This window comes from Lactuca virosa, chromosome 2, assembly GCF_052849685.1.
Source record: "Lactuca virosa cultivar CGN04683 chromosome 2, Lactuca_virosa_CGN04683_v6, whole genome shotgun sequence".
NCBI classification, from domain to species: domain Eukaryota; kingdom Viridiplantae; phylum Streptophyta; class Magnoliopsida; order Asterales; family Asteraceae; genus Lactuca; species Lactuca virosa.
In genome coordinates this window covers 281,755,872-281,827,960 of record NC_136427.1, presented here as the reverse complement: position 1 = coordinate 281,827,960, position 72,089 = coordinate 281,755,872, and the positions used below count along the sequence as shown (strand labels likewise).

At 36.7% G+C, this 72,089-nt stretch overlaps 5 protein-coding genes and 1 pseudogene across 5 annotated transcripts; 4 read left to right on the top strand and 2 right to left on the bottom strand.

The window, feature by feature from the left end:
* Nucleotides 1-13,391: 13,391 nt before the first annotated feature.
* LOC145161236 (UDP-glycosyltransferase 76G1-like) lies at nt 13,392-16,228 on the top strand. The gene is made up of 2 exons (XM_079080731.1): nt 13,392-13,944; nt 14,014-16,228. Exons 1-2 carry the CDS (start codon nt 13,431-13,433, stop codon nt 14,430-14,432), a joined length of 933 nt encoding a protein of 310 aa, XP_078936857.1. The 5' UTR covers nt 13,392-13,430; the 3' UTR covers nt 14,433-16,228.
* A 10,497-nt stretch (nt 16,229-26,725) lies between these two features.
* On the top strand, nt 26,726-28,540 carry LOC145161235 (UDP-glycosyltransferase 76B1-like). The gene is made up of 2 exons (XM_079080730.1): nt 26,726-27,342; nt 27,558-28,540. The coding sequence occupies exons 1-2, from the start codon at nt 26,823-26,825 to the stop codon at nt 28,430-28,432; spliced, it is 1,395 nt and encodes a 464-aa protein (XP_078936856.1). The 5' UTR covers nt 26,726-26,822; the 3' UTR covers nt 28,433-28,540.
* Nucleotides 28,541-51,823: 23,283 nt separating this feature from the next.
* LOC145161234 (UDP-glycosyltransferase 76B1-like) lies at nt 51,824-60,998 on the top strand. Its single transcript, XM_079080729.1, has 2 exons — nt 51,824-52,489; nt 59,992-60,998. The coding sequence occupies exons 1-2, from the start codon at nt 51,952-51,954 to the stop codon at nt 60,864-60,866; spliced, it is 1,413 nt and encodes a 470-aa protein (XP_078936855.1). The 5' UTR covers nt 51,824-51,951; the 3' UTR covers nt 60,867-60,998.
* On the bottom strand, nt 57,368-59,212 carry LOC145156186 (putative glucuronoxylan glucuronosyltransferase F8H pseudogene; annotated as a pseudogene).
* A 2,370-nt stretch (nt 60,999-63,368) lies between the features above and the next one.
* Nucleotides 63,369-63,869, bottom strand: LOC145158572 (RING-H2 finger protein ATL68-like). The gene has a single exon (XM_079077453.1). The coding sequence runs from the start codon at nt 63,867-63,869 to the stop codon at nt 63,369-63,371; it is 501 nt and encodes a 166-aa protein (XP_078933579.1).
* Nucleotides 63,870-67,956: 4,087 nt separating this feature from the next.
* On the top strand, nt 67,957-69,030 carry LOC145158571 (uncharacterized). The gene has a single exon (XM_079077451.1). It carries the CDS (start codon nt 67,957-67,959, stop codon nt 69,028-69,030), a length of 1,074 nt encoding a protein of 357 aa, XP_078933577.1.
* The last annotated feature ends 3,059 nt before the right edge of the window (nt 69,031-72,089 follow it).

Sequence of the window (72,089 nt, the reverse complement as noted above, 5' to 3'; positions counted from 1 at the left end):
CGCATTGGTAACTCGATGTTATAAAACGTGCCTTTGTGTATGATTCAACAAGTAGTAGAACAAGCATATGAGTCGAAGTTTATCCATTACTTTTACCCTTAAAGGGATAAAAGCGATATCTGTGGGCCCCTCGATGATTTAGTGATGACACCCCGAAGTGCTTGGCTAAGCCTGGACTGATTTGATTTGTTCAATTAGTCAGTCGTCATAAATCGGAAATCAGGAAACAACAAATGGACAGAGAGAATGATTATAATCCATGTATCAGTCCATATGATATCTAGAATGGAGGAATATATGATCCCTTATCTAATGGACGCGCCATTGATTTGTTCAGAGTTCGACAGCAGCTTTTAAGAGCTATGATTGCTAGTCGGGTTTTGAAGTCATACGCAATAATAGTTTTAGACTTATCCAAGTGGGAGACTGTTGGATTAGTGTCTAAGTCCATAACTATAATTGGTATGTACTTGACCCGATTTGGCATGGTCCATTTGGGTTGCATGGCATCGGAACAATTTGGATAGACTTTTGTGAGAAAAGGATATTTATGATTTGTTAATATATTATAAGTTCTAATATATTAATATGAAATCATATTATTTAATTAGTATTGATCAAGAATTAATTTGGAATTAATTTTGTGGTCAAAAGGAGACTAATTAAATATATGGGGATTGATTGTGTAAATCATTCATTCTTATATATGTGGGCTTATGATCCATAGTTCTTCATGTTGGGCTAAACCCATGGAGTAACCCATGGATACTCCATAGAGGTTTTAACCCATGGAGCATGAAGAATATGGAAAGTCATGAGTTACATGGTGTAACCCTAATAGCCACCATATATAAGGACCCCATGGCTCAAGAAATTGGACTAGTGTGTGTACACATGAGGGCTAGCCGATTTGAGCATAGGAACCTTTTCTCTCAAGTTATTCCAAGATGTTGGTGATGTTGTGTGAACAATTTGAGGTGTCACACTTGAGGCACTAGGCTCTTAAGCTCCATGGAATCACGCTACATAAAAAGGTATGTCTTCTAACTTGTTTATATTACCCAAGTATAAAGATTGTATGCTAGTTAGGGTAATACCTTGGAAAGTTCACGTTTGCATGTATAATAGAGAAAACATAGATCCAAGGTATTTAGGGTTGCATGTACACCATAGGAGTGTTAGAATGCTCAAAACCCATCAATTATCTCCCGACATGTCACATTTGATGAGACATCCTTCCCCTTCCTATCCTTCACCCCTAATCAACCTCCTTCCTATTCCTTTCTTGATGATCCCTTTCCCATTATCATTTCTCGGATCATTGACTCATGTCCATCTCCCACCATTACCTCCTTTTCTGATGATCCCTCTCTTGACTCCTATTCTTCACCCCTGGGAGCTCAACTCCTACCGATGCCCCTCCCATTATATCGGAACCTCTCTCTTCTACTCCGCCTCATCAACCTCCTCCAAGTCATCCTATGGTGATACATGCAAAACGTGGCATCTCCAAACCCATGTCTCATCTCAACCTCCAAACCACCATCGAGTCTCCTATGCCTAAGTCTCACATCCATGATCTTCGTGACCCTAATTGGACTATTTCCATGCAAGACGAGTTTAATGCTCTTATTTCTAACGAAACATGGAAACTTGTCCCGAGGCCCAAAGGGGCTAATATTGTACGTTCCATGTCGTTGTTTAAAAAGAAATACAAGGCGGATGCTTCTCTCGACAGGTACAAAGCTCGATTGGTTGCTAATGGAAAAAGTCAGAGACCCGGTATCGACTGTAATGAGACATTCAGCTCGGTTGTCAAATCGGCCACCATTCGCTCTATTTTGAGCATTGCCACTTCTCGACAGTGGCCCATTCACCAACTGGACGTCAAAAATGCTTTCCTACACGGTCAGCTGAATGAGACAGTTTATACGTATCAGCCTCCGAGATTTCATCACCCGGAACACCCAAATTAGGTATGTCTCCTTCAGAAGTCTCTCCACGGCCTGAAACAAGCGCCTAGAGCATGGTTCCACCGGTTCACTGAGTTTATCACACGGGTCAACTTCATTCACAGCAAATCAGATTCATCTTTATTCACGTATACGGATGACACCTCTACTAGTTTCTTATTACTTTATGTTGATGACATCATTCTGACAGCATCCTCGGTTGGATTGATTAAACGCATCATCTCTCTCCTCTCCACCAAGTTTGCCATGACAGATCTGGGTAACCTCTCATATTTTCTTGGCATTTCAGTTACATGGGATGAGTCGGGCTTATTTCTCTCTCAACGCAAATATGCTTTAGATCTTCTTGAGCGGGCACATATGTCATCGTGCAACCCATGTCGCACTCCAGCCAATAATCAGACGAAGTTAGATCATACGGGCAATCCTGTTCAGGATCCAACCCTATACCGGAGCCTAGCTGGTGGTCTCCAGTACTTGACATTCACTCGACCCGCTATTGCACATGTTGTTCAGTAGATTTGTCTTTACATGCATGATCCCCGTGAGCCTCACCTTCATGCGCTTAAGCGCACCTTACGCTATATTCGAGGTACTCTAGATCACGGTCTTCAGATTCATCCCTCCTCCACTACGAGCCTCACTGCCTACTCTGACATAGATTGGGGGGGATGTCCTGCTTCTCGGTGCTCCACCAGTGGCTATTTCATTTATCTAGGTGACAATCTCATTCCTGGTCCTCCAAGCGACAAGCCACTGTCTCTTGATCTAGCGTTGAAGCTGAATATCGGGGTGTCTCCAATGCCGTGGCTGAAATGTCACACCCCCAAACCGGAACGACAGAAACGTTCGGGGGCTGAAATGTCGCCAATGATCTAGTGTGAACTGAACCCCTAAACTATACCTCTTATAGTTTACTATTATCTTTACTTTGAACTGTTATTGACTTGAAGAAAAGACTCATTTATCTACTAAGTTATGATTGTACTTTAAAAATGGAGTTTTATAAACTATAAAGTATCATAACTTAAAAAGAGTTTTTGATATGTTTTGATCACTTATAAATACATAAGCAATATGTTGAAATGATGTTTATAACAAAACATTTACACAATTATCATTGTGTTCAACTTGTATCCCCCCCTTAAAAGCATTTAAAACAGTTTAAAAGATTGATTATCGGGGTATGAACTCACCTTATGTGGGTGATTCAAACGAATATGCGCGTAAGGATGAGAAGTTCCACGAATGAAGTCCCGAGACACAAACGAGTGCTAAATGACATATAAGGCATATATTTGCATGAATTTAGTGTTTAAAAGCAACTAACATGCAAGGAAACACCCTTAGGGACTAGGAAACACTTGGACTAAGTGTTAGAATCACATGTGATTCATCAAAGGAGTGTGTACGGCCACAATGAGGAGTGTATGGCCATGGGTGTACGGCCAGGGAGTGTACGGTCGTATATTCATGGTCAAACATGCATAAAAGGGTGTTTGAACCATGGGGAAGCATGAGGGACTAATGCTCAACAAGAATATGAACTAGATTCTCACTTTGGAGGCCCTTTTGGGGTGTTTTGAGGGGTGTACGGCCATGCAAGGTTGTACGGCCGTACACTCCTTTTGTTCTTGTGTTCTTGTAGATTCTAAGGTGTTTAGCAAGAGTTCCTAACGTATTCTAAGCATAAGGAAAGCATACTTACAATTTGGAGGCTCAAAAGGATTCACAGCCACCAAGAACAAGTGTGTGTTCTTGGTGAAATATGAAGATCTTGAAGATCTACCCAAAAAGATGATTTCCATGGATGAAATCAAAGGGTGATTCATGATTAAGAAGGATAACAACTCAAAGATGGAAGAAACACTTACGTTTTTGAAGATCTAGGATGAAGAACTCGATGATACTTGAGAGAGAATCCGATTTCTAGACTTGGGAATGAGAGAAATGACTAGAAAATGAAGGATACTCTACATATGGGGGAGAGTGTACGGCCAAGATGGGTGTACGGCCGTACACCCATGTGTACGGCCGTATACTCCCTTTAATGGAGTGTTCGGCTCGATTTCAACGCGAAGAACTTTAGCAACTCGATCCTATACCCAATGCTTGAATGCACTGAGCTTTGAACCCTTAAACAGACTCTAAATAATGCTAAAAGATAGCAGAAACGAGTCTGACACACGGTTGAATTGAATGGCTGGACTTACAAGGAAAAAAATTTCGGGTTGTCACATCATCCCCCCGTTAGATGGAATTTCGTCCCGAAATTAGCTTTCTTGGCAGTACTAATGGGGTTATAATCCTCTGATTGGCAGAATACTCACTCGTAGACCTGGGCAACTTTGCTCTATTGTTCATGACAAGATTCATACTTGGTCCATCTATCATTACCTTGTGTATACAAGTCGTATATAATTAAGATTAGTAAGACGGTCGGATGTGCGACTCTGCCCCAGGTCCACAACCAAACAAGGAACAGGAGATAGGGCGGAAGCACACATACTAAATCTGCATAATCATAATCATATACCACTCTCGCGTATACACTAAATAGTGATAGGTTGGCTGTATTCGTCCTTAGCCTCTGTGCTTGAATTTGGTCTGTTGAACGAGTGGTATTTCGGGAAGGTCTGCTGAACATATGACGGCAAGGCTTCGGAGGGCAAAGTACTCTTCGCATGAGTACTTCGGGGTTTAGATTACGAGGCAGACGATTTCAAGGTCTGGGTTGGACTGTCGTTACGAATGACGAAGGTTTCGTGAATTTGACGGTTAAGGCGATAGAAACATATGAACTTAGTATGGTGAGGACCACGCCAACTCATGACGAAAAATAGCAACGAACTCTTTACTGGACAAAAGTTTGGCCGATTTGAAAGAAACGTTTGTTATACGATGATGTATCTCTAGTGTGCTCGACAATGTACTATGTGTATACTTTCTAGTGCTTTCTGTTTTCTCTTTGATGTTAACACTTCTACGTATCGTACCGCGATGAGCGAGTACATACAATGCAAGTGTTTTGATAACTAGTGTCGATACTTTATACTACGATCCTCCTCGGTACCACTATGATTGCCAAACATATACAAGTTATGAATAATTAAGATGAATAAGATGGTCGACTGAGTAACTCTGCCCCAAATCCACAACCAAACAAGGAACATGAATTAAGGCGGAATCACTCACTCTAAGTCTGCAAAATCTTAGCTATGCACAACCTTGATTGTACATACTAAGCCTTCATAGCTTCTCTGAACGGATCTTTTTAGTTCTCTTGAATACTGTGACTTGTTACGATAAGTGAGTTATTATAATTACTTTTAAATGTTTTCCACAAGTTTTAATCTTAAATAAATATAAATTAATTTTTAAAGTAATTCATAGATTGAAGACATACCACTGGTCGCTGGGGACTCCGTGGTTGCTTCTCCTGAGGTGATCATCAGAATCAGTCCATCTGCGCCTGAGTTTCTCATTATCGGCCAGTCCCTCTTGTAGTGTCCTGTCTCACCACAGCCATAGCAGGCTTGGTTTTCTTCAACTCCAGGGACTTGGGAGATCGGTTGAGCCAGTGCCCTGCAGAAACGGACTGTGTGTCCCTTTCTGTGGCAGTTCAGGCATTGCATTTCCCGACATACTCCGGTGTGGTGATAGTTGCACTTTCCACACTTCGGGAGAGTTCCAGCATATCGACTGGCAGGTGCCAGAGTAGCAGGTGTTGTGGCGGCGTATATAGAACCCTTTTGTTGCTCCTGAGGGGTTTCCTGAGTTGTTCTCTCTTTCCTCTTTTTCCCCGAATTTCGTTTATAGTCCCCTCCCTTTGATGGCTCAGGAACGGGGACTACCACGCCATGGCAGACTCCGTGGTCAATGAGTCGCTGGGCCAGGCGTTTGGCACTATCGAACGTATTTGGGTTAGAAGACAGTACATCTCCTTGAATCGAGGTAGATAAACCCCAGATCTACCTTTCTATCTTCTTACTCTCCGTGTTGACCATCCCTGGACATAGTGCTGCCAGGTCGCTAAACCTGTCAATGTAGGTCACTATGTCCGAGCCGACCATGGTATGCTCCCATAACTCTTGTTCCAGCTTTTGAACTTCTCCCCTAGGGCAATATTCTTCTAACATCAACTCCTTTAGGTTTTCCCAATCTATGGAGTTAGCCACTGATAGGGTCAGTGACTTAACATGGCTATTCCACCATGTCAGGGCTCTGTCGGAGAAGGTGCAGGCAGCAAACTTCACTTTGCTCCCTTCTGGGCACGAACAGATTGCACAGACCGAATCTGTTTTCTCGAACCATCGCATCAGAGCGATGACTCCACCATTTCCATTAAAGGATTTGGGTTTTCAATTCATGAAGTCTTTATACGAACACTCCCTTGGGTGTTCGTGAGTAACTCCGGGGTTGGTTAAGTGGGTACCGCTACCAGTTTCGTAGGTACCACTTTCGCTGAAGTGAGATAGAGCAGCTGCCACTGCGGCTGATATCGCTGCTTGGAGAGCAGCAGGATTGAACTGTGGAGGAGGTAGTGGAGTTTGAACTGGAGTTATCGGAGTAGTGCGCCTGTTTGATCTGCGAGGAGGCATCTTTGCTAAAAGAATACAAAGATGAGACGGAATAAGTCTATAGCAGTGGATATGAGCTGGAAGCTGAAAGACTAAGTTATCCTAGTTCTGAGTGTATCGGGTCCTGACTTTCACAGGGTTCTGGAAACAATTCATAAAAGAGTCTATACCAAATAAACTTTATGAATTAGAAATGGCTATCCTCGAATGAATATCTGTGACTTGAATAACTGTTACCACTTGCATGAAGAGAAAATAATCCTAACACATAATATGAGCAGTGTCTCCACTCGCTCATTAAGTTAAACTAGATTATTATTTATTAGTGTGACGCATAAGACGTTTTGGTTACTTTGGCTGATCCTTCTTTGAAAACCTCTCATGAACCTGCTCTTGTTCCTCCTTGACTCTCCTGTTGACTGCTATGAGGAAGTGGTTACATCTATATGGGTTTGTCGTGCGAGAATGGAAGTTTCTAAAGAATCTATGAGTTTAAGTGAAACATTATGGAGTGATCCTTACAGAGTCCTTCTATAATTGCACAATGTATACAAGTTGTATATAATTTAAGATTAAATAGACCTTCGAATAAGTGATCCTACTCCAAAACCACAACCAAACAAGGAACAGGTAGTGAAGCATAGATCACAAATTCTAAGTCTATAAAATCTCAATTATATAAAACCTTAGAAGTATACACTCCAAAATTATAGACCTATCCGTAGGGGTCTTTTAAGTTATCACATAAGTTATTTATAGTGCCTAAAATACTCCTATAGTATTTTAATGTAATGAACTTGGTATGTTTTAAACTTGTTGTCGTGTTATAGAATCATAAAATACTCCCATAGTATCTTAACTTTATGTTCTGATCTAGTAATCCCTTGAATAGAGTTAGGTAAGTTTTAAGACTGTTGCAACACCACATCACTCCTAAACACATGTCGGTCACATCTCGAATGAATATAGTTGATCAGGCTATATTGATCCTAGCTATGATTACATAACTGTCCAGGTTTGACCGCAGTTTCAACCTTTAAATACTTCTGTTCTGTTCTTCTTGTGATACTTGTTCTAGTATGTATATATGTATAATCACGTATGTATACTTTTATAAGGTATTGTTATATCCTTAAAATATATTATTATCCAGAGCACTTAGGCCCCATTGTATTTATAGTTGTATATCTTTTATCGGTTGATATACTTAGTTCACTATAAACAATGCTCTGATACCAATCTGTCACACCCCCAAACCGGAACAGCGGAAACGTTCGGGGGTGAAGGACGTCATGTTTAGTATCACAAGACGTTCATCATAGTAATCAAAGTAATGAACAACCATTTCATTAGAAAGATAGTGTTTACAAAGTATGTGGTTCACAAAAGATAGACTACAAGAGTAAATAACAAAACAAGACATGAAGCTATTATGCTCCATCTTTAGAATCTCAGTGCGCGTACCTGTCTACTAGTTACCTGAGAATACAAGTTATTTTGAAAAAGTAGATCAACATTTAAGCTGGTGAATTCATAAGATTTTAGTGATGTAAGTAAGTTGTAAGAAGTTGTAAGTAAGTTGTAAGTTCTTTTTAGAAAAGTTCGCATGTTCCTCCAGAAAATCCTATATTTCCTGCTTTGATCAAAAATACGTAAAAATGGCTCTACAATCCTTTCTATGGGTACTAAATGGATACAAGTTATATAAAACCCAGAGGAATCAAACAATCGATTGTGTGTATCTGCCCTAAGCCCACAACCAAACAAGGAACATGGAATGATGCGGAAGGCACACATCCCATTGTTTGTTAGATCATCGTTGTATATAACCCTGGCGTATTCACTTGGTACTCACGGAGTTAACTATAATAGTTCCTTTATAATTGATGAAAAGATTCTTTAAAAAAACCCTTATTTCTTTTAGTAAAAATGGTAACCACAATAGTTCCTTTTATAATCACTTAGTTTATACTAGCTATATATAATCTAATATCGAATAGATAGTTAATTGTGTGAATCTGCCCTAAGCCCACAACCAAACAAGGAACAGGAAATGAGGCGGAAAGCACACATCCAACTACCTATCGGGTATTAATTATATATAACCCTGATGTATAAACTAAGGTATTATAGAATTAACCACCTGAGGTCCTTTAAGTTATACTGGTTTAATAAAATGGATTAAACCCTTTACTGGTAAGTTTCTAGTTTTGTCTATCAAATGTTCTATTTGAAAAGTATGTTTTGTACTAGAAAACGGTGTATTGAATTAGTATACTATGACCTGACCCATACCTGGTATTCCTTATGATTACTTGGTGTATACGGAATATATATAGCTAAGATCGAATATATAGTAGGCTGGGTGAATCTGCTCTAAGCCCACAACCAAACAAGGAACAGGAAATGAAGCGGAAAGCACACATCCTACTACCTGTCGGATCCGATTAATATATATCCCTGATGTATAAACTAAGGAATCATAAAGTTAGCATTATAGGCCCCTTTCTACTGAATGTACTAGACTCGACTGTTCTGCTTGTCGCTTGAAAAGATGTAAGTTTTCCCTAGTTTATAACTATCTTAACTCGAAAATAGTTTGCATTAACTTTCAAGTGGAACTGTCACAATATGAAAGTAATGGGAAAAATGTAAGTACACAGTTGTCTTTTAAATTGACATATTGCAGTACTTAATACCTTAAAACATGTTTGTTTTATTAAGGTCGTAATGTGATGAGTAGTACCCATACTATACGCTCTCCCTGCAAGAGATTTTGGTTACCAAACGCAACTTCAACAAACGAATTGCTAAGTCGTGAAATAGTCTCACATTTAAAGTTATCTGATCATGTATACCCAATTTACTATCACCTTTTGTTTAGAACAATGAGTTAGTGATCATTGGTACAATTAGATCCTGGTTTGTTCTTCTCTTATAGTATCTTAGTATGTTCTTTCTGTTATAGTATCTTAGTATGTTCTTTCTGTTATCGTGTATTGTATCTTCCTCCCTGTTTCTCTTTATAGTATGTTCTCTATGTTATCGTGTATTGTATCTTCCTCCCTGATTCTCTTTATAGTATGATCTAGTGTGAACTGAACCCCTAAACTATACCTATTATAGTTTACTATTATCTTTACTTTGAACTGTTATTGACTTGAAGAAAAGACTCATTTATCTACTAAGTTATGATTGTACTTTAAAAATGGAGTTTTATAAACTATAAAGTATCATAACTTAAAAAGAGTTTTTGATATGTTTTGATCACTTATAAATACATAAGCAATCTGTTGAAATGATGTTTATAACAAAACATTTACACAATTATCATTGTGTTCAACTTGTATCCCCCCCCCCCTTAAAAGCATCTAAAACAGTTTAAAAGATTGATTATCGGGGTATGAACTCACCTTATGTGGGTGATTCAAACGAATATGCGCGTAAGGATGAGAAGTTCCACGAATGAAGAATGAGTGCTAAATGACATATAAGGCATATATTGGCATGAATTTAGTGTTTAAAAGCAACTAACATGCAAGGAAACACCCTTAGGGACTAGGAAACACTTGGACTAAGTGTTAGAATCACATGTGATTCATCAAAGGAGTGTGTACGGCCACAATGAGGAGTGTACGACCATGGGTGTACGGCCAGGGAGTGTACGGCCGTACACTCATGGTCAAACATGCATAAGAGGGTGTTTGAACTATGGGGAAGCTTGAGGGACTAATGCTCAACAAGAATATGAACTAGATTCTCACTTTGGAGGCCCTTTTGGGGTGTTTTGAGGGGTGTACGGCCATGCAAGGGTGTACAGCCGTACACTCCTTTTGTTCTTGTGTTCTTGTCGATTCTAAGGTGTTTAGCAAGAGTTCCTAACGTATTCTAAGCATAAGGAAAGGATACTTAAAATTTTGGAGGCTAAAAATGGTTCACAGCCACCAAGAACAAGTGTGTGTTCTTGGTGAAAGATAAATATATTGAAGATCTACCCAAAAAGATGATTTCCATGGATGAAATCAAAGGGTGATACATGATTAAGAAGGATAACAACTCAAAGATGGAAGAAACACTTACGTTTTTGAAGATCTAGGATGAAGAACTCGATGATACTTCGGAGAGAATCCGATTTCTAGACTTGGGAATGAGAGAAATGACTAGAAAATGAAGGATACTCTACATATGGGGAAGAGTGTACGGCCGTACACCCATGTGTACGGTCGTACACTCCCTTTAATGGAGTGTTCAGCTCGATTTCAACGCGAAGAACTTTAGCAACTCGATCATATACCCAATGCTTGAATGTACTGAGCTTTGAACCCTTAAACAGACTCTAAACAATGCTAAAAGATAGCAGAAACAAGTCTGACACACGGTTGAATTGAATGGCTGGACTTACAAGGCAAAAAATTTCGGGTTGTCACATGAAACATGTTGGCTTCACAATCTTGTCCGGGAACTCCACTGCTCGTTGACCAAGGCTACTATTGTTTATTGTGACAATGTCAACGCATTGTATTTATCGACTAATCCCGTGCAACACCAACGAACCAAGCACATCGAGATAGATATACACTTTCTTCGGGATAAAGTCGCTACTGGGCAAGTCCGCGTCCTTCATGTCTCTTCCAGCCTTCAGTACGCGGACATATTCACTAAGGGACTTCCACCATCGCTTTTCACGGAGTTCAGATCCAGTTTGAGAGTCCGATCTCGATCTCCCGCTCATACTGTGTGGGCGTATTAGTGTATATTATCTATGTATTTTTTATGTTGTATAAGTAGTCCCCTTAGCCTAGCCCATTTATATATATATATATATATATATATATATATATATATATATATATATATGAGTAAATTACTGAATTCGTCCCTGTGGTTTGGGTAAAATTATGTGTTTGGTCCCTAACGTTTGTTTTGCACTCGGACCGTCCCTGTATTTTCTTTTTGTTTCAGTTATAGTCCTCGACCGATTTAAAATGACTATATTGTCCTTGTATTTTTCTTTTTTAATTAATCTTTTTTTATTTATTTACAATTAATCAATAAAAACAAATGGTTTATTAAGAATATGGCTCACCATCGTACCTTCAAGCAACAACCCACAAACCCTTAACCTCCCAATCGGCCTCTCTTCCCAGTTCCCAATTCCCACCACCATCTCTCTTTGTCTCTACTCCTCTCTCTCGCCGGAAATTCTCGCCAGAAATCGCAGCGGTCGCCATCAAAAACCATCCACCGCCTTATGTCTCCCTCTCTTACCGTTGAACTCGCTGGAAGATCTCACTTCCCAAACCTGAAGTAACCCTAAGAATCTGATGCGCACCAGAAAGCCCATCACCGAAAATCGATTTCTTCATGTATTCATCACTTTCATCTTCTTTTCTCATGTATTGTTATACAATGGGGTTTTGATTTCACACGAAATCGATTTTTTAAATCAATTTATCACTTGGATGTGTTTTAGCTTAAGTTTGCATCAGGCTTGCTCGAGTATTTTCTGAAGTCAATTTCTCACTTCATCGATCAATTTCTCGCTTGATTTTCTAAAATCGATTTTTTGAAATCGATTTTTTCCATCAGGCATGTTTGATGTGCATCATAGGGTTTTTTTTTGGAAAATTGCATCAAGTTTGATTTTGTTTACATCAGGATTGCCTCAGGTTTGTTTTAGGTTTGTATTACGTTTGCTTCATTCAAGATTTTTCTGTATTAATTTTGTTGAAATTGGAAGCTCGCATCATGTTTGTTTTTCCTGGTTCATCAAATTTTCAAGTTCATGTTTGCTTTTGGTTTCACGATTTGGTGCCGGTGGTGGTTATTAAGGTTACCGGTGGTGGCGACCGGCAGAAAAGAAAGATGGGGCAACGCAGTAAGTTGCCAACGGTGGTTATGGATTTCACAGGTGCATTTTGAACATGTTAATATATGTGTAGTTGTACATCAGCTTAAAGAGGTTGTACCCTTGTTAATCTTATTACATTAAAAGATATATATTAATATTAAAAATTATAAAAATACATAAAAACATTGATCAAGGGTAGTATAGTCATTTTAAGTTGATCAAGGACCAAAAACGAAACAAAAACAAACCACAAGGACTGTCCGAGTGCAAAACAAATGTTAGGGATCAAACGTATAATTTTATCCAAACCATAGGGACGATTTCAGTAATTTACTATATATATATATATATATATATATATATATATATATATATATATATATATATATATATATATATATATATATATATATTGTGTGTGGAATGAAGGGAATACATTGGATGGGAAAAACATTCTAACCCTAATAGTATCATATGAGTTATAACTTACTAACTATAATATTTGTTGTTTACTATTTACTAAAATGAACCTAATTTTTTTTTATCAAGGTTAACCGTTTTTGTTAAAATTTTGACAAATTATTTCTAATGAAACAAAATTTGAACTTAAATGTTTAAATTATTTTAAAATTTTGAGCTAGTTAGAAAGAAATATTATGAAAACTTAATTATATTATTTAGTAAGATAAGATTGTTCTTATTATATACTTCAAATTCGATAAAAATGAAATTCTAGAATCGTACGTTTAGATCAATTTCGACTAGTCTAAGAAAAAAATATCTTTCCAATCTGGAATATTGACTTTACTTCTTTAGTCATCAAGTTCATTTTGGGTACGAAGACTTGCACATCTTATGTACAATAACTTAAGAAAGGGACTTGATAAGAAAAATAAAAAATGAAATCACTAAATTAAACATGCATTCATATAACCAAGGACTACAACTACAATTTTTTCTATCAATACCAATAAATAGAGACTTAAATCGTGTTGTTGTAGCACGAAAATCTTCCAAGTCTTGCACATGGAGACCCATGGAAGAGATACCATCCTCAGTTCGAGACAATTAACGGCAACTCGCCGGAGAATAATTTTGTTTCCCCTACCATTCCAAGGTCACATCAATCCCATGCTTCAGTTAGCAAACATTCTTCACAACCAAGGTTTTGAAATAACCATCATACACGCCGAATACAACTCCCCCATTCATTCCAACTATCCTCACTTCACCTTTAAGTCCATCTCGGACCGATTTTTTGAGTTGGCAACGAAAGTAGACGCCGGCGTCATCATCCAGTATCTTAACAGAAGCTGTGAAGATCCATTTCGGGATTGTTTGACTGGGTTATTGGCAGAATATGGTGAGGGATCGGTTTCTTGTCTAATAACAGATGCCGGATTCCACTTCACGCAAGCGGTGGCGGATTCCGTTAAGCTCCCTCGGATGGTGCTCCGGACAAGCAGTCTGGGTTGCGTCCTTGCTTATGTCGCTTTACCCTTTTCCTCTGAAAGTGGTTATTTTAACCTTACGAAAGAAGGTTTGGTTCCTGGTTAATTTATCCTTCAAGCAGTTTATAGTTTCCTAACTTTTGAAGGAATGTTTCCAGATTCAAATTATGAGACATCGGTGCCGGAATTTCCACTTATGAAAGTCAAAGACATCGTAAAGATGACCAACAACCCAGAATCTATGGGAGAATTTGTCTCCGACATGCTTCACCAGATGAAGGCATCATCAGGGATCATTTGGAACGCCTTCAAAGAACTCGAAGAATCTGCACTAGAAACCATCTCCCATGATTTTTCAATTCCGAGCTTTACCTTAGGCCCTTTCCACAAGTACTTCCCGGCGTCCTCAAGCAGCTTGATCGAACAAGACCGAAGCGTTCTCTCATGGCTAGACAACCAAGCCCCTAAGTCTGATATACATAAGTTTTGGGAGTGTTGCACTTATAACCGAGTCAGAGTTTCAAGAAGTGGCCCATGGGCTGGTGAATATCGGCATACCATTTTTGTGGGTGGTTAGACCAGGGATAGTTCCTGGTTCACAATGGCTTGAAGCATTGCCAGAAAAGTTCCTAGAAAGTGTGGGTGATGGAGGACGTATAGTGAAATGGGCTCCTCAACAAGACGTGCTAGCTCATCCTGAAAGACTATACAGGGGAGAGAAGACAATATAGAAATCGTATGGAGAAGAAGAACTATAACAGTGAAGAGAAAAGCCCCCAACTTGGGTGTCTCAATCAATATACTGCAGAATATATACAGAGTAATTACAAGGGTAAGAAAGGAAATACACTCATTTATAAGGCAAAGATTCTGCCTTAATTACAGGGCATAAATGCTTGATTACCAAGCCTAACAACCATACTAAAAATATATAAAACAATTTATTTTGTTACAATATTTACGCTTACACCCCCCTCAAGTAAGACGTCCGTAAGGGAGGCGCAACTTGACAGATAAAGCATTAAACCTGACTTTAGAGAGGCCCTTTGTGAATAAATCTGCTAACCGGTCATCAGTGGATATATAGTGTAGCTTTAAAAATCCATGAGTGACCAGTTCTCTTATGAAATGATAGTCTATCTCAATGTGACGGGTACGAGCATGAAATACTGGATTGCAAGCCATATGTAGAGCTGATAAATTGTCACAAAAGATAGAGGGGGGATGAAGAAAGATATTCAACTCACGAAACAAGTAAGAGAACCATCTAAGTTCCGCTGTAGTAGTAGCAAGGGCACGATATTCAGCATCACTGCTTGATCGTGAGACGGTCAGTTGTTTCTTGGCGGTCCAAGATACAAGATTTGGGCCAACATAGATACAAGTGCCTGTTGTAGATCGACGATCATTCGGGTCTCCTGCCCAATCCGAGTCAGAGTAGGCTCGAATGTGAAAAGATGTTGACACGTAGAATGACAAACCCTCCTTTAGTGTGCCTTTAATGAACCTTAGAATACGTTTAGCGGCCTGTAGATGAGAGGTACAAGGTTGGTGCATGAATTGACATACTTGATTTACTGAAAATGCAATGTCTGGTCTGGTAAATGTGAGATGTTGTAGGCCACCAACCATGATGCGATACTCAGTAGCATCTGGAAGTAGGTCACCCTCATGTAACGACAATCGAGAATTAGGAGCACTAGGAGTAGTAGCCGGCTTGCATCCAGTCATGTTGAATCTTTCCAAAAGATCCAGAGCATATCTAGTCTGTCTTAGCTGCAAAGTGTGACAATTTCGAGTAGCCTCAATGCCAAGGAAATAATGTAAGTTGCCAAGACGACGACTGTCAAAAGTGTTGCATATCACATCAATGATAGAGGAAACATCGGAAGGAGAGGATCCGGTGATAATTATATCATCGACATAGATTAGAAGGATGGTAGTAGACTCATTCGTGTGTTTGATGAATAAAGAGGAATCAGATTGGCTGTTAAAGAATCCTTGGTGTAATAGAAAATCATGAAGTCGTTGAAACCATGCCCGTGGACTTTGTTTGAGACCATAAAGGGCACGGTCTAGTTTGCACACATGATTTGGGAAGGATTTAGAGATGAATCCCGGTGGTTGCTTCATATAAACATCTTCATGAAGAATGCCATTGAGAAAGGCATTTTTGACATCCAATTGTTTGATATCCCAACGTTGAGCATGGGCTAAGGAGAGAACGATACGAATTGCTGATGGTTTAACTACCGGGCTGAATGTTTCTGCATAATCAAGTCCTTCCTGTTGGGTGAACCCTTGTGCCACCAATCGAGCCTTGTGGCGTTCAAGGGAGCCATCAACTTTTCTTTTGACCTTAAAAATCCATCTGCATCCCACAACATTCATACCTTGCTGAGAAGGAACAAGGTGCCAAGTCTTGTTTTTGTGTAGGGCAGTAATTTCCTCTTGCATTGCATTTTGCCAATGAGGAAATTTTGATGCTTGTTTAAAAGTTCGAGGTTCAGAAAACACATCATCGAATTTGGTGGCTATCAGACCATGGGGCAATGGATGGGGTGATGTTTTCTGGTAAATATCAGCAAGGGACCTGATTTTGAGGGTTCGGTTTGAACTTTCTGGACTTTCAGTGGCTGGATGTGTAATATTTGAAGATGCAGGTATGGCAGGTGAGGGAGTGCATAACTCAGGAGTGAATTTTTGAACTTTGGGTGAAGATGATGCAGGGGTGGCTGGTGAAGAAGATGTATATGGAGTAAAGTTTACTTGTGATGTCTGCCCAACACTTGTATGTTGATGGTTACCTGGTATTGTTGTAGGCGTGGTTGGTGTTGAAGGAACTGGTGTTGGAATTGAGCTTGGGGTGGGAGTTGTTTGCTCAATATTTGGATTGTGGATTTTTGTAGAGTTTTGAGCTACTGCAATGTTGGGTTGTGAGGTGGCAGGTGAGGTTGAAAACGAGTGCTGCATATCTTCAGCCATATGGTTGGTCCTCAGTTGTTGCTGTGTTTGACCAGGTAAAGACCCTGCACTTTTATTTCGCAAAGGAAAATCCAATTCATCAAAAACAACATGTCGTGAAATATAAACATGACCATTTTTTAAGTCCAAACATCTATAGCCCTTGCGAGTATTATCATAGCCAAGAAAAATACAGTGAGTTGATTTTGGCATAAGCTTGTGAGAATTATACGACTGAATGTAAGGAAAGCACGAACATCCAAAGACTTTGAGAAAGCGATAAACAGGGTCACGCAAGAGAAGTTTTTGGTAGGGAGAGAAAAAATCTAATTGACGCATTGGGAGTCTGTTGATGAGGTACACAGCAGTGGTAAATGCTTCAAGCCAAAACTTAAATGGAACGTGTGATTTTGTCATAAGACACATACCCATTTGGACTATGTGTCTATGTTTACGTTCCACTACACCGTTTTGTTGAGGTGTATAGGGACAAGTGATTTGATGTTTAATTCCCTATTTTGACAAAGAAGCTTTAAATTGCCTACTAGTGAATTCACCACCACCATCGGTTTGTATAGTCTTAACAGAATGAACAGCTGTGATTTTTCTAGATAACTGATTCTCAATTTGTGTTTTAAAAGTGGCAAAAACATTGGTAACATCAGATTTATGGAACAATGGAAAAAGCCACACATAACGAGAGAAATCATCTATTATTGATAAGTAAAAACGATGACCATACATAGAAAGAACCGGGGAAGGGCCCCAAACATCAAGGTGAAGCAAGTCAAGAGGATGAGAAGCATTAAAATTCCTAGGAACAAAAGCTAGTTTAGTTGATTTTCCCATGGGGCATACATGACAACACTGTGTTTCTGAAAGTTTGCCATTTATTGGTAATTGAAACTTGCTACAAAGAACTTTAAGAATATTAGAAGAGGGATGTCCTAAGCGATCATGCCAGGTGTTGGGAGTTGACCGTTCGCCTAAGAGAGTAACTGGACTGTGAGGTGTATTTGGATTGAATGACAGCTGATATAGACCTCCAAAACTATGACCAGAAAGAAGAATCTCCCGCGTTTGAATGTGCTTAACACGAAAACCACACCAGTCAAGTTCAAAGAAACAATTGTTATCTTTAGAAAATTGGCGAATGGACAATAGAGGTTTGTGCAAATTTGGAATAAACAAAACATTATTCAACTTAAAGAAACGATTATTATGAAGGAACGCAGATTTACCAATACGAGAGATAGGTAAGCTTGTGCCATTACCAAAAATCACTGAATTTTTACCTGTATAATGAGAATAATCGGACAGGCTAGAGGGATCTGGTGTCATGTGGTTTGTAGCACCCGAGTCCAAGACATAAGGTTCAGATTGTGAGAAGTATGCAGCATTGTTACGTTGTGCACAAACTCTCGCATCATGACCATACTGATATCAAAGTTGGCATGGAGAATCGTAGTCAGGAAAGTGCCGCTGCTGAGATGGAGTGGGTAAAATTCCCTTGCCATGAGAACTTCCTCCTCTGAATGATCCTCTTGTGCGACCACCACCACGTCCACCTCTATAATTTCGTCCATAACTATTGCTCCATTGTTGTCCAACCCAATTATTTCTTCCCTGATTTCCGCCTCTACCAGAATTAGGGTTACCACGACCACGGTTCCCCCTATTACCATTCCCGCTGTTATTGGGACGAGATGATGACTGAGGTTGAGAAGGGGAGGTTTTAGTTGCAACTAGGGCTGTAGTCTGCTCAACTGGAATTGCAAATTTTTGTTGTAACATTTCTTCTTTAAGAAGCAATTCCGTCAGTTCATCAAGATTAAGTGACTGTCGGATATGTGATGAGGACATAGAGGTGAGAAATTCTTTGAACTCAGCACCGAGACCACCAAGAATGCGCTGAATAAGTTCATAGTCTTCAAGAGGTTTTCCTGCAGCAGTGAGGGAATCAGATATAGTTGTGGCTTGGAGAAGATAATCTGAAACCGAGAGGTCAGTTGGTTTCTTCATGTTGTGGAGATGGTCCTGTAAGTTTTCAATTTGGATAGCCGATGTGGAGCCAAAACGTTTTGCTAGAACACTCCACGTTGCAGGTGCAGTGTCACACGAGTTTAGGTAAGGTTGGATGGCAGGGGTAACAGTGCCTTTTATCCAGCAGCAGATCAGGTCGATTGTATTCTTCCATTTGTGGTGATCTGGGTTCTCTGTACCATCAGCAAGGGTTTTTGGGGGTGGGTTTGGGTCAATAACAAATAATAGTTGGTGGGCTCGTAGAAGTGTTTTGAACAGGGTACTCCAGTTTACATAATTCTCTTTGGTAAGATGAGTGTGAGCCATGATGGCATTAGGGTTGTAGAAAACGGGAAGAGATTGAGAATTAGTCATTCCTGATGAACCAGAATTGTTAGTCATGGTTGATTCAGAATCCATGACCGGCTCTGATACCATGAAAGACTATACAGGGGAGAGAAGACAATATAGAAATCGTATGGAGAAGAAGAACTATAACAATGAAGAGAAAAGCCCCCAACTTGGGTGTCTCAATCAATATACTGCAGAATATATACAGAGTAATTACAAGGGTAAGAAAGGAAATACACTCAATTATAAGGCAAAGATTTTGCCTTAATTACAGGGCATAAATGCTTGATTACCAAGCCTAACAACCATACTAAAAATATATAAAACAATTTATTTTGTTACAATATTTACGCTTACACATCCAGCAACCGGATGTTTTGGACTCATTGTGGATGGAATTCAATGTTGGAGAGCATATGTGAAGGAGTTCCTATGGTTTGTTCACCTTGTTTTGTCGACCAACCAGTAAATGCAAGATACGTTAGCGATGTATGGATAGCGATGTATGGAAGATTGGTGTTTTGTTGGAGGATGGCTTTGAGAGGGTGGGGATTGAGAAGGCTATTAAAAGAGTAATGATGGATAAAGAAGGAGAAGAAATTCGGCAGAGAATAACTAGTCTTAAGGAAAAGGTCAATCTCTCTCTTGATGAAGGTGGGTCGTCTCACCAGTCATTGAAGGGATTAGTAGATTATATTTCATCTCTTTGATCCATAAAAAACCACATGCAATATAATTCCATGTATTCTAAACCAAATAAACTTTGTTACAACATTGAAGTATTTTATGCTTCAAACTTATAATTGAATTGGCAAGAGATTTATTGTCGAAATTTATATTTAATCTATTTTTTTAATTAGTATTATAACTTAGAGGTGGGATAAAACTTCGCCCGAATAAGGTCTTAATCAGTTATAACTTAGGGCATCCACAATGCATTGAATTCTATTGTCATGTCATTTTTCTATAATCTTTAAAACTCTATCATTTTTTTTTCTCACAGTGCATTGAACAATACAAAGTTCAATATAATATTACAAAATGTAATTTGTAGTATATTTAAAAATTAAAAACTATTTTTTTCATTAAAGAGTTCAATGACCATTAAACGTCAAATCCATTGAATGCTAATGTAGTATCTCATATTGATAGAGTTTTATCCACTCAATGACATCTAGATTTTGTCGTGTCATTCAACCTTCTCTAGATATAGTTATTTGTGCCGAAAACTATTATACAAATAAAAGCTACAACTTTTGTTTCCACCTACTTTTGTCGAACATGTTCAATCTACAACTTTTATTTTATTTTTTCTACCATTATCAAACAACTCAACAAAACATATGGTATTGTCTTTTTCAATTTAAATTAATTACTTGAAATTTGTTAAAATTTAACCTGAAAATAATAAAATAATATATATATATATATATATATATATATATATATATATATATATATATATATATATATATATATATATATATATATAATTTTTAAAGTAACTTTTTAATTTAAGTTTTTAATTTTTAATTTTTTTATTTTTACGTTATAAGTTAAATAAAAAACATCAAAAGGAAACAAGCTAAATTACAAATTGACCCATAAATTGAAAAATTAAAAATACAAAGGATACAACTACACAACTAATTATTATAATGTTAACCAATTATTACATCTTTTTAACATATATGCTGAATCAAATTTAACCTTTATAGATTAGTTTTTTTTTATTAGTCATATAATCTAAAAAACGAACCCGTTTAGTAAAGTACTCAACTTCATCGTCCATAATAGATAAACAAGATATACTAAAGTGAAGATAGTAGAGATGATGGATTTAATGATGCTAGACTTTATTTAGGTTAAAGGGAATGAATCTGCACGAAGGTATGCCACATCATAAAAAATCATTCCACCTTTGAGTCACTAACAACGGGAAATGGTGTTAGGGAGTAAGGAAGTAAGAAGATACAGAAAGAAAGGATAATGATTTGTAAGGATAACAAACTATATGTTTTGTTCGCATTTAGTCACTAAACTTATTTTTATGCTCGATATACCATTAAACCTGTTGAAATTGTTCAGATACCATTATGATCGGGTATATTGGGTTTTGCTAGTTTCATATGTATTTTCCGGTGTAACGTCTGGTTCCTGGTATGTATTTAATTTATAATTATTCACTTTTGTATAGAAACTCGACGAGTTGGAGGCCCCAAACTCGTCGAGTAGAGATGAATTGGACCACGGATTTTGGAAACCTACTCGACGAGTTGGGGAGCCTCAACTCGACGAGTAGGCTGGCAAAAATGAAACCCTAATTCCGGGGTTTTGCACCCTATTTAAACACCTTAACCCAATGTGTTGGCCTCATCTCCAGCCTTCACTGTCCAAAACCCTAATCTCGAAACCCTAAGCCATTTTTGGTGATTATGAGCTAATCTTGTGTATTCTTGGTGGGTTTGAAGAAGAAGAAGTTTGAAGGGGGAGCAAGAATGTGTGGGAGGAGAGTAGATCCAGAATTTGGGCTTCATTTCTGATTCAATGGAGGTATAAAGCTTCAACCTTGTCCATGGCATGCTTAGATCTAGTCTTAGGATGTTTTGTTCCATGTTTTGGTCCAAGTATGTTGATAGTTGGGATTTGGACGTCCCATTTGGGCAAACCCTTCAGACCTAGGGTCTTGAGGGGACTTCATGGCATAAAGGTGCCAAAAAAAAGATGTAATAATTGGTTAACATTATTACATGCAACTTTTAGACCATCTTTTTGGTCTTTTAAGCCCTATTAGGTCATGTATGCGAGTAAAGATGGGAGCTTTACGTGACCAAATTATCCCTTGAGTCCAGATCTATGACCTCATGGTCTATCTTGAAATATTGATGGCTTTTGGTGTTGGATCTAAGCCATTTTGGGTTAGGGTTTGAGTCTTATGCGTTGGGGAGAGGTCCTTAGCGGGTAAAGTTGGAAACTTTACCCTTCTAGACATATTTCCAGCTTGGATCCAGAAGATAGGGCCTTGATTTGAAGAATAGGGACATAATGCATTAAGAAGGTTGACAGACTGAAGAACTCGACGAGTTCATAAGAGAACTCGACAACTTGTTCTGGAAGTGTCCCGACTCTATTTGAAAAAGAGGGACTCGACGAGTTTTAGGAAAAACTCGACGAGTTGGATCATGATATCACGATTATGTGATTTATGGAAACTCGACGAGTTGAAGGGTAACTCGGCGAGTTGAGTCAACTCGGAATGTTGACTTTAACTTCGACCAAGGTGTTGACTTTGACTTTGACTTTGACCAAAGTTGACCCTAAAGGGGTTATGAGTATGAAACGGTAATTAAGGAAATCTTTTATGTGTAGGGGTTTGAGTTGGGTTGATATCCGCACATGAGATCTTTGGGAGTTAAACTCTGATGTTGTTTTCTTATGATATGTTTTGATTTTTGACATATGGGTTTTGATATAGAATGATACTATGGATGTTTTCATACTATTGGTTTTATAATTACTTAATTAAAAATAAAATTTTTGGTCATGAATTTTGGGATGTTACATCCGGCCAAATATGAGTTTTCCGACTAACTTTTGAATTTTCTGGTCATCTTCCCCACTGTGTGTTCTTGGTGTTTGTGTGTGCAAATATGGGTTTCCAGAATCATCAAGAAGAGATGAACATGAACCTATAACTTCGTTTCAGATTTAGCAAGAAACCGCCCCTTATGCGTAAATTAATTTTCATATTTCTAGAATCGTCAAGAAGATATGCACACACACACCAACTTGTTCAATCGAATTCAGATTTCAATAATACCATAAATTTGTTTTTCATCTTTCAGCAAGAAAAGACTTCTGATGCATAAATTCATTTTTAGATTTCCAGAATCATCAATAAGAGATGAACTCACAACATCTTCTTCAATCAAATTGGAATTTCAACAAGATTCAAGTGGGTGTGTCGATTTCTCAGTCTTAAACCGATTTCCACAATATTTAAGAGGATGCATAACTTCATAAGGGTTGGTGTTCGAATAATTATGAGATTCAAACAACTTAGGGTTCGTTTTCAACAATCTCAGATTCAAACGATTTTTTGAAAGCAGCTTAGGGTTCGTATTCAAATGCTTTTAGATTCTAACGATTTTCAGATTCAAACGATTTAGGGATTTTAGACTTTTTACATAATGAAATGATTTTCTGAGTTGTGGGTTTGTTTTCTGTGCTTCAAACACGATTTGTAAGCCCAAATTTTAACAAAAATATGAGTATGTGTTATTGAATGTGTTTTTGTCATGAATATGTTCTTAAGTTATTGAGTGAATCATTGGAAGAAATCAGGATGAACAACCGAATGTTTGTTTTCGATTTTTACAGAACATCGGGAAATTCAAGATGGTCGGAGAAGATGACCGGAAAATTCAAAGATGGCCGAAAAACTCATGTACGACTGAAAAAGACACCGAAAATCGTCAAAACCCACTATACCCGGTCATAATTGTTTTTTTTTCTGAACAATTTCAACAAGCTCAATGATATATTGAGCACAAAAATAAGTTTAGTGACTAAATGTGAACAAAATGTATAGTTGGTTATCCTTACAATTATTATCCTAAGAAAGAAAGAGAGAATGTTAACCTTAGACCCAAGGGTGTGTGTGGGAACGATCCCACACTTTTTTCTTGCCACATCAGCTTTTTCTTTACTTTTTTTCCCTCACAAAAACTCAGGATGTGTATGGGAAGAATCTTTCATTTTTTTTTACTTTTTAAAAAAAATATATTTTAAACAAATATTATATTCATTTTGTAGGGAATTAAAAACCATAAATTTTGATATATTCTTTTATAATTTTTTAGTATGTATATCATATAACAAATATTAAAAAGCCTAAAAAAAATACTGACATATCACACGATAAGAGAGAGTGGAAGATAGACACCCTCACTTTTTTCCATGTTTCAAGGTTGGGGAGCTTTCCCTCACTCTTTCCTTAGACACACAATATCACCTTATTGAGAATTGAGAATTACAAATTTTGGAATAATTATTTGGGAAAACCACTCTAAAACCCTATGTATTTTGCCTCAATGTCTAAATAAACCATTATATTTATTTTATGATCAATTTAACCCTTATTAATATCCTTTTTTTCCATTTAATGCTTTTTAACCGGTTGCAATTTGGCAACCGGTAACAATACTCACGTCGTATCAATTACACAATAAAGGTTAAGTTTAAAAGATGTTGCCGGCTTCAAAATCACTAAATCGTTTCTCATCGATTTCTTCTTTCCTCGCAACTGTTGCAGAATGGGTGATCGATCAAGTGGTTTGTTCTTCTTCTTCCTTAACTTCAACCAAATATATGGACTTCGGCTACCCGGAAGAACCCTGGCCGACATTTCATTACGTGCCCAAATTCTCTGGTATATGAAATTCTAGCCTTGATTGATTTGATTTTGTAATGCTTACTCAGATACTACATTTTTTTTGTAGGATCCTTCAAAAGATTATAAATTTTTTGTATGGGTAGATGAGGATTTGGGTATGCACTCGTATAAGAGTAAACTTAATGAGTTGCATAGGGAGAATATGGAATTGTTCAAGGAAAATATAAACCTTTCAAAGAATAATATGGATCTGGAGAAGGAGAACTTGGTTCTGCAGAAGGAGTTAATGAAGCTTAAGGTCAATGACAAACAGGAGCCTGATATATTCCTATGGAGGTTGATGATGTGATTGTTTGGTATTGTTGTGGTTAGCATCTTCATTTTGTTTCTGTTTATGTAATAGTGCTAGTTAGGTTAATCTAAAATGGTTAATTATGTAATAGGGTGATGTTGGTTTTACCCTTTTTTTAACTTTTGTAATGGAATTGTGATGTTGGTTTATTAAGCACATTTTTAATGGATTTGTGATTTTGGTTATTATACACATTTGTTTTTTTTTGAAGATAATGTGGTTTTGTGAGTACTTGGATTGTATCAGGTTCCTTTGTTATAGTTGGACAGTTTTACCCTTGTGTTATAGTTGTGGTTTTGTGAGTACTTGGACATTTTTAAGATTTTTGTTATGACTCATTTGATTAGTAAGATTGGAATAAAAAATTGAACACGAATGGAATGAAGATTGGAATTAGGGACAGAAAAGAGAAACAGGAATGGAATCAATAATACAACAGAGCTGGAATGAATATTGGAATCAGGAACAGGAATGGAATGAAGATTGGAATCAGAAACAAAAAAAAAACTGTAAATGGAGCCTGGACACGAACAGCAGCTACACAGGAAAGTAATATGATGCAAAATTCATTTTCGAATCAGGGACAGAAAAGAATCGAACCAAATGCATAATGTTTAAATAATGTTTGTCTCAACACCAAATGCATATTGTTTGAATAAAAACCAACAATCACTTTCTGATAAGCAACCCAGTGGATGTACTAATGTGGGACATAATGAAGATTGGAATGGAATTGAACATAGAACACGAACAGCATCAGCCATTTAAGCTTACATTTTTGTTATGGTTTTACCCTTTTCCTAAGTTTTCTGCTTACATTTTTTTTTGCATTCTTGAATTGCGATTCTTTACCCGAAATCAGTAAAAACGTAGCTGCTATTACAGGTGTGCTGCAAAAAAAATAATTTTTTAATGTTGACGATTTTGCCCTTGCTGATGTTTTCGGTTATTAGCACACCAAACAACCACCGTTACCATAAAATTGAGTATAATTACATGTTTTTGTCCAAAACAAACAAATCTAAACAGAAACAAACAGAAATTGGTCTCATGATTTATGTGCTCTCCTTTGTCAAATTCTTCATCTGAATAGCTCAATTCACCATCATCAGACAACAGTTCAGGCAATTTCATTTATCGTTGTACCAAATCATTAAAAAAACGATCCCATGTTGTCTTGTCCATTGAAGAATGAACATATTCTTCCTCTTCATACTCATCATCTGTGCCATTCAAACCGTCCATATACACTTCAACTAATTGATGGGAACTTGAAAACATAGTCCCTGTTTACGGCTTCCTTAAACAATAAATAAAAACAGCAAATTAAGAAAAACGGCACCTCATGCCTTCGACGAACAGAATAAACAACAAAGATGGATCGATTACCTTTTTTTCGTGAAGCTTCCCCCGATCAACGAAGCTTTTTGCTCGACCCTGCTTCCTTTCTTCTTTTCAGTAATTCTGATCGCAGACTACAAATGACGATGGTTTTCCCGCATAGGGATAATAACGTGTTTAGGTTATACCGGATAATTGAGATAGGTTAGACGATTAGGATATTAATAAAGGTTAAATTGATCATAAAATAAATATAATGGTTTATTTAGGCATTCACGCAAAATACATAAGGTTTTAGAGTGGTTTTCCCTAATTATTTTTATGAAATCTAAACAACCAATAAAAAAGGATAATAATTCAGCAAGCCACTCATGGTGTGCATCGTGGCAACGTCAACGTTGTGATAATGCTTAGGATCTGAATTTCGATTTTTATATTTGTTTTATCATTCCACACAATCGGATGTCAAGTGACCAGAGTAATCATCCATATAGTCAGCAGTCAGTAACCACTACAAGTCTACAAGCCTTGCCTCCCTGAACATGGAGACCAACGGAAGCGATACCAATCTTCGGTGGACAAAATCGACCTCAATTCGCCGGAGAATAATATTGTTTCCCCTACCATTCCAAGGCCATATCAATCCCATGCTTCAGTTAGCAAACATTCTTCACACCCAAGGTTTTGAAATAACCATCATACACACCGAATTCAACTCCCCCTATCATTCCAACTATCCTCACTTCATCTTCAAGTCCATCCGGGACCGATTTTTCGAGATTGAAAGCCGATTAACGAAGGAAGACGCCAGCTTTTTCGTTATATACCTTAACAGAAGCTGTGAAGAGCCGTTTCGGGATTGTCTGACTAGGTTATTGGCGGAAGACGATGAGGGGTCGATTTCCTGTCTAATCTCAGATGCCCTATTCTACTTCACGCAAGCCGTGGCAGATTCCCTTAACCTCCCTCGATTGGTGCTCCGGACAACCAGTCTTGCTTCCGCCATTGCTTATGGAGCTTTACCCTTTTCCTCTGAAACTGGTTGTTTTAACCTTACAAAAGGTCAGTAAGTTCTTCTTCTTCTTCTTCTTCCAGATTCATTTATCCCATCATCCTTATAAACTAGCCGTATAACTTGCTCAGCTTCTTCTGGGTTTTCGTTCAACATTAATCTTCTTGCACGCGAATATTTAGGTTGTAATTAACTGTGCTGGTTGTTTCGTTTAGATTTTTGTTTGGGAGGATTCTTAATATAACTTCTGAATCGACGTTTCCAGATTCAAATTATGAAGCATCGGTGCCGGAATTTCCACTTATGAAGGTCAAAGACGTCGTAAAGATGACAACCAATCCAGAAGGTATGGGGATATTTGTCACCAACACGCTTAAACAGATGAAGGCATCATCAGGGATTATCTGGAACACCTTCGAAGAACTTGAACAACCTTCACTAGAGACCATTCGCCAAGAATTTTCAGTTCCGAGCTTCACTTTAGGCCCATTCCACAAGTACTTCCCGGCATCCTCAAGCAGCTTGATCGAACAAGACCGAACTGTTCTCTCATGGCTAGACACCCAAGCCCCTAAATCTGTGATATACATAAGCTTTGGCAGCGTTGCACGTATAACCGAATCAGCATTTCAAGAATTGGCCCATGGATTGACGAATACGGGTTTACCATTCTTGTGGGTGGTTAGAGCAGGGTTAGTTCCTGGTTCAAAATGGCTGGAGTCATTGCCGGAAAAGTTCCTAGAAAGATTGGGTGATGGCGGACGTATAGTGAAATGGGCTCCTCAAGAAGACGTGTTAGCTCATCCAGCAACCGGTTGTTTTTGGACTCATTGTGGATGGAATTCAACGTTGGAAAGCATATGTGAAGGAGTTCCTATGGTTTGTTCACCTTGTTTTGTCGACCAACCAGTAAATGCAAGATATGTTAGCGATGTATGGAAGATTGGTGTTTTGTTGGAGGATGGGTTTGACAGGGTGGGGATTGAAAAGGCGATTAAAAGAGTAATGATGGATAAAGAAGGAGAAGAAATTCGGGAGAGAATAACTAGTCTTAAGGAAAAGGTCAATCTCTCTCTTGATGAAGGTGGGTCGTCTCATCAGTCATTTAAGGGATTAGTGGATTATATTTTATCCTTTTGATCCATAAAAAACCACATGCAATATAATTCCATGTATTATATACTCCAAATAAACTTTGTTAACAACATGAAATTTGAAGTATTTTATGTTTCAAATTTTATCATTAAATTGGCAAGTGATTTGGTGTCGAGCTTTAAGAGAAGTTTTGTGGATATATTTAATTAGTGTCATGTGTCATCATATTATCATTCCTAAGCTTTTGTTTAAAAAAAAAAAAAGATCGAGGCATCTTTGCAGACAGAAGAATCGACCAAAACCTAGAAGGTGAGTCTTACCAAGAGTTTGGTAGGAAGCCCATGTGACCAATGATGTTTCTCTTTCTTAAGTTAAATTAAGATTGCTCTAATAACACAATAAGATGTTATTTTCTATCCTAACAAGTAACAATTTTGAGTTTTGATTATGAATGAACTGAATTAATACATCAAGAGAGAAGATCGATATCTAACTATTCATCGTGCGGTATCCAAACATGGGGATTATCTTTAATTCCAATTCTGAAAGAATCCTACTAAATCCCGTGAACATACACCCAAATTTAGTGTTTTTGTATTTATGTCTAATAATGTGAATTCATTTTGATAGAGTTTTTAAGTTAGACTTAGTACATGTTATGGTCAAATATTTTGCAGATAGAGCAAGTGTATGAAGTGCAGTGGCAGAACCAAATTTTTTTGCCAGGGGTAGCACAATTTTTTTTGACATTCTATTCGTACAAGAGATCTTATACAAATATGTAATTTTTAGCATAAAGGGGACAAATTGGTCAGTTTACACCTTAGAATCACATACTATCTAGGCTATGGATTTTGAGCAAAAATTTAGAGTTAAGGACATGTGATTTTATCACTTTATTTTCTACACTTCATTCATGAATCTGGAAGCAACACTATACCAAAAAGAATATGGAGTTTGAAAAGAAAAAGAGTTACAACTGGTTTTGTCAATTTATGTTCTTTACTTTAAACATCACTCCATTGTCAACAACAAAAACCTGTAAGGTTATAACAACATTTACACTTTACAAGTTAAAGGCTAATACAATTTCATCATTATTATACATTTACTTGAATATATGGCTTAATTCTAGTGAAATTTGAAAGCCAAAGCCCACCAGATGACTTGAAGTTGAAGAAACAATAACAACAAATTTGACTCCAAATCAAAGTAATTTAATGGAAGATGGCATTGATAACATTGAACATATAAACTATGGTCATTACTTTGAACTCAACAATAAACAACTAAACCCATATAAAGTTTGAAACTAAAGCAATTCAACAAACTTCTCTGTCCTTTATTCCAAAAAAATCTATTTTAATGTGGCACAACAATCCCCTCTGACCTTAATTGGGATCACGTGGAATAAGATTAGTTAGAATCTTAAGTAATGTTCTTTACTTGTAAGTAAAATATACCATTGATAATCCTAATAAGATTTTGTATAAATGGGTTATTCGAATCCCAATTCATCAAAGATACATTACAAATGGGTAGGTCAACTTGAAATTGAAATCAAAATTTCTAATTGCAATCCATCAACTAAGATGCGAAACTTGAAACTGAGACAAGTAAATTTCAGGGTAAAGCGATGTTAACCTTGCAAATTTTTTTGATGATTTCCTGCGATTTGGATGAAATTGATGGTTAATATCGAAGTTATATTTTATCACCTTTGCTTGAGCTCTTCCCCCTTTAAAAAATCGCAAACACAGTGAAAGAGAACAAACGAATTAGGTCTAGATTAGGTCCAATTTAAAATGGAATTAGATTTGTTCAATAATATGCAATCGTTAAACCCTTGGAGCATAAATCAAATGTTTATTTTCAGCCATTACCATCAAAGAAGCCAATGTTGCCATCTAATTCTTCATCTTCCTCAAAAAGGAGTAGCACCTCAAGAGTAGAAAATCTGCAATGTCATTATTATTTCATGTTTCTCGGATGATTTAGGGGTTAGCATGGGCTACCCCTGGCTACTATATGGTTCCGCCCTGATGAAGTTGTCATTCTATTGGCAGGTTAGCATGTTTTCTATGCACATATCCTCAAGTTCTATGAATGACATCCAAATTTTTTAATGTACATGCTTTTAAATATATCAAATCAACACTTGATGACGTTTGAATCAATAGTAATTTATTATATTGGCTTTGTATTTTTTTTTCTAGAAAGAATATTGGCTTTCTTGTGTGTTCCTTGCACTGTGGAACAACACTCAAAGTAAAGGGATTAGAATTTTGGTGCAGTTATATTGAAGAGATCATTTTTGTTGCTTAAGGGCATACATGTCAGAGATAACTAATAGAAGACAATGTGGTTTAATATCAAAGGGTTCTAATTTTAACAAATTTCTTTCTATCTATTATACTCGGTTGCTTTGATAATTTTCAAAACGATAATTTCAAGGTAATTATAAACGTGATGTTAGTATATTAGAAAATATTAAATTTACTTTATCTATAAGTTCGAGAGTAATGATTGGTGACATGTTTTTATCTTCAACATTTTGAAGAACATAACAACATTTACTGAACAATCGATGCAATAACCTTTCAGTTAGATGTGATTTTGTTACCTCTTTTTTTTACTTTGGTTGCTTTTGATGGTTAGGCTTATGTACGTCATATGTGTTGGAAATTTTAGTATGAATATTTATATCTTTACTAACTTTGGACATATATAGATATATACATATGTTGTATATATAATTAACTCTAAGTGGGTTTGTGTCCTACTCCATGAGAACTTCAAAACGATATACCGTATATCTAAAATGGGGTATATGTGAATGAGATATCGATATTGAAAGTTGGATATTTGAGAATAAAAGTTAGCAAGTGAAGTGGGTGTGAGAATGATTCCCACACAACCCTCGTTTTTGCTATGGATTCTCCAGCCATGCATTTTCCCGCCAAAAACCCACATATGACATCATGATGATGTAGGTGTCGGTTATGTCCAGTAACTATCATGTTTTGGCACCAATTTTGGTTTAACCGATTTTAACCACCTTTCCCTCGAGTATAAATAACATGTGGATGTTCGAAAAAAAGGGTTAAACATTCATATACTCGAAATTATATCATAATTTCTCTATCTCACAAGAACACATCAAGAAAGGTATTTTTTGTTTTCAATTCGAAATAGGCCTGTAATTCGGATTGGTTTATTCATGGTTGCAGAAATCGCTACTCGGTACCTGTTCGGCCGATTACCGAGTAGCGATGTAACGCCCGCATATTCGGGCTAGTCAATTTAGAGACAATAAGCATCAAAAATGAGTTTTTGATGGAATATTATTTAGAAGGAGTAATCTTAACCAAGTTGTAGTATATGTTACAAGGGTTCCGTACATATAAAGAACGCCGAAATCCGAGTTATAACGAAGAAATTATGGCCCGTCGAAGTTTCGCGACAAAACCGGCACGACACTGCGTGATGTAAATACTGAATTTACGATAGAGTACTTTTTAGCCTTAGATATCTAAATGAAAGTTGTAGTATACGTTAAACCGAGAGCGTGCATAAAAAGAACGTCCAAATCTGACTTCGTATGAGGAAGTTATGATTTTTCTAAGATTTGGCTTAGCAGTGCACAACCCGAAATTCGAATTTTAGATCGAGCGGTTTTTGGCCAACGCGACCTAAATGAGAGTTGAATATCTCATTAATATGAGCTCAACGGTAAAAAGACAGACGAAAACGGAGTCCGTATGTAGAAGTTATGAATTTTACGCGGTCATTTAACAGTATAATCTCTTCTTACTGTTAAATTTAAGATTGGTCGAGAATTAGCCGACGGAGTCAAAAGGAAAGTTATATATCTTATTTTTACCTACGTGTGGATATAAATAACATCGAAAACGGAGCTCGTATGTAAAAGTTATGAATTTTTGAAAATCGGCTGATTTACACCTTGTGTGCGATACCACGTGTCAGCACCAGGCGAAGCCTTGGAGCCTACGCAAGTTCACGACGTGAATTGAAGTTTCACGAAACGAATTCGCCCCAGAAAGCCTATAAATATAGGGTCGGGGGAAGCTCATTCCTCATACCTTTTACCCTCTCTTTCTCTCTCTAAACTCTCTCGCTAACCTCCCAAACCCCGCCTCCGAGTTATAATGAAGAAGTTATGGCATGTCGAAGTTTCGCGACAAAATCGGCACGACGCCGGGTGACGTAAATAGTGAATTTACGATAGAGGACTTTTTGGCCTTAGTAATCTAAACGAAATTTGTAGTACACGTTAAACCGAGAGCGTGCATAAAAAGAACGTCCAAATCGGACTTTGTATGAGGAAGTTATGATTTTTCTAAGATTTGGCTTAGCAGTGCACAGCCCGAAACTCGAATTTTAGATCGAGCGGTTTTTGGTCAACGCTACCTAAATGAGAATTGAAGATCTCATTAATAGGAGCTCAACGATAAAAAGACAGATGAAAACGGAGTCCGTATGTAGAAGTTACGAATTTTTCGCAGTCGTTTAACAGTATAATCTCCTCATACTGTTAAATTTAAAATAGGTCGAGAATTAGCCGACGGAGTCAGAAGGAAAGTTGTATATCTTATTTTTACCTACGCGTGGATATAAAGAACGTCGAAAACGGAGCTCGTATGCGAAAGTTATGAATTTTTGAAAATCGGCTGTTTTACCCTGTGTTCGGCGCCACGTGTCAGCACCGGGCGAAGCCTTGGAGCCTACGCAACACCACGAAGTGGAGAGAGGCACCACGACATGGTGACGCTCCAGGAAGCCTATAAATAGAGGTGTCGGGGCTGCCTCATTCCTCACACCTTCAATCACTTCTTTCTCTCTCTAGAAACTCTCTCTAAGCCTCTATAACCCCCCAAAGCCTAGTGTAACCCCCAAGCACGAGGCAGAAGCCCCGGAGCGCCTGACGGCTCCGAAAAGAAGAGCCTTCGACTCAGAAACTCTGCTTCGGCGGAGCCCGGTTTTGAGAAAAACTCGTTGTAAGTGAGCTACGCCTATCCTATCTTTAGTATAACTTAGGTTTTAATATAGTATCGTTATTATGAACCTATAAATAAGATTTATCAGTGATTCAAAGTCGTTATACTGACTGATCTACTTACGGAAATGTTAGGCGTGTCAGACCCAACAAATAAAGGGGTACGATATACTCCAAAAGAATCCCACTATATTGCACTAAAAGGTAGTACAAAGCAAGTAGGGTCGATCCACAGAGACACGGGATAATTAGTCTATACCTCTTTGCGCAAGGTACTATGGTCACCAACAGTAAAGAGGGGGGTTTAAAATGAAATAATTAAAACAAACAATTAAAAACACAAGTAATCAACTAAAAGAGTGAATTAAATTCAGAAATGGTAAGGACTCCAACCTCATGTATGACAACTTAGCAATGTGATTCCAAGATAACATGATATTTGCTCAATTCTATCTAAGTTGGTACTTGAAAGTGTTAACAAGCTCTAACACTACCCATTCACCACATTAATTAACCAAAACAAGCTCTTTGATTAACCCTAACCTTACTAACCTAATCTAAACACGCTCTTAGAATTAGATTGAAAGATTGCATTAAACTTTATGTGAATGTTCCCAACAACACCCAATACTCCTCACAAGCTCGGGAGCGTAAGAGTGTGTGAATAAGATTTACACTAAATTCATTCAATGGAAATCAGTTTAGTGCTTGTTACTTGTTCAATTTCACAAAACAATTACGGATTTTGTAAAAGAGATAACTTGAATGACCTAACCCTAATTCAAATGGCCAATAAGAATCACAATTAGAATCAAACATTCGATTAAATCAAAATCAAATTCACTAGATAGAAATTAAGAACAAACATCAGGTCATATGATTGAAGTCACTACCAAGAAGTCAAAACATGAAATTGGAGAAACTAGGGTTCTAGCCACACATGGCTAGAACAAGATCACAAGAATAAAAGATGGAAATAATGTGCAATTACAACTTACAAATAAGAGAAATAATGTTTCCAAATGATAAATGATCAAATCCTTGCAAAAACCTTCGAAATCCCCTCTCAAAATGTGCTCTGATATGTTGTGTGTATGTAAAAATGACCCTCAACCCGTAATATGAAAGATAGGAAAAACTGCCAAAAGTTGGTTTTTGGGTCGAACACGGCCCGTGTTCAGCAGCCAACACGGCCCGTGTTGATTTGCACTAAACTGACACGGCCTGTGTTCAGCATGGTCAACAGCTCCCATTTTGGTCAACACGGCCCGTGTTGATTTTGCAGTGTAAATCCAACACGGACCGTGTACCCCTCTGACTCCGAATCCAAACTTGATTTTTCCAACTTTTTCGTTCTTCGCCCGATCATCCCGAAATCTTCACCAATGCTTCCCGGCACCTCCCAAAGCGCATTCCAAGCTCCAGTTTACCTGAAAAAGACATGAAAGTGTGCAAATAAGGTTGTTCTAGAGACTAACATGAATATGATGAAATGCAAGAAAAAGGAAGAACAATTATGCTAAATAGATGCATGAAATGGGACTAAAAGGTGCACAAATTGAACCTAACAAATCTCCCCAAGCTTAGACCTTTCTTGTCCTCAAGAAAGAACAAGAACCGGACAAACAGGACGATTTCTAGATGGAAAATGAAATAGAGAACAAACGGGGACAGGAAGATCCTAAAAGCTAAGAATGAATGCATGCAATGAAAACTATGAAAAAGAAACATATGTACAAAAGATACTTAAGAAACAAAATGAACCAAAGAAAAAAAAATTAAGAAGACAAGTAATTTATTTATTTTTTTATAAATATATATAAATATAATCAAACTTTACATCAATGGGGCTCCAATCATTAATACATAGGCGACCATCCTGTACCTTCCACATATCACAGACTCCCAAAGTGAGGAAGACCACGAAACAGTGTAACCCAATAATCCAACCATAGTTTTATTTAAACTTTATACCTTAATTAGCTTTATGGGCGAAAATAACACGGTCCGGGATTTCATGTCCTTAAGACTAGATGGCCAACAATCATAATCGACGCACCCTTAAGAACCCGTCACGGCGAATCAGCTTTCGCTGAAACAGTGAGCCCACTCGAAGGGGCCCAACTCCTATGCTTTCACTTTTTCGAGACCCACAAGTATCATATCACACAGTTTTTCATTCGCCAGATTTGACTTTGAGGCGACTTTTGATTTTGATTGAACTTGGATTTGTATCTTCATTTTGAGCTTGAGTTCTTCAATCAACTTTTGAATTTCTAATAATTTCTTCGTTTTGGCACTTGAAATTATGATTGGCGTACTGGATGTGACAGTTGTACCCTTTCTTCTTTCTTGACTGTGTGGATCTGATACTTAAGCTCTCTGTTACCGCGAGGGTAACGCGTGTCAACAAATAGGTCCGTGTTCTGTGGGTCCAGAGTTGTCGATAAAGATTCTTTTTAAACATTCAGAAGCAAATCATCCTAAAGCTGTTATTACCGCCCACAAAAACGTTTCAGTATTCCATTTTTTTATTATCTAAGGCTGGAGTCTCGAATTACGGTGTTTGGGCCCCCTAATTATGACAGCTGATTCTACACTTCCGATAACTATCCGGTCGCCTCAGAATTTTTTCATTTGATTTCTCGTTTTCCCACTTCATGGAGCTATCGTATGTAAAGAGTGTCATCATCTCGTATAAAGTTTTTTTTTTATCAGATGCAAAAAAAAAACTTTGAAACTAAAGCAAAGAGGAAAAATATTTTTGGGTTTTATATTCTAAAATGCAGGGTGCAAAAGAAATTATTTTTTTTGTTTTTTTGTTTTTTTTTTTTCAAATGCATGGATGAACCTATTGCACAACTCTACCCCTCCCCAAGCTTAAAGATAAGCATCGTCCCCGATGCTCGGAGAGGGTGGAACAACCTAATCACCGAAAGGTGGTGGTGTTGGATTAGGTGTCTAAGCCCATAACTATAATTGGTATGTACTTGAATTGATAGCAGCACAGTCCTTTTGGGTTGCCCTCAACCTAGCAACTGGACAAGGAAATTATGAAAGGAGAGATATTAATTTATAAGATTAATAAATTAATATATATATATAAATGATTTATTAATATGTTAATGGATTAATATATTAATTAGAAATCATTATGTTTAATTAATTGTTAGCCAGAAATTAATCAGAATTGATTTTGGGGTTAAAAGAATTAATTATAAGGTGCAGGGACTAGTTTGCAATTATCTAATAGTTGAGTGGAAGGCTCTAGAACCCCCTTGGAAGAGGGTGGACGAAATCTTTAGGGGAAACCCTAATAATTTCGTCCATAGGGGCTTGGATAAGGCCCTTGGGTTTGCTTAGGCCCTAAGCAAAGGATAACTAGGGTTTCCCTTAAACCCTAGATCCCTCAGCTATATAAGGAGCCTCCTGGTTCATGTTTTTGGTGACTCTTTCTTTTGAAGAAACCCTAAGGCCGAGATTTTGCATACTCCCTCTCTCTCTCTTCTACTTTCCTTCTTGCTAGTTTGGGTGTGACTCCATTAGAGGCATTACACTTGTGGTGCTAAAGCTTCCAAGAAGATCAAGATCAAGATCAAGGGAATATCAATTGTTTGCTATAACAATTGAAAGGTATGTAAACCCTAAACCCTAGTTTACTATTTTCGAAATTAGCCTCTCTCCTCTAGGGTTCTTGTTTTGCAATTCAAAGTTGTATGTTCAATAGTTAAAACATAGATCCAAAGTAGGTTGCATGTGAACTTAGGAATTGTTTCTAGTTTATTTGTTGTACCTAAAACCCTTCAGTGGTATCAGAGCCATTGTTGTTTTAAATTGAATTGCTACAATTGTTGAATTGCAAATTAGGGTTTATAGCTATTAAACCCTAAAGGCCAAATTTTCGATTTCTAGGGTTTTGGATCAAAGGGTTTTTTCGAAAACCCTAGCCTCCAAAGAACCCTAATCGAAATTAGGGTTAGGGTTTTGAAAACCCTAGCCTCCTCCCTTGTAAATTTCGAAATATGCTAGAGGATAACTAGGGTTTCTTGTTTTTTTGGATAATTGTTACTTAATTAGATTAATTGGATAATTATCCTTACCCTATTTTTCGAAATTAGAGGGATAAGGATTAGGATTAAATTAATTGATTAATTTAATTAGATAATCCTTACAAGATTTAATAATTTGATTAATAGTTAATTAATAGATAAATATTAAATCTAGTGAATTGGTTTATTTAAATTTGAATTTAACAGCTTAAATTTCGAAATTTATATAAACCCTTGAAGTTTTAAAAAGTTTTAAAACACACCTTATATATATATTATAATTAAAGGTTTAATATTATATGTATAAGAATATGGTCAGTCAAATCGCTAGTATGCCTCATTCACGAAGCTAATCTATAAGGGGGGTATAAGGAAACTGCCTATAAAATGGTAGTTGAATGGGTGTCCACTCTCACCCACCGCTTCCTTGATTAGTGGAGGGTCGTTAGCAGAACGGATTTGATAGGACAACTACTTCTCATTAAAAGTATAATGATATTAAAGAAAGTACTAGAACATTATTTTCAAAATCCCAACTCTAGTTACTTTAGGAAAAATGTGAAAAGTATGCTAATCCATGAAATTGCACATTATGCTTTATTGGTCGTTAGTGGAGCGTGTGTGGTTAACCAGCACACTAAAAGGCACTAATAAAGAGTAGCAATGGGTATCTCATAATTGTCATTTTGATGGAGCGTGTGTGGTTTACCAGCACGTCAATAGTTAATGATAAAGACAATGAGGTTACCAAGCACATTTGCATGGTTATTCACATCTTGTTTGTGATCCTCGGCATCCCAGTCACAAATAGAAGAGCATAATCTGAGAATAAAACATGCCATTGAATAGTTTCAATGTATCTCAAAAGAATTAGGAATTTCACTTCGTTTGTTTCGTCTAATGGTGGAATTGGTGAATCGTCATTCACCTACCTTTATGAAATTTGCACTTGGATCTCGGCATCCCATTTCTAAGTTGTGAATCTTCATAGTTGGATCCTAACCTTGATACTATATCTTTGGGTTATTCTATTAAGGTATCTTGAAATCTAACTAAAACTTTCTTTCTTTTCATATGTCTACTCCTGGAAACACTTCTGCTTCGTCCTCCTCCAACCAAAACTTCTCTTTGCTCAATATATGCTCCAAAGTCGTTATGGATGGCTCAAACTATAACGATTGGATGCGCAACATCAAGATGGCTCTTCGCTTCGAGAACAAAGAATATGTTCTTGAAAAGGAGCTCAAAGAGCTTGATGAGAATGAAGCTACTCCTGAAGATCTTGCTGCCTACAAGAAACATTACGATGATGCTACCAAAGTGGCATGCATCATGGTGGCAACTATGTCCCCAGAACTGCAGAGGTACTATGAGGACTACTGGCCTTTCGAGATGAACAAGGACCTTATGGAAAAGTACCATAAGCGAGCTCGTCAAGAAAAGTTCGAAGTAGTCAAGTCACTCATGGCTTGCAAGATGAAAGATGGGGAGTCAGTTGTGTCACATGTGCAAAGAATGCAACGCTACATAGAGCGTTTGGTCAAGCTCAATATTCACTTTGATGAGGAATTGGCCATTGACATGGTCTTGAACTCACTTCCTGAATGTTATGGTCAGTTTATTCTAACTTACCATTTGAACAATACTGAGCAGACCTTGGCCCAATTGCACAACTTGTTGCAGACAGCTGAGGCAGGGATGAAAGGTAAAAGTATACCCTCCACACCTGCTAGTGCCCCTGTTTTGGCTATTGGACAGGGAAAGGGGAAAAAGAGGAAAGGTCCTCCCAAGCAAAACTGGAAGAGCAAGGCTCAAGCTGGGTCATCTAGTAATGGCCCAAAGGCTAAGCCCAATGGTTCCACTCCCCATGTTTCTGATCCAAAAGAGGCAGTTTGCTTTTACTGCAACCAAAAGGAGCATTGGAAGAGATCTTGCCCACAGTATCTGCAAGATATCAAGGATGGCAAAGTGAAGCCATCTTCGGCAGGTATTTACACTATTTCTGCTAATAACTCATTATCTTCTCGTTCATGGGTCCTTGATACAGGATGTGGTTTTCATATCTGTTCTGATTTGCAGGGTCTAAAGGAAAGTGAGGAGATAGAGCGAGGAAGGATAAACCTGATCATGGGAAACAGAAAGTCTTCACCAGTAACCAAGATCGGAGTTTATCAGCTTCTGCTTAGTAATGATGTTAGATTAGATTTAATAAATTGTTGCTATTCGTCTGAGACGACGAGAAACATTATTTCATTTCATGCATTGTTCAGACAAGGTTTTACATATTCTTTTAATGATTTGAATGGTTCAATTTCTGTTTATAAGAATGGTGTTTTTATGTTTGAAGCTTTGCCTTGTAATGGTGTGTATGAAACAGTGACTTGTGTTGATAGCCTAGGAAATAGTGTACTTAATATTGACTTGTCTAATAGTGTAGACAAGGCATGCTTGTGGCATTGTCGTCTTGGACACATTAACAAGAAACGCATAGCCCAACTCCAAAAGGATGGAGTGTTGGAATCATTTGACCTAAAGTCAGATGATATGTGTGAGTCTTGTCTTTTGGGAAAGATGACAAAATCACCATTCACAGGGTCTTGTGAAAGAGGTGAAGGTCTGTTGGATCTCATACACACGGATGTGTGTGGACCCTTCAGATCAACTACAAGAGATGCTAATCGATTCTATGTGACCTTCACTGACGATTATAGCAGATATGGATATATCTACTTGATCAAGCATAAGTCAGAAACTTTTGAAAAGTTCAAAGAGTTTAAGCATGAAGTCGAAAATCAATTGGGCAGAAAGATAAAGATACTTAGATCCGATAGAGGCGGGGAGTATCTTAGTATCGAGTTTAACGACTATCTGAAAGAATGTGGGATAGTCTCACAATTGACTCCTCCTAGGACACCACAGTTAAATGGTGTAGCTGAGAGGCGCAATCGAACCTTGTTAGACATGGTTCGTTCTATGATGAGTCGGGCTTCGCTTCCTATTCACTTCTGGGGGTATGCCTTAGAGACAGCCGCCCACATCCTCAATCTTGTCCCTACAAAGAAGGTTGCCAAAACACCTCACGAAATGTGGACAGGGAAAGTTCCCTCGTTAGCACATATTAAAGTCTGGGGTTGTGAAGCTTTCGTAAGACGAGAGACTCACGACAAGCTAGCAGCTAGAAGTGAGAAATGTGTTTTCATTGGTTACCCAAAGCAGTCTTTTGGATATTTGTTCTACAGGCCTAGTGAGAACGTGGTCTTTGTAGCACGAAGAGGAGTCTTTCTTGAAAGAGAGCTCATATTCAAAGAGGACAGTGGGAGCACTATTGACCTTGAAGAAATTCAAGAGTCAGCCAATGAAGGAACCTTAGATGACACTAGCACTCAACCAGAGGAAACAGTTCCTGTTGAACCAATTGATAACTCATTACCTCTTAGAAGATCCACTAGGGTGAGTGTGCCACCTGAGTTGTATGGTTTTCATATTACTTCAGATGGTGACACATTCATAAGTGACAGAACACTGGTAAACTTAGATGAACCAGTCACTTATAAGGAAGCAATGGCAGGCCCAGAGGCTTCCAAGTGGAAAGAGGCAATGGACAGCGAGATTAAGTCCATGTATGACAACCAAGTTTGGAATTTGGTTGATAGTGCACCAGGTCGCAAGACAGTTGGGTGCAAATGGATCTTCAAGAAGAAGACAGACATGGATGGGAATGTACATACATTCAAGGCTCGACTGGTTGCAAAAGGTTTTACTCAAACCCCAGGGGTTGACTATGATGAGACTTTTTCGCCAGTGGCTAAGATTAAATCTATTAGGATATTGCTCGCCATAGCTGCCTTTCATGATTATGAAATCTGGCAGATGGATGTCAAAACTGCTTTCCTTAATGGGAAGTTGGCTGAAGATGTTTACATGAGTCAGCCAGAGGGTTTTTTTGATGCAAAGTTTCCCAATAGAGTGTGCAAGCTTGAGAAATCCATTTATGGATTGAAACAAGCATCTCGCAGTTGGAATCTTTGCTTCCATGAGAAAGTCAAAGAGTTTGGTTTCTCTAGAAGTGAAGATGAGTTTTGTGTGTATATCAAGGCTAGTGGGAGTATAGTAACTTTTCTGGTGTTATATGTCGATGACATATTACTCATTGGTAACGACGTTCCAACCTTGAAAGAGGTTAAGTCTTGGCTTGGAAAGTGTTTTGCAATGAAAGACCTTGGAGAAGCTGCCTATATTCTTGGGATTAGAATATTGAGAGATAGAAAGAAGAGACTAATTGGACTTAGTCAGAGCACATACTTGGATAAGGTACTAAAGAGGTTTAGTATGGAAAATTCCAAGAAGGGAGAGCTACCTATCCAGAGCAATACCAAATTGAGTAAGACTCAATGCCCGAGTACAGATGTTGAAATAGATGACATGAGTCGTGTACCTTATGCTTCCGCTGTCGGATCGATCATGTACGCTATGACATGTACTCGCCCTGATGTGGCATTTGCTTTGAGCATGGTCAGTCGCTATCAGGGAAACCCAGGTAGAGCTCATTGGATAGCAGTTAAGAATATACTCAAGTATTTGCGAAGGACAAAGGACTGGGTTCTTGTGCTTGGTGGCAGTGATACTTTGAGAGTAGATGGTTACAGTGATGCCAGCTTTCAGACGGATAGAGATAACTTCCGTTCTCAGTCAGGCTGGGTATTTTTACTGAATGGAGGAGCAGTTACTTGGAAGAGTTCCAAGCAAAATACGGTGGCTGATTCTACTTGTGAATCAGAGTACATAGCAGCAAGTGAAGCGTCGAAAGAAGCAGCTTGGTTGAGGAACTTCATCGGGGATCTCGGAGTTGTTCCAACCATCCAGGAGCCTATGGAACTGTTCTGCGATAATGAAGGAGCGGTTGCCTTGACAAAGGAACCGAGAGATCATGGTAAAACCAGACATATCGACAGAAAGTACCATTTCATCAGACATAGAGTAGAAGAAGGCCATCTTATAGTAAAGAGGGTGTCATCTGAAGATAACCCAGCAGATCCTCTCACAAAGGGTCTGAGTAGGGCTAAGCATATTCAGCATGCTCGAAGCATAGGACTGAAAGATGATATTAGTTTTAGTAGTTAGATTAGTTATTGAAACTTGTAACAAAGTAAATGTAATTGACTTTTGGTGATTAAATAATAAAGTATTATTTATAAGTTTGGCTACTACCTTTTGTCAATTGTTTATTATTGTGTTTCATTTTTGCATGTTTTACTTCCTGAATAATGAGATTATTCAAATTCCACAGTCGCTCATACTCTTGGAAGTAAGTAGTGAATTAAGACTGTCATGAATTGGATTGCAGATTGTCTAAGGATAGACATGGCAATAGAATTGCTGCAATGTTCATGAGTACTCAGAAATTGAGATTTGAGTATTGGATAAACCCTCGCTCAGAGTATCACTTCATGGAATTCATCACGAGTAATACTGAGACGATAATATCTTATAATCTTGAAACGAAGATATATGAGTTGTAATTTACAAAGTCGGTAATACATTGGTGATACGAAACCGCATCAGTAACTTGGTGTTATAAAACGTATTGTCATGTATAATTTGATGAGTAAAAGATACAAGCATATGAGTCAACGTTTATTCGTTCCTTTTGCCCTAACAGGAAAAGCGATATATGTGGGCCCCTCGATGATTTGGTGTTGACTTATGTGCTGGGCCCAGCCAGGACTAAATTGATGTGTTCAATTAGAAGTCCTACATCATCACAAATCAGGAATCGGGAAACATAGATTCTGGACAAAGAGATTGATTATATTCCATGTCTTTTGTCTGGGGATATCAAGCAGAACGAAGGGTTATATGATCACTTATCTTAGGACACGTAACTGACTGGGTCAGAGTTCGGCAGCAGCTTTTTGGAAGCTACAATTTGCTGGTCAAATTTAGAAGGCATACTAGCAATTATAGTTACAGACTTATCCAAGTGGGAGACTGTTGGATTAGGTGTCTAAGCCCATAACTATAATTGGTATGTACTTGAATTGATAGCAGCACAGTCCTTTTGGGTTGCCCTCAACCTAGCAACTGGACAAGGAAATTATGAAAGGAGAGATATTAATTTATAAGATTAATAAATTAATATATATATATATATATAAATGATTTATTAATATGTTAATGGATTAATATATTAATTAGAAATCATTATGTTTAATTAATTGTTAGCCAGAAATTAATCAGAATTGATTTTGGGGTTAAAAGAATTAATTATAAGGTGCAGGGACTAGTTTGCAATTATCTAATAGTTGAGTGGAAGGCTCTAGAACCCCCTTGGAAGAGGGTGGACGAAATCTTTAGGGGAAACCCTAATAATTTCGTCCATAGGGGCTTGGATAAGGCCCTTGGGTTTGCTTAGGCCCTAAGCAAAGGATAACTAGGGTTTCCCTTAAACCCTAGATCCCTCAGCTATATAAGGAGCCTCCTGGTTCATGTTTTTGGTGACTCTTTCTTTTGAAGAAACCCTAAGGCCGAGATTTTGCATACTCCCTCTCTCTCTCTTCTACTTTCCTTCTTGCTAGTTTGGGTGTGACTCCATTAGAGGCATTACACTTGTGGTGCTAAAGCTTCCAAGAAGATCAAGATCAAGATCAAGGGAATATCAATTGTTTGCTATAACAATTGAAAGGTATGTAAACCCTAAACCCTAGTTTACTATTTTCGAAATTAGCCTCTCTCCTCTAGGGTTCTTGTTTTGCAATTCAAAGTTGTATGTTCAATAGTTAAAACATAGATCCAAAGTAGGTTGCATGTGAACTTAGGAATTGTTTCTAGTTTATTTGTTGTACCTAAAACCCTTCAGGTGGGGGATGGTAGTCGGGTCGGGTAAGAGTCCAAAATAGTCACAAGTGCACACAAATTGAAATTTTAAGCAAAATGTGGACGATTAAAGATATGGAAAGAATTTACCGAATCATTCTTGGAGCCTAACAATTGTGGTGAGAACCTTCTCTTCATCTTCCCCAAGCTATTCGTGAAATATTTTTGGAGCCCGAGAGTCATTTTCTAGGCAAAAACAAGTTTATAACCATTTGGGACATTAAAATTTTGAAATTTACCAAAGACTAATAAGTTTTAAAAAGAAATGACAAAAATACCCCCTGGTTGCCTCCCGGTTAGCCACCCTTTTTTAAAGTCGTTGGCTCGACATGACCCCTGAATATGCATCAATCTAAGTATGTGGGGCTCTCCAACTTACTAAACTTTTCGCCACCTCATTCGATGGAACACTTATCTTGTACTTGACTTTCTTTTTGCATGGGAACTATGTTGGACTTAGACCCTCAATGACAAAAATCGTCCAGTCGACCCCTTTCTTGTACTTGTCCAGTAAGGTGGTCAAATCTTCCTTCTTTGATAAGGTGGTTGATTTGATGACCGGTTGGGTGTCTTCCTTCTCAGGGTACATATCCCTTGAAGGGTCCAGCAAATTTGTCGTTTTCGGTTCTTGTGGTTGGTCTACCGGTGAAAGGAGTTTCTCATTGGTAGTGGGTGGCTCAGCCTCTTTTTTGTCAACCTCCAACACCTCCTCTACAACTTCCATGTCAACATTCTTAATTTCTACTTCTTCCTCATCATCCTTCTTCACTTCTACTTCTTCCTCCTCTTCCCCATCTTCAAATTGCAATCTTGGGTCATCAAAAATTTTCCCATCGTTCAAGGTGATCGCAGAAACAGTATGCCTTGGGTCCTCTTCGGTCTGCGATGCTAATTTTCCTTGAGTTTCCAATATACTCACAGATTGAGTAAGTTGTGCAATTTGTTACTCTAAGCTTTTGAGGCTAGCTTTGGTTGTTTCTTGGAAGATTTGGGTAGTAGTGGCAAAGCTTTTCACAATGTCTTCCAAGGACATGCTCGAAGTTTCAGTTTGTTGGGGAGGTGGAGGATATGGTTGTTGGAACTGTGGAGTTGGTTGGTATTGGTCATATCCCCAAGCTTGGTAATGGTTGTTTCCCCAAACTTGGTTGTTGTCCCACTATTGATCATGTTGAGGTTGATCATAACTCCATTGGTTTGGCCAGTCGTAGCTTCCCGTTTCTTCACTTCTTCCCATTCTCCTTGTAAATATGGACACATATCGGTATGATGTCCATTTTGAGTGCAAAAATCGCAAGGAATAGGTGTAGGTTGCGCACTTTGGTCATTTCCAATCATCATAACTAACTGAGCTAGCTCAGAAAGTTGGTCTTCAATGTAAGGAGTATTCATTTCTGAGCGACACTTTTTGTTTTGTTTTTTTTTCTATTTTTTTTATATAGATGTATCTCCTCACCAAAATCTAGGCATAAACAATTAGTAACACCGTGTCCCCGGAAACGGCGCCAATTTGTTAGGCGTGTCAGACCCAACAAATAAAGGGGTACGATATACTCCAAAAGAATCCCACTATATTGCACTAAAAGGTAGTACAAGGCAAGTAGGGTCGATCCACAGAGACACTGGATAATTAGTCTATACCTCTTTGCGCAAGGTACTATGGTCACCAACAGTAAAGAGGGGGGTTTAGAATGAAATAATTAAAACGAACAATTAAAAACACAAGTAATCAACTAAAAGAGTGAATTAAATTCAGAAATGGTAAGGACTCCAACCTCATGTATGACAACTTAGCAATGTGATTCCAAGATAACATGATATTTGCTCAATTCTATCTAAGTTGGTACTTGAAAGTGTTAACAAGCTCTAACACTTCCCATTCACCACATTAATTAACCAAAACAAGCTCTTTGATTAACCCTAACCTTACTAACCTAATCTAAACACGCTCTTAGAATTAGATTGAAAGATTGCATTAAACTTTATGTGAATGTTCCCAACAACACCCAATACTCCTCACAAGCTCGGGAGCGTAAGAGTGTGTGAATAAGATTTACACTAAATTCATTCAATGGAAATCAGTTTAGTGCTTGTTACTTGTTCAATTTCACAAAACAATTACGGATTTTGTAAAAGAGATAACTTGAATGACCTAACCCTAATTCAAATGGCCAATAAGAATCACAATTAGAATCAAACATTCGATTAAATCAAAATCAAATTCACTAGATAGAAATTAAGAACAAACATCAGGTCATATGATTGAAGTCACTACCAAGAAGTCAAAACATGAAATTGGAGAAACTAGGGTTCTAGCCACACATGGCTAGAACAAGATCACAAGAATAAAAGATGGAAATAATGTGCAATTACAACTTACAAATAAGAGAAATAATGTTTCCAAATGATAAATGATCAAATCCTTGCAAAAACCTTCGAAATCCCCTCTCAAAATGTGCTCTGATATGTTGTGTGTATGTAAAAATGACCCTCAACCCGTAATATGAAAGATAGGAAAAACTGCCAAAAGTTGGTTTTTGGGTCGAACACGGCCCGTGTTAAAATAGGCTAAACTGACACGGCCCGTGTTCAGCAGCCAACACGGCCCGTGTTGATTTGCACTAAACTGACACGGCCCGTGTTCAGCATGGTCAACAGCTCCCATTTTGGTCAACACGGCCCGTGTTGATTTTGCAGTGTAAATCCAACACGGCCCGTGTACCCCTCTGACTCCGAATCCAAACTTGATTTTTCTAACTTTTTCGTTCTTCGCCCGATCATCCCGAAATCTTCACCAATGCTTCCCGGCACCTCCCAAAGCGCATTCCAAGCTCCGGTTTACCTGAAAAAGACATGAAAGTGTGCAAATAAGGTTGTTCTAGAGACTAACATGAATATGATGAAATGCAAGAAAAAGGAAGAACAATTATGCTAAATAGATGCATGAAATAGGACTAAAAGGTGTGCAAAAAGGTGCACAAATTGCACCTAACAGGGAATGATGTCTATGCTGTGATTTAGTGAGGTGTTTAAAGTGGGATTTCCTAACAGTATACTTCGTATACCAAACAGACCCTACCTCCGATATGATCCTACCTGGTTGTTCCTTACTTGATAGATCATGAAGTAGACTCTGAATTAATGATGAATCTAGACTAATAATTAGTCGCAATGAATATTAGACTAAAATCTAGTGATAATGATACTAGGTTTCGTCGAAATAAAATAAATTAATAGAAGCGAAACGCTGTCTGAGTTCGGATTCACCACCTTAACAGGTGAGTGCATAGTTACTTTCATCTTACACATAGATATGAAGTATTTTATATAAATTACGTGCTATGTGTGCATATTATCTATATACTTGTTATCTATGCTGGATGAACATTTTTTATACATGTTTTAAATGATTTTAACTGTATATGTATTTTATATCTACAAAATGTGTTGGGTAAAACATGGGTAGATGTAACAGTTGTTGTGTGACAAAATAAAATAATAAGAGGCCTCGATATCGATGTTATTGATAATCTAGTCATCTAGCGGAGTATAGATGAAGACCACGGACTATTCTAGACACTCCAGTGGAACGCTAGCAGGCTCGCAGCCTATAGGTGTTTATTTGAACTGTGTGCTCACCAGCAGTACTCCATCCCCCACATGGTTGCCTTATTTGACATGAATTGCTGAGGAACCCCCAAAGCATGTGTTGTCGCCCCGATGAAAATCCTTAGGCTAGGTCCCTTATGTTAGATGTTTTAAGGACGTAAAGTGAGGATAACGGGAACGGGTAATCGGGTTTGTTTGGTTGATGAAAATAATAAACTTATTTATTGTGGGTTGAAAACCCTATGAGCTCACCAGGCTCCCACGTCTGACCCACTCAGTTTCTTGTATTACAGGCAGTGGCACACGAGCATAGATATGATGTTGGGATGAGAGATTACAGATTATAGGCCTGTAAATATGAAATAATGTAGTAAGGCTTATATTGTACTGTTTATGCTTTTGATCTGTATCGAACATGACATCCCGAGGTTTTTAATGAAATACATTTCTTCGGAAATGCTTTGATAAATCTTTATCATATTTTATTTTGGGAACAAATTCCGCAACACTTTTCTTTAAAATGTTACTCTGATTTTTAAACAAGCATAAACAAAATCGGACTTTTTTGGCCGTAAAAATGGGGATGTCACAGTTGGTATCAGAGCATTAGTTTAAGCGAACTAGGAATTTGTAGGATTCCTAGACTTAAACTTAGAATGCTAAGTGATGATTGTGAGATGAGTGTCTAGTATATTTTAGACACAAGCACTAGTTTATGTTAGGAAAGATGCCTAAAAATCTTTTATGTGCTATATGCTATTATTTGTTCGGATCTATGGTCTCTTGCCGACCGGATCTGGAAACCTTATGTGTTCAGGATTCTAAACGTACGACTACGATATTAGAACTAACATGTAAACGTTTCGGAGCGATAATGATGATTTAAACGTCTATCCTAAATAAAGATATAAATTCACCTTATTCGGTGTATAGATCAAAATGGCAAGAACCCGCAGTGGAGCTGGGAATGCGAATGGGAATAGGAATCAACCCCCAGTGATTCAGCAAATACCTGTTGTAGTAGAAGTTGCACCCGAGCCAATCACCATGGCTGTAGTACAAGCCATGATTTGGGCTATGTTAGCATAACAAAGGGAGGAAATGAGGCAGATGTTGCACGAAAATAAGGACGAACCTACCATGCCCATTGAGCAACCCGAACTGATTCTCGAGCAATCGAAGGAAGGGAACTATAGCCGCCATGTGAGTCAAGTTGGGACTCAAGGAGAATGAAGGAATGACCCGGAGAGGGGAAACGACAAAGATGGGCGGATGTATAAGAGTTTATTGGGTGCCAAGCCACCAAGTCTTTCAGGAAGCCCAACGCCTGTTGAGATTATGGACTGGATCTTCGAAATGGATATGGTGTTCGAGAGCTGCAGCTGTAGCGAGAAACAGAAGACTGTCTTTGCAGTTAGGCAACTGAAGACCGGAGTCTTGAGCTGGTGGAAGTTATTGGCAGATACGATGCCACGAGGAGAAGCCCTGAAAATGTCATGGGAAGAGTTCTTGGAACAACTGAAGATGCAGTACTGTTCAGAGATAGATCTGATTGATTTGAACAATGAGTTCCAAAACTTGAAGTTCGCAAATGGATTGCCAGTTGACTTTGGCCCAACAGTCAAGATGGCAACTACTCTGAAAGCAGCTGTTCGAGCAGCTAAGAATGTGGAGACCCAGCTGAAGGAAAGGGGTCTGGAGAGGGCTGAGGTTGGTGAAAAAAGGAAATTCGATGGATCTTCAAGGTCCAACAAGAAAAGTAAATTCTCAAGGTCCGATTCGATGGGAGGAGGAGCTGAAGCAAAATGGTGTGAGAAGTGCAAGAAGAAGCACTCGGGGAAATGTAGCGAGGAAGTGACCTGCTACAAGTGTGGGAAGACGGGGCATTACGCCAATGAGTGCACCGCCAGCAAAAGGGTATGCTACGAGTGTCGTGAGGAAGGACACATTGCAAAGGATTGCCCGAAGAAGAAAGAGGCGGCAAGGCCCAACATTCCACCAAAGCTGAAGGTGAGAGCCTTCCAGGTGACACTTGAGGCTGTAAAGGAGGCAGCAGATGTCGCATCAGGTACCTTTCTTTTAAATGGATTGCCTGCCACTATACTATTTGATTCAGGAGCAAACTACTCCTTTGTGTCACATAAATTTGGAGGGAAATTAGCATTACCTGTAGAAAAACTTGATAATGCCCCGATTGTAGAAGTTGCCAGTGGCAAGTTCGTACCTGTTAGTGATCGTATTAAGAACATAGTCATCGACTTAAAAAGAGCTGTTACCCATAGAATTGAACGGTTTCGACATCGTTCTGGGTATGGATTGGCTCAGTGCCAATGATGTCGAGATACTATGCCGAAAGAAGATAGTAAGAGTAAACCCACCCGGAAAAGAGTCATTCATGGTGTACGGGGACAAACGCAGAGTAAATTCTGGAATCATCTCCCTGATGAAAGCCAGAAAATGTTTGTCCAAATCTTGAGGGCGAAAACCACAACTCCAAATCATGCGTCGGATAGTTCGCCTCATGAGGCTTCAGCTGCCTCGAAGCGTAAGCGATCACGCGTCCCCTCTGCATCAAAACTGCCCCCAAACATGTGATCAACGCATCACAATAAACCACAAAATCCTCAACACCCTCCGACAGGGTCAAAATCGGCGTCTCGCATAATCTTTGCCTCAGGGTCTCAAAAGTTGTCTGCTGCTCAGGCCCCCAACGAAATGTGATCGTCTTCTTTGTCAACCGAGTCAAAAGAACAGCTATCTTGGAGAAATTCTGGATGAATCTCCGATAGTAACCTGCTAAACCAAGGAACAACTATCTTGGAGAAATCCCTTCTCGGTTTCTTTATATCAAATACATATATATTTTTGAAATACGAAACTTACCACCACGTAGTGAATATGATCACCTCCAAAACTGCTTTACGAGCTACAGAGATACTAACGAATCCAAAAAAAACAAGTAAATCACAGATAAAAATAAGATTAGATAAGTCTATATCACATCAACGACTTATCTTGAGACGAATTTGGGATGCCACTTCACGCTTGATGTAGAGTTGTTACAAATGAGGCATAAAGAATAAGGAATACCAATACCACGACTAGACAAGTTTGTTATGGTAGGTAAACGGTCCAATTAAGCTCTCCATCGAAATATACTACCCTTACTAGAAAGGATTTTATTCCATTCGATTTTTATAGGAAGCGATTTCACTCTATGTTCATCAATATGAATTCCAGACAATTATTAAGATTTATAAAATTAAGGGCTTTTTTGCAAGATATTTGTAAACTTAATGACCTTTTTGCAAATAATATTGTGTGGTAGCCTTGAAACCTGCTATTTTAGGTAAAAATGACAACAACGAAAAAACTTGAAAAACTTAGAGACATAAACAAACAAAAAATCATCAGAGGGAAATAACCGACAAAACTCGACAAACTTAAGGACTTTTATGTCAATAACCCAACCTAAAAAACATAAATATATTTTTAAACAAAAATTGAAACATATTTTATTTATAATACCAAACTAATGTTCGTATATTCGTAAACCAACTCACTCATATACTTCAATTTGTTGAAACAGACATTCCCCAAAATCCTAAACAGTAAACACTAATCTCCGAAAACATTATTCGTCAAAATTCAACTATTCGTCGCTGCAACATAACATCAACGTCCTGCCTTTAAGACCAAACGATCGGTACCGAGATGGAAAATTGGGACCATAAAATCATGTCTTCAAGACCGAACCAAAAGCATTCTGATAGGATCCTGGTTGCATGAGATGGTAACATTTTTTGTTTTTTTCTTTTTGTTTTGGTATTATTTGGATCGGATCCAATGAGATCACATGTGTAGGGTATAATTTAGTTATCAAATTCATTTTGGATACTTGGACAGTGGATTGGCACGTGCTACAAAAAATTGTAGAAACGATTCAGTAAGAAAAATAAGGAGTCTAGTGACTAAAGTAAATCATCCATATCTCCCAAGTCTTGCCTCGATCCCTGAACATGGAAACCAAAGTAAGCGATACCAATCTCCGGTGCACACAGTCGACTTCAATTCGCCGGAAAAATAGAATAATATTGTTTCCCCTACCTTTCCAAGGTCATATCAATCCCATGCTTCAGTTAGCAAACATTCTTCACACCCAAGGTTTTCAAATAACCATCATACACACCGAATACAACTCCCCCAATCATTCAAACTATCCTCACTTGGCCTTCAAATCCATCTCGGACCGATTTTTCGAGATTGAAAGCCAATTGGCAACAAAGGCAGACGCAGACGCTGCCTATTTCGTGAAGTACCTTAACAGAAGCTGCGTGGAATCGTTTCGGGAGTGTCTGGGTGGATTGTTGGTGGAATACGGCGAGGGATCTATTGCTTGTCTGATTTCAGATGCCGTATTTTATTTCACGCAGGCGGTGGCAGACTCCGTTAAGCTCCCTCGGATGGTGATCCGGACAAGCAGTCCTGCTTGCATCCTTGCTTGGGACGTTTTACCCTTTTCCTCTGAAAATGGTTACTTTAACCTTACAAAACAAGGTCGGTTCTTCTTCTCCAGGTTTTATTCATACTCCAAGATTTAATGTGCTTTAAACTATAAATTAGTTTTTGACGTGTCATGTGTGTATAGATATGAGAGGTAATTATAAAAATTGATTTAACACCACTAAAAAACCAATGACATTTCATGTGAAGATGGTTTATGAAGAAGCCACTTAATAGTTAATTCCAATCAAATACGAAACATATTGGTGGTTTTGCAATTTGATAAAGTAGAAGGTAAAATAATTATTTTAGTAAATTTCAAAATTTTATTGACAAATTTCGATGAGTGATCCAAGATTGAAGCCTTTATATTTGAAAATTGAATAAATTCATTTTAAAATGTTTAGATCTGATTTTTGTCTACATTATTGTTATTTTAATAACCGTTGTTTATAGAAAAATATTGAAAAACTTTATTCTTCCAAAATATTAAGCGATCTTGTGATATTTTTTATGAATATAAATATATAATACCTTTTTATTAATTAAATTATAAATTAATTAAAAATATGAGAGGTGTCTTGGAGACTTGGACTTTAACTCTTGAAGGTTGTGCAGTTGTGCTAGAGGCCAGTCGTTCGTTCTCTTTTTCTTTTTCTTTCTTTTTAATTTTAAGTATAAATTACACTAGTTTATAACCCGTGGGAACGACAAGTTATAAAATTAAATAAACTTTCACAATAAAAAATTATAATTATTAATCAATTATTTTAAATAAATCATAATAAATAAATTATTAAATAAGAGATATATATCAAATTCTTAAAGTTATTATAACTTCAAATTTAACATATAACTAAATTATGACCCGCGTTAAACGCGGGGAACATAAATTAAATACATATCACATAAATAGGTGGCTTTATCTTAGGTTGAATTTTAATAAAAAAAAAATGTTAGTTAGATTCATTTTTAGAGTTTTTGAACAAAACTTATTAGATAAAAATATTTAATATTTATATTAGAGCAATTTGGTTTTTTAATACAGTAATTTTTAACATAAATGATCTATGTGATCTTTGTTTTATCACAACATAATGCGACTTTTTGATTAAACATGTTGTGTAGTAGCTTTATGAATTGACTATGTTCCGTGTGCCAACCCCATGTAGGCTAATATGGCACTTTTCATATTGTCCCTGTAAAACCAAAAGCAACAATAAGTTGTTACATGTACCAACAACATTAAATTCTGTAAAGAAATTCGATAACCATTACAAATAAAGTGAATTGTCATAACCATAAACATCAAATTCAGACATTGTAATTTGGTCGATTTCAAAGTATTTTTTCCTTATAAAAATTAAAATATGATTTTTCAGGCTACACCCAATCACATATACATATCTTCCGATCAAATAAATTATTACAAAAAAAAAAACATGTTATGAACAAAAATATAATATTAGTTTCATAATTTGCTAAAGGTTAACACTAATAAATAATAATAAACTTTCATAAATCTTGCATATTGGTCACTACATCCAACTAACAAATGATATTCGGTTTAGAGGATTGATTCAAGAAGTGCATCCATGATTTCTTGTAGCTGAATTTTGGGAAATGTTAAGACCTATTGAGATATGAGGGAATGGTTTGTGAGGCTACGGTTGGTTTCTATAGGGCAATACAAATTCAGAATCGCTAGCACATATCTTTCCTACCTGCTTCAATTATCAAATTTAGATCAAACTTGTCAAAATCAAATTATATATATATAATATATATATATATATATATATATATATATATATATATATATATATGTAACCTAACAATCAAACAACATATTTTTCATTGAAATAAATATCATAAATCTACAATTTACACTTTATATATTATTCTTGAATTATATATTACCTTTTCATCTTTAATGGTCACTAACACCTCTTTCTGCCTTATTGTTGTGACACGCATCTATATCGAAAACAAGAGAAAGAACTATAGAGAAGAATGTTGAGAGAGTGATAATTCATTGAAAACGCAACAAAATTCTTCATAAAGCCGCTAGGATTCTTCTATAGACCGCTAGAAGGTTTATATAATGACAACCGGTGTGACATCCATGAGAACGCACCACTTAAAATAACAGTTTTGATTAATGTAAGTGAAAAAATCATTTAGAATGTTTACCAGTTGTGATAGTTTCCTCTTGGATGTGAACATTAACATTCTTGTAGAGAAATGGAACTTCAAATGAACCCTACATAGCCAAATCAACAACAAACGTAAGTGACACCACGCCGGTAAAGTCTTGTACTATAATGATGATTTTGAAACTAAAATCATTCATATAAACATATTCAATAATATAAAATTAGAAAACTAAATAGAAGATTATAATAATATGTATAAAAGAGTTATTGAAAACCTTGGAACAACAAATACGTCTTTGTTCATGCAAGTTGAAGTATAACAATAAAAAACTTCTTTATCCTGCTTTTGGTCCGTTCCACTAGCTTTGCCATCATGCATTAAAACGACTTTTATGGCTTTCTCTTGACAAACATAAGTCAACACATTAAAAAATCGATATAAATGGTATAATTTTGTTTCTGTAACTAAATGAATGAAACTAATATGCTTAAAGTAGATTGATTAATTTTTTTCATGACCTCTCAACAAGAACACAGTAATAACAAATAATAAGAACATAGTAAATGCAAGAAATTGAAGAAGAATAAGGAGAACAAAGTAAAGTAAGAGCTTCGAAAAAAGAATTGGAGAAGAAGATTGCTCAAGAAGAACGCTGTAAATCATAGGACTCAATCCAAAATCGTAAGAATAACCACTTCAGTGTAATCATATATATATATATGGTGTTTTTGAATAAGGAAATCATTATCTTCTAAAAAAATTGGGATCCTAAGATATAATCTTAGAGATTTTCGGCTATTCATTTGGAAAAAAAGAAAGATATCAGCTATATTAATTCAAAACTTCAAATTAATTGACTTTCTTATTTAATCAGTTTTAAAATTCAAACAATTATCTCAAATTGATTCATTTTATGTGGGATATACTGGGAGATAAATTATGAATAATATTGACTTTAATTTTGACTCTTAAATATTTTGCTGATTTAATGGGATTAGATTAGATTTTATAGGTTAATAACTTAATTATTGATATGCTTGTTTAATGAGTTTTTAAAAAAATAATAAATAAAAAATATAATATAAACCGGTTTGAATTTAGAAATCAAAAACTATAAATAAGGGAGTTAAATTAGGAACAATATTAATTAGAGAAACTGATATAATGTATATAGATAGAATGATATGTTTCAATTGATAAAATAATTACTGAATTTAAAGATTTCATAATTATTACAGATTCTATAATTAAATGTAATTATGTTTGAATTTTATTTGGGGAAGATGATGTCAGCAATTTGATCTAATGGTGGAAAACATATGATTAAAACACAATCAAGGGTCCTGATTGCTTCATTGGTGAATTAAATGTTCTCTTTTAATAATATTTAGAGATTAGTCTTAGTCCCTGTGGTTTATTTGTTATAACAATAATAGTTTTATTATTGGGATTTGATCATGGTCCCTATTGCACTGTTTGGTAACGGCCTTTGTTAGGGATGACAAAAAAAACCCGAACCCAACGGGGAAACCCGAAACCCGATCATTTCGGGTCGGGTAACGGGTCGTTATCAGGTTTTTTATCGGTTTCGGGGCAGGAAGTGGGTTATCCTCGCCCCGACCCGACCCGTCCCGATTATATATATGTTCGAATCATTTTGATGTTAATTGCACGCATTCAAAGATAAAATATTTACTGTGGACAATCTTTTATGTTATTAACATTCTGGTGTGAATGATCATTTTTTATGTTTTGACGTATTACACTAAACTTAAATCAAATAATTTTTAATATAAAGTCCAGTTTATTTTATTAAAGTGATTCATCATATTTTTAATTTAAAAGGGAGGCAAGAGCACGTATTGTTTATAAGACATCGGGGTACCCTAAAACAGAATAAAGATTTCGTTATGAATTGTTGTAAACCCGATAAGATACCCAAAACCCGAAGGGAAACCCCGAAACCCGATGGGCCCCCCGATAAGATACCCGAAAAATATCGGGACGGGTTTGGGAAACGATGCCCCGCCCCGAACCCGCCCCATTGCCATTCCTAGCCTTTGTCCATGGGACTTAACCCATCTGTTTATTATGTTAAATTCATGTGAAAAGATAAATATACCTTTGTAAGGGTGGCAATTGATGACACGACACGACAAAAATACACGACACGAAACGAAATTGGGACAAAATTGAAATTTGAATTCGTGTTCGTGTCGTGTTCGTGTCAAGTGTAAAAAACACGATGTCGTGTCGTGTCGTTTTCGTTTTCAAAATTTGACACGAAATTGACACGATTAAGCATTTGTCTGACGTGTTTTTTGTTTTTGTCGTGTTATATATGATTAAGTATTAATTAAATAAACTATTTTTTATGTTATGTTATCTTTTCACGTCGTGTCGTGTTTGTCGTTTTTTAATCGGTTCGTTTTCGTGTTAGTTAAGAAAAACACGACATTGTGTCGTATCGTGTTCGTGTTACATAAAACCTTGTCATGTCAGATAAAAACACGACACAATGGCCCGATTTGCCACCCTATGCCTTTGGTTCCATTTTCCCCGTGAAAAAAACCCGAAAATGTAATTGGTGACATTGACAGTACAGACCGAACTTTCTCCGACGATACGTAAGGTTGGATGACGATATTCTCAACTATCTTGACATGGGTGGCGGTATCTAACGCTGAATGTTTGTAAGACAATCAAATTCTTCATAAACTGCGGTATGCCACGATGACGACTTTATTTTCCTAATCCATCGAAGAAAATCAAATTTCAGAAAAGCCAATGATTAATTGAAGATGAGCAAACTGAGATCATCAAAGTTTTGAAAGTTCTGTGTACCATGGAGTGGAAACATGCTCCAAAGTGATGAGAAGCGACTAAGACGTGGTCAGAACCATTACTTTTGTTCAAGAAAGGAAACTCCGACGAAATTAATTCAATTGCAGAGGATAAAATCCCATGTGCATTTTCGATGGCAGAGAAGCCATTAACGGAGCTAAAGTTGCAGGAAACATAAATTGGCATGAAGAAGAAGTCGGCCACCGTTGGATCGAACGTCCGTACATCTCTTTTAATCAATGTTTTGTGTATCGCCACCTCCGGCGCAAATAAATGGTTGCTACACTGCTTTTTCGACATCCAATCACTATTGTATTTCGATGGCAATTCGTATGTATACATTCTCAAATCCTTCGAAGATCTAGGTTGCCGAAGAACTTCGACGTTTGAGAAAACACTGGTGACAGAATGTAGTTGTGGTTGAGGAATTATAGTTCTTAACGACGTCGTCGTCGTGTGATGGTTGCCGAGAGACGTAGCAAAGAAGTATAAAGAGAGAGAAAACCAGAGAACCCATTTCAGGTATCGAAAACGAAAGGGGGTCTCTGTTTTTCCATGTCTCATCTGTAAAAGCTTCATCCTCACATAGAATTCCTTCCTCTTTCTTATCGATCCAAAAACCTCGATTTTTTTTAAATCTCTATCTTGAATCAATCAAGAACAAGAACTAGTGATTGCTGCTAATTTCGTGTCAAGGATATTCGGATTTTTGGATTTTTGGATTTCAATTTCGATTTTTTTTAAAATCTCTATCTTAAATCTCTATCTTGAATCTCTCGTGTAAAAGCTGCTAATTTCGATTTTTTTTAAATCTCTATCTTGAATCAATCGGACTATTTGGTTCGGATATTCGGATTTTTGGATTGGATTTCACCAAAACCGAATTATTATTTTGAATTTCGGTTTGGTTTTGGTTTATAAAATAAGAACCGAATAGTCCAAAAAAACCGAATAACAATTTATTATGTATTTATTTTTAATATATCTACAATTATTTATTAATTTTATAATTTTTTTTTTCAAAAAATTTCAAAAAGTTTCACCTAATAAAAAAATTAATATGCATTTTCTCTTAAAAGTGTTTTATCTATTAAATATTAAATTATAATATACCTTCTTAGTAGTTGTTTATAAATTTTAAATTACAACTAAATAATTTGTTTTTGTTTTTTCTGTAAAAAATGGATAATATTATAATTATATATCTTTATAAAATGTTATGTCTTTTGAAAACCGAATTATAAAAACCGATCCAACCGAATTGTAATTGAATTGAATCGGATCGGATTTAAATTTAGTTTGGACAATTCGGATCTATATTTTGAAAACCGAAATCAATTTGGATTTACTTAATTGAATCGGATCGAACAAATTCATCCAAACGAACACCCCTAAACCACAGGGACCAAGACTGTAATTTACTCTAATTTTAATTTGTTTAATTTTATATAAAATCAAATATATATATGGAAAAAAGTTATAAAAAATATATCAAAATTTATGATTTAATTCTCTACAAATAAAATATAATATGATATATTATTTATATATATATTAATATTAAAAAAATAAGGGGAGTGAGAAGAGTATAAGAGGCAACTATTTTCTTAGACGAATGAGGATGATGGGAAAATAACAATTGACAATGAGATACAGAGATAGTAGATAATAAGTAAAAAAGGTATACACCAACCTCAATATGTAACAAAACTGGTATAATTAAATATATTTTTTTATAATCTAACAAAACTGGATGATACAAATAGAACCATCCATGTTTGAAACGGATTTCAGTTATATATTATATTTATATTTTTGAAGTTAAATTACAGTATGTATCGCATCTACTTTTTCATTTGCTAAGTATTCATTAATTTTGTTAGATTTTAATTAAAAACGCATAAGATTTTTTTCGAAATTATGTACTTGTCATCGATTTTTGACATGAGTATGAGACACATTTTTTGTGTGTAACATTTAGTAAGAAACTGAAAATTGAATCTAAAATATATACATTTTTGTCAAATAATTTTATTTTTAAAACAACCTAAGTTAGGGTGTTTGTGAGTTCATTTAAAATTTCTTATTGATTTTTTGGAAAAAACAGGTATTTCTAGTTTTTTGAAAAAATTATTTTTTTTCCTAAAAAGTTATCTTTACTAAACATTTTTTTGAACTTATTGACGTTTTAAAAAGTCAATAAGTTAATAAGTCATTTTAAAAAACACTTCCAAACATCGAAAGACCCTTATTTTAAGACAAATTTGATCTCCGCTTTAGACATAACGGTTATATTTTATAGATGGTCCAAGCCTTAAAAGTATGTTATAATGGAATACCTTCTTATTTTTTATTGTCATTTTTGTGATTCTTATAATAAATTGAACTCTTTGTATAGAGGATTTTTTTACGGCTTTTCACATCTTCGTCCGGTTTAATTTTACTCATTTGACCATTTATAAAAATATATAATTTCTAATCAAACTTATATAAACTTACAAATTAATATACCGATTAGTTGTTAAAGAATATCTCTTATGTATGAACATTTTCAGATTCAAAGTATGAGGAATCGGTGCCGGAATATCCAATTATGAAATTCAAAGACGTCTCAAAGATGACAACCAACCCAGAAAGTATGAGGAACCTTGTCACGGACATGCTTAGCCAGATGAAAGCATCATCAGGTCTCATTTGGAACACCTTCAAAGAACTCGAAGAACCTGCACTGGAAACCATCAGCCAAGAATTTTCAGTTCCGAACTTCACTTTAGGCCCTTTCCACAAGTACTTCCCAGCATCTTCAAGCAGCTTGATCCAACAAGATCGAACCGTTCTCTCATGGCTAGACACCCAAGCACCCAAGTCAGTGATATACATAAGCTTTGGGAGCATTGCACATATAACTGAGTCTGAATTTCAGGAAGTGGTTCATGGGCTAGAGAATACGGGTTTACCGTTTTTGTGGGTGGTTAGACCAGGGGTAGTTCCTGGTTCAAAATGGGTCGAGTCATTGCCAGAAAAGTTCCTAGAAAGCGTGGGTGATAGGGGACGTATAGTGAAATGGGCTCCTCAACAAGATGTACTAGCTCATCACGCAACTGGGTGTTTTTGGACTCATTGTGGATGGAATTCAACATTGGAGAGCATATGTGAAGGAGTTCCTATGGTTTGTTCTCCTTCTTTTGCCGACCAACCATTAAATGCCAGATACGTGAGCGATGTATGGAAGATTGGTGTTTTGTTGGAGGATGGGTTTCATAGGGTAGGAATTCAAATGGCGATTAAAAGAGTAATGATGGAAAAAGAAGGAGAAGAAATGCGGGAGAGAATAACTAGACTCAGGGAGAAGGTAAATCTCTCTTTTTATGAAGGTGGGTCGTCTCAACAGTCATTGAAGGACTTGGTGGATTATATTTTATCATTTTGATCTATAAAAAACCACATGCGATACATAATTCCTTGTATTCTAGACAAAATAAAGTTTTGTTACACCATGGAACTTGACGTATTATTTTTTTCAAAATAGAGTTTGAAGCATGTTTGTTTCAGATTTTATCAATTGAGTTGGTAACTGATTTGAAGTCAAAATGGATTTACTATAAAGTTGGTAATTTGTTAAGTGAAGAAATATACAGACTCGACTCAAGCTCGAGCTCGGCTCGATTCGAGCTTTATTGCACCGAGCTCGGCTCGAGCTAGTGAAGAAATATACATGCTCGACTGGGGTTCGAGATCGGCTTGTTTTTTGTATGATGAGCCTAAATAAGCTTAGGCTCGGCTCAAGCTCATTTACTAATACCCTACATACTTAATTCTTCAAATATTTCTTTATTTTAATATATAAAAATAATAATAATGTATATTATATATAAGCTTGTTTAGGCTCGCGAGCTCACCGGTTGAAACTCAGCTCGAGCTCGTTTAACAAACGAGCCTCATATTTAGGCTCGAGCTCGGCTCGGGCCCATTTAATTCGATATCGAGTCGAGCTTTTAACGATTCGATCCCGAATAGCTCACGGGTAACTCGACTCACTTACACCCCTAAAGGCAAATGTACAAAAAGTTGAGCCTTTTATTGGTAATTTTTTTTTTTTTAAATTCATAGATTTTGGGGTCATAACATTATTATACATAACTTATTAGACTCTTAACTCTATTAAGAAGCCCGACAAAAAACTAAAAGTATCAAATGCAAAATTGTATACATGTATTGATTGTTAATGCATGTTTTATCACTTTGCATGAGACAATTTTTAAATCTGTTTGACTAGAGTAATAATAATAATAATAATAATAATAATAATAAATTAAAGAAAAAAAAAACTACTCAATTCTCAAGCCCGAAAGAGAAAAACCAGATCCAAAAATAACTAAGAAAGTGTATTTTTGATAACACTAGTATTAACTCATACTTGAATCTCTAGACCCCAAACCCGAAGTCAAAATTCTAATTAAGGCACCGTTTGATACGCATCTTTCCAGGTCTAAACAGATCTTTCTGGCTAAATGGACCGGAAAGACTGTTTGATTTGCACAAAAGAATGGGTCTTTCCCGGTAAGATATGTCTTTCACAGAAAGCCCCAAAATCATATCTTTCTGGCTGAATGGGCTGGAAAGACAATTATACACCAAACCCCGTCTCTTTCTTTTTTTATTGGATTATTAATTTTTTTAAATAACTTTTTTTAAATTTAATTTTTATTGAATTATTACTTTTTTTCATCATTCAGCACAGTCAATCAGATGTACAATCAAACAACATGGTTTCTTTCGCAGTCAGAAAACTTTCTCAGACAGCACTTTACCAGACAGCACTTTTCCAGACAGAAACTATCAAACGGGACCTAAGTTCTATACTATGCTTAGAAAACTAAATGAAGTACATAATGATATTGCATATATTTTAAAATTTTATTGTTACGGGAACATCCGAATTCCGAGGGTCCAGGCTTTGTCAAAGTATTAGTTCTTTAGCCATTCTGACTAGCCCACGGCCCATTTCTACCTAAATTTGAAAATTACACATTTTGGTTCTTTGTTTTCTCAAAAATAAATAAATAATAAATAAATAAATAAATAAATAAAATCGTTTTAAAAGAAATTGCTTACTATGTAAATTTACAAGTCCCATATATATTGGATGGGCTTCATTAATTTACAATAATTTTTTACATAGATTAACTTGTATAAAAAATAGTCATATAAATTAGTATTTGTGGTCCCATAAATATGTTTACGTAAACACTTTAATATTATGCATATTTTTTTTTATGGTTTTCGGATTTGATGAAACGATGTTTAAGTGTCGCAAAAAAACTTAACTAAAAGGCTTTGATATTGTTTCCGCCAACACGGTGGTCTACTGGCCTAGTGCCTATTAGGACCATTTTATAGGAAACATTCCAAAATAAAGTTGAGTAGGGTTTGAAATCACAAATTTCGATATTGTGGGTGTCTCTCGTTTAAAAAATAAAACTTACCATTTTATATGCTCTCAGTTACACTATAAATAGTATTTGATTGTCGTTAACTCAAGTAAAATAAATTTTATTACAATACTTATTATTATTTGAACATTATATTTTATGGATAGACAATTTCACGTTGTGACTCAAACTGACCAGACTATATATATGAAATTATTTTTATATCGATGTTCCTATGTTTGAAATTATTTTTATATTGATGTTCCTGTCATTTGAAGAATGTACTCCTTTTATGTTTGTGTTATGCGTTCTCGTATTGTAAATCAAGAATTCTTTATTAAACTATCAAAATTGTTCAATTCTCATAAATCATCAAAATGCAAACATTTGACCAAATCTAAGCATTTATTAGTTTTAGTTGTCCTCATGTATGAATTAGGAGAATTCAACATTCCTCTTCCAACAAAAATAATTATACTAAAACACTTTGCATCCGGTATCTAAACATTATTAGAAACTTCATGTCTAACCTCTACATGATCTGAATCAGAATCCAAAAACTGAAACAAAATCTGTGATGAAGGAACAGCATCAGTACGACAAACAGGGCAAGTCAAATGAGAATACAGCCACATATCAATACAAGACACATGAAAAGAGTGTAAACATTCTGGTAAAGTACGTAGCTCTTCATTCTCCTCAAATTCACACAAACAAATCGAACATAAGGCATCTTCATCATCGCCTTCTTTTACACCTACTACTCGTGACCCCTTTTGGTGCTTGTGGGCTGGGATGAGCAACACCACTGAATTCTCCAAACTGTATTCGTTATCTAGATGATGGTTTTGTTGATGAACATGGTGTTGTGGGATATGATTCCGTCTACGATCATAGCACCAACTAACTGTCACAAAGTGGTAGATTGCAACCAGAACGGCTACCAATGAAATGATGACCAAGAGGGAGATCAGTTTGAGTGTCAATGAGTTATCTTCCATGGTGCATTATTTGGAAAATTTTGTGGGAATAATGGAGGATTTAGAAGGGGGTATAATATCATATATCATATATGGAAATTTTATTAGAATTGCGGACATTACTATGGCGCCATTTGTCTCATTTAATGATGGTCTTATTGGGTATCTTTTGTAATCTTTGACGAAATCAACTCATCTTCTTATCAGTCTCTTGTTTTGTTGGAAATTAAATATAAACTCCATTAACTATAAGTTATTCATCTTTTGGACTCTTATGTTTGTATCTTTTGTTGCAAATAAAACATTATTTTTACATAAAGTAGATTAAAAATATCAATAATGAATGATTACAATGTAAAATATGATATATGTTAGTTTTGTATTTATAGTTTTTTTACGTAGAATAGATTAAAAATGTCAACAATGAATTATCACATTGAGTTAATTTTGTTTTTCCATTATATTCGTAAATACTAATTGTTTGGATTTAATTTTATTATTTGAACTTATTATAAAGTTATGTTCAATCTAAGTTACCAATCATGTTATTTTTTAAAAATTAAATTTTTTATATAAAAATATATCGTTTTAATTTATAACAATTATTAAATAAATGGTCAATCTGTTATTTGTCAAATTTAAGTACCAGGATAAAATAGCTATTTTTTAGCTTTAGACTGCTCTTTTTATTAAAAATGAAGGTTCATGCTGACTAATCGGTTGATGTTAAAAACCAAATATAACAGCATAAGAATAATGATCTTAATAGAGATTATCAAATTATATATATATGTAAATGAGGACCAGAATTAAAATGACGAAGCAAAAAACTAAGAAATCATTCTACTTTGGGGAAATGGTTTGGGTGCACATATTATTATTAAAAAAACTCAATTTGGACAGTTTACCATAACACAAAAACTAAAAGTAATAAAATAAAATTTATTTGGTATATTCTAATAAAAATAAGTGAAAGACAAAGTTGAAAGGAGATTGAAGTATAAAAACATGGTTTTTACCAGGGTATCAGTCATTCAATAGGAATTTTATTCCTCCAAAATGATGTATCATCATCAACACGTCAGAAAACGATTGGTACCAAATAAGATTGACTCGTGACAAGATTGATACTTTTTTCTCATATCGATTTGCTAAAATATTTGGAATTTTGGAGCTACAATTTTCTCTTCCTTTTCTACAAAAAATAAATCAAATGATATAAACAATAATTGATTAGGTGATCGATTGGAACATCTAACTTCCAACACGTGATTATCGGCTTATTTTCTTCTGATTTATCGTTTTATGCCTCCTATTTGGAATTAGAAACTAGGAGTGTGCTAATAATTGGAGTGATGTATTTGGCTAGAAAATTTTGATGTCCTAACCCAAATAGCCCATAGCCTGGTCGGTCGTGGGTGTACAAGCATCATGTGTTATGACGGAGCTTCAAGCTCTAGACAGAGTCCTAATTAATCGACTCTAACAACGTCGAGAGCATAAACTTAATGTTGAGAAGTTTCTCTGAGAAATTCTCATCATATTTTAATTACTTCATGTTGCTGTATATGGTGAGTGTTCACGACTACGGATCTAACTCGTCGTGTCTCATTACTATTAAGTTGGATAAATCATAAGTTCCTTTCATAGTAAAGTAAATTGTTAATAATCTTAAATCTTATTGTATTGTAACACCCAAAATATTGCTTAGTGGTTGAGGAGTGGAATTCCACACTGGATTCAAATTCCGACACCACTAAGATATTGCTAGTGTTATACAATTGACCTCTATTTAGGCCTTGTGGTGGGTTGATGTAGATGATACGGTTTACCATTTTTTATTGTATTGTAACAGGTGTAACTATATTGCAAATATACGTAAACATCCCACACAACATGCATGTGTTAGCATGTACTTTGATGGTAAATAAAAAAACATTATTATATGTAGTTGTTATTAATGAAAACAAAAATGTAGTCACTAAAAACTAATTTACTTAATTTATAGTTGTAAACTCAAAACAAAGCTAATTACTTATATATGTGTAATGTGTTGTACCAATCATCAAAAAGACTCTTCCAAAAGATATGGACAACTCCAACATGGGATGTTATATGTGCAAGATCTTTAACGAGGCATCCTTATTGACTAATTGTTTTCGTTATGGAGGTTAATGTTTGTTAGAGAGTAGTTAGTTTTTCTAATCATGGTTAAGTAAGTTAAATAGAGCTGTTAGTATTCAGTTAGCTTCTAATGTGTAGCTTAGGGGTTGTTTGTTTGGCCTCTTAATGGTCTTATAAAGAGGTTGGCTCTGAATCTTTCAGATTCAGAGCGTTTGGTTGATGCCTTTTTAACCTCTTATTCGGTAAGAGGTAAAAAAACCGTTAATTGGTAAGATTTGGTGAAGGATATGGATGAAAACATTCCATTGATACCCTTTGCTCTAAAAGAAAAAATGTCTGCTTCTTTTTTTCTTTCCCCCTCCTTCTCCAATCGATCTTCGACAGCGCCTCTACACCTCCGGCTTCGTCACCTCCGGCCTCCAGCTTCGTCAACTCCGGCCTCCGGCTTCGTCTCCTCTAGCTTCCTCGCCTCCTCCTTCACGCAGGTAAGTGATACTCGAATTCTTTATGCTCGATTTTGGTGTTGGGTTTTATCTATGTTCTTGTTGTTCTCTCCATCAAGCTTCAACCACCAATTCTCAGTTTTATGTATGTTTTTTTGTTGCTGGATTGTTGTGATGTTGGATTGCATTTTTTTTGTTTGAATATTAGGGTTGTTTGTGTTTGATTTTTATTATTGCTGATTTGCTGCTCTATATGCTCTAAACTGAGGTATTATGTTGCTGAAATGTCCGAAAGTTTGATGAAAACAAATTTGGGATAATAAGAATAAATGTTGCTGAAATCTTATATCTTCTTGTTGTGATTTTTCTTCTCTATGTTGTTGAAATATGCTATTTTCTTGTTTAATTTTTTCTGCTATCTTGTTGGTCTACTTGTGTGGTAGTTAACTAGTTTTGTTGTTGAAATATGTTATTGATGGATTTTGAATATTAGACATGGCAATGGCACAAAAGAGGCCTAGAAATAATTGGAAACAAATAGAAGGTGTGGAAAAAACATTCCTTGAATCTTGTATTCATGAAATTACAACTTACGGACGTGAAGGGAGTAGTTTGAAAGCAAGCTCATGGAAGAATGTAGTTGAAGATTAAAAACAAAATACAATTTTGCAGTTGATCAAAAGCATATGAAAAATAGATACGACTACCTAAAAGCAAAGTTTGGTGCTTATGGAGTTTTGAAGGCCAGATTCTCATTCCTAAAGCAAATGGCTCCTTACCCTTTTCCAATACAGAGAGACATAGTGCTTGCTTGTTTTGCAGTCCATAATTTTATAAGGAAGGGTAATATTCGTGATCAATTATTTATGGACTTTGAAGAAGACACTATGTTTACTGCTGAAGTAGAAGGTGGAGGAAGTGATGACCAAAACGTATATGACTTTGAATCAATTACTTTAAAGTTGTATGCTTAGGATTATGTTTAATTTATATGTTGTATGATGTTTAATTTGGGTGTTGTATGAATTTTAATTTGGATTTTGTTCTATGTTTAATTTGGATTTTATATGACGTTTTGTATTTTATTTATAATTACTTACAAATTTAGTATCATTCAGCACAATCATTCAGATGTCCAACCAAACAGTAACAAATAGTTCAGAGGGTTAAAATGGTCATTTTCATCATTCAGAGACAGGCATTCAGATGTTTAACCAAACATCAATTAATCATTCAGATACAGATTCATACAAAGCCTCTATATCATCCAGGCCTCTACATCATCCAGATATGAATAATACAAATGCTAACAAACAGTCCCTTAGTCTTTGTATATATTGACTAGTTTAACAGATGAATAAAATAACGAAGAATTCATCTTTCATTTCTTTCTCTTTTACTTTGATATTATGGTATTAGAGCAATTTTTTTCCGCATTCATCATCATGCTTCACAATTTCATTTGATCTTCGTTCATCTTTCTCAATCTTTTCTTTCTCGATCTTTTGATCTCTGTTTTTTCTTCATAATCTGTTTCACAAATGTCTCAATCCAGTAATCCAAGTAAAGGATCTCAAGGATCATCTGATGATCCATATTACCTACATCACACTGATAATCCTGGTCTCTTGCTAGTTAATCAGGTTCTCATAGGAGACAATTATGCTTCCTGGTCTCGTTCGATGACCATAGCTCATTATGTCAAAAACAAACTTGATTTCGTCAATGGTGAAATCACACAGCCTCCGATAACAGATACTCTTCGATACAAATCATGGAATCACAATAATAACATTGTTATTTCTTGGATCCTAAAGTCAATTTCAAAGGAAATTTTTACATCGGTCATCTATTTGAAAACTGCATCAGCAATATGGAAAGAACTCAATGAGAGGTTTCAACAGAGTAATGGACCTCGCATCTTTCAGATTAAACGTGATTTGATGAACATATCACAAGGCGATGATTCTGTAAGTGCCTATTTTACAAAATTAAAGGTTCTTTGGGAAGAATTATCAAATTTCGATATTCATTGTACCTATGGATTGTGTGTTTGTGGTGGTGCTAAAGAAATTGAGCACACAATGATGTTCTTAATGGGTCTGAATGAGAAATATGCTCAAATCAGAAGTCAATTGCTTCTTATGGATCTAATTCCATCTGTTAACAAGATTTTTTCGCTTGTTATTCAAGAAGAACGTCAGCGTGAGATAAGTGTTCCTTCAATCGCTAATTCCTCTCCTGTAGCCTTCAATGTTCAAAATAAAAACTCAAAATATCGATTCAATTCTAAAACTCGTTCTTCTTCAATGTGTACTCATTGCAAACGAACTGGACACATTGTGGATAAGTGTTACAAGCTTCATGGCTTCCCTCCGGGTTATTGTTTTAATCAAAACAACAATTCTCGTGTTAATTCTGTGAATGACAGATCACAAATTGACAATCAAGGAGATGATGTGGTTGATCCCATCACAAATTTGACTAATGCACAATGTCAACAGTTGATTGTTGTTCTAACAAGAAAATTGGCTTCAACACATTCCATTACTGTTGCAGATGAAAAAGATTCAGGTACTCACTATGTTCTCACTCTAAGTTCAGATTGTATTTAATCCAATATTTGGATTATGCATATTGGTGCAACCAGACATATTTGTAATAACAAGTTGTTATTTAAAAATTTAAAACACATTTTTGGGACAAAAGTGAGGCTACCAAATCGATTACAGATTCAAGTTGAATACATGTGTAACACCCGGAATCCAGAAGACCAAGAAAGGAAAGAAAAACCCTAATTGAGAAGGCTACTCGTCGAGTCCAAGGGGATAACTCCACGAGTAGAGGCGGATTTTGGGTTCTTGATCGTGAAGTTGTAGGCAATGAGGAGTTGCTAGCAGTGTAAGGTTTCTCGTCACCTTTTCGTGGATATAAAGTTCGTCGGAAACGGACTAAGAACGAAGAAGTTATAGCACATTGAAGTTATTGACAATATTGGTCCCTAATGGAAATGTTTGGCAAGTAAGTACCATGCATGCAAGGTGGTAGGCATGAAGGTATGCCCAGTGTAAGTTGGGTTACGCCCAGCGTATAAGGCCGTATGGACGCGGGTGCGGAGAGGCGTACGCCCAGCGTACGCTCAGAGTCCCTAAACCCTAATTTTTAGGGTATGTCATTATATAATGAACATAATACCCTAGATATCAGCCTCCCTCTTATCCTTAGACAGCCACCATGAAACCCTAAACCTCCCTTGAGTGTCCTTGGAACTTTGGAGGCCATTAGAGAGCATTTTGGTGTTGTGAAGCCATTTTCCAAGCAAGTGAAGAGCATATCAAAGTGGTGGATCAAAGGAGAAGCAGTAGATCCGAGATTGTGGTTCCATTTCAGATCACCTTGAGGTATAAAGCCTTGAACTTTCCTCAAGTATGCTTAGATCTAGTGTTGTATGGTTTTGGAGTCTTTTTGGTCCCAAGAATAGAGCTTTAAGGTTCAAATCCAACTCCTAGGCTTAGAGTTGCCACTCTCAGTGCTAAATGAGTCCCTAAGGCAGAAAGTTGCCATCTTGGATGTCTTATTGGGTTCATGCATGAGTTAAGATCATTTTTATGAGAATAGAATGCCATTTTGGAGTTTGGGCTTATTAGGGTCATGTAAAGTCACCAAGTCAGTGACTTTATTGATTAATACGTTGAAGAGGACTTGGATCTGTGTTTATAGCCGTTGGAATAGAGTATTAAGTGCTTAATGGAAAAGTGACTTAACAGTGGAGTACGCTGGGCGTAAATGCATGTACGCGCATCGTACACACCATTCAGCCAGTACACTTAGCGTACAGAGGAGTACGCCCCGCATACTCAACAGATATGGGCTTGGCGTGTTTTGGGCCTCGGATTGGGCCATGCATTGGATTTTAGTTATTTGGGGCTTAGTGGGTCATCAGAAGTCATATAATTTGGGCCAAGAATATGTTTGGGCTTAGAGTAAGGCCCGTTAGAGGGATTGGGGCCACCAGTGGGCTTGGGAAGCCTACCTAGTGTTGGGCCTTTTATATTATGGTTTTGGGCCTTAGATATGGACCAAGTTGGACTAGGGGTAAAATGGTCATTTTACCCTAAGGAGGATTATTGGTTTTTGGGCTAAGTGTTATTTTGGTACTGATAGCTCGAGGAGCCGAAGGAGCAACAATTCGTGGATTTACCAGTTAGCAGTTAGAGGTTTATCTTCGGGATTTCATCAGTGCGAGGTGAGTCTACTCACTGTGTGCATGGGTCTACGGCCACAATGCCGACCCATTATCTTTGTGTATAGTAGGAAGACGTAGGGGTTAGCCCTAGGCATTTTTATGATATATGTTCCGGATTACGATCTGATGTCGGGCGAGGCCCGAGGAATGTTAGTATACCAGAGGTCTTTGTGATTCTTGCATGTGTCGGTAGTATGTTTCCGGACTAGGGTCCGATGTCGGGGTAAGCCCGAGGAATGTTATATGTTGCATAGTAGATTATACTTGTTGTCTTAGTGATACATGTATGTACGTGGTAGGGAGGTGAGTGTGGGCGAGGTCCCGTATCTCATCACTAGCCAAGTGTGGACGGGGTTCCATACCTCATCATTTAGCAGAGTAGGGGCGAGGCCCGTGAAGAGGGAAGTGAGTGTGGGCGGGGGACCGTATCTCACTATCAGCAGGAGTGTGGACGGGGTTCCACGACTCATCAGTAGCAGGACAGGGGCGAGGCCCAAGTTAGGTGAGGCCTTAGGACAGAAATACATTAGAGTATGCTTCTTTATGTGCTAGTATATCATATGATTGTGTGTGTTTAGCGGGCGGGGACTAGAGACAGGTGGGGCCTAAGAGAAACAGATATGTATACCGAGCGGGGCTTGATGCAAGGAGGGGCCTGATGTCGGGTGGGGTCCGATGACGGAGCGAGTCCGATGTCGGGTAAGTCCCGATGTAGCGGGCAGAGGCCCAATATGTGATTATGTATATGGTATGTGGTATATTGGGGAAATCACTAAGCTTCGTGCTTACGGTTTTCAGTTTTGGTTTCAGGTACTTCCGGTAGCGGAGGGAAGAGCTCGGGATGACTGCATCGCACACACCATGATGTTTTAGCCTGGGATGTTTTACTCTGATAAAATGTAAAAGTGTTTTGAAATGATACTCTGATTTGATACAATGATTTGTGTTTTAGTTAAATGGAATTGATAATTATGGTTTATTGATGATTTAAAAACGAAATTTTTGGTCATGATTTTTGGGATGTTTCAAGTTGGTATCAGAGCCTTGGTTTGAGGGATTCGGGCACACTCTCGGGTGTGTCTTAACTCAAACTAAGGACATGGTATGAAAATTTTCAAAAGAAAATCATTTTTACAAAAGAATTTTAAAATAGAAAACAAACTTTGAAAAGAGAAAAAGGGTGTGGTGCATGCAATCAGCCGAGCTCAAGTAAGTATTCCCAAATTACCCATACAAGTTTATGCTATGATATTTTATGAGAATTGCATGCTAGCTTAGGACTAAGGATCTAGGAAGGATGCCTTATGTGCCTCTTATGTGTATCTCGGCTTATTGAACCGCATGCTAGTACAGATTAGACAGTGATAGCCTAATTAGTATATGCTTGATTATGTGTACTCAGTGCCCAAATGTTGCTTGCTTTGTGCT

Coding starts and splice junctions, on each gene's coding strand:
- LOC145158571 (XM_079077451.1), top strand. CDS start 67,957: ATGTCTCAATCCAGTAATCCAAGTAAAGGATCTCAAGGATCATCTGAT.
- LOC145161234 (XM_079080729.1), top strand. CDS start 51,952: ATGGAAACCAAAGTAAGCGATACCAATCTCCGGTGCACACAGTCGACT. Junction 52,490..59,991: donor CTTTAACCTTACAAAACAAG/GTCGGTTCTTCT, acceptor GAACATTTTCAG/ATTCAAAGTATGAGGAATCG.
- LOC145158572 (XM_079077453.1), bottom strand. CDS start 63,869: ATGGAAGATAACTCATTGACACTCAAACTGATCTCCCTCTTGGTCATC.
- LOC145161236 (XM_079080731.1), top strand. CDS start 13,431: ATGGAGACCCATGGAAGAGATACCATCCTCAGTTCGAGACAATTAACG. Junction 13,945..14,013: donor TTTTAACCTTACGAAAGAAG/GTTTGGTTCCTG, acceptor GAATGTTTCCAG/ATTCAAATTATGAGACATCG.
- LOC145161235 (XM_079080730.1), top strand. CDS start 26,823: ATGGAGACCAACGGAAGCGATACCAATCTTCGGTGGACAAAATCGACC. Junction 27,343..27,557: donor TTGTTTTAACCTTACAAAAG/GTCAGTAAGTTC, acceptor CGACGTTTCCAG/ATTCAAATTATGAAGCATCG.